General features: G+C 42.9%; 3 protein-coding genes across 4 annotated transcripts in view; 2 read left to right on the plus strand and 1 right to left on the minus strand.

Moving 5' to 3' along the window:
* The window catches only part of TRIM46 (tripartite motif containing 46), a 32,763-nt gene extending 15,184 nt beyond the window's left edge, over positions 1 to 17,579 (plus strand). For both annotated transcript variants that reach the window (XM_060757973.2, XM_067472307.1), the window contains exons 8-10: positions 6,935 to 7,243; positions 8,797 to 9,094; positions 17,151 to 17,579. In XM_060757973.2, coding sequence (XP_060613956.2) covers positions 6,935 to 7,243; positions 8,797 to 9,094; positions 17,151 to 17,511 — 968 coding nt within the window. In that variant the 3' untranslated portion in view covers positions 17,512 to 17,579. The remainder of the gene's footprint in view (positions 1 to 6,934; positions 7,244 to 8,796; positions 9,095 to 17,150) is intronic.
* Positions 7,475 to 8,263, plus strand: LOC137097738 (guanine nucleotide exchange factor subunit RIC1-like; the record flags this gene model as incomplete). Its single annotated transcript, XM_067472648.1, has 1 exon — positions 7,475 to 8,263. A coding segment is annotated over one exon (789 nt), but the record flags the coding sequence as incomplete, so codon positions are not given.
* A 13,905-nt stretch (positions 17,580 to 31,484) lies between the features above and the next one.
* On the minus strand, positions 31,485 to 57,750 carry MUC1 (mucin 1, cell surface associated). Its single transcript, XM_067472655.1, has 15 exons — positions 57,271 to 57,750; positions 56,926 to 56,999; positions 55,658 to 55,797; positions 55,095 to 55,462; positions 53,656 to 53,723; positions 53,277 to 53,422; positions 52,808 to 53,169; positions 51,838 to 51,905; positions 50,002 to 50,147; positions 48,119 to 48,480; positions 44,608 to 44,681; positions 43,272 to 43,417; positions 40,818 to 40,972; positions 38,886 to 39,032; positions 31,485 to 31,947 (listed from the first exon to the last, which is right to left on the minus strand). The coding sequence occupies exons 1-15, from the start codon at positions 57,748 to 57,750 to the stop codon at positions 31,879 to 31,881; spliced, it is 2,805 nt and encodes a 934-aa protein (XP_067328756.1). The 3' UTR covers positions 31,485 to 31,878.
* Between the last annotated feature and the right edge of the window lie 9,560 nt (positions 57,751 to 67,310).

Consider the following 67,310-nt stretch of genomic DNA (forward strand, 5'->3'; position numbering starts at 1 on the left):
TGAAATAGTGTCATTAAAAGCAAACTAAGGCAAATTACATAATAATAATAATAATAATAATAATAATAATAATAATAATACCATATTGACTCGAGTCTAACGCTCACCATCTATAACATGCCACAAACTCTGTATTGACTTGATATTAATACTGAAATAGTGTCATTAAAAGCAAACTAAGGCAAATAACATAATAATAATAATGATAATGATAATAATAATAATAATACCGTTTTGACTCGAATCTAACGCTCACCATCTTGGGGCTCACCACAAACTATAACATGCCATAAACTCTGTATTGACTTGATATTAATACTGAAATAGTGTCATTAAGAGCAAACTAAGGCTAATATAATAATAATAATAATAATAATAATAATAATAATAATAATAAATATAAAATAATACTGTATTGACTTGAATCTAACTCTCACCATCTTGGGGCTCGCCACAAACTATAACATGCCACAAACTCTGTATTGACTTGATATTAATACTGAAATAGTGTCATTAAAAGCAAACTAAGGCAAATTACATAATAATAATAATAATAATAATACCATATTGACTCGAGTCTAACGCTCACCATCTATAACATGCCATAAACTCTGTATTGACTTGATATTAATACTGAAATAGTGTCATTAAAAGCAAACTAAGGCTATTAACATAATAATAATAATGATAATGATAATAATGATAATAATAATAATAATACCATATTGACTCGAGTCTAACGCTTACCATCTTGGGGCTCGCCACAAACTATAACATGCCATAAACTCTGTATTGATTTGATATTAATACTGAAATACCATCATTAAAAGCAAACTAAGGCTAATAACATAATAATAATAATAATAATAATAATAATAATAATAATACCATATTGACTCGAGTCTAACGCTCACCATCTTGGGGCTCGCCACAAACTATAACATGCCATAAACTCTGTATTGATTTGATATTAATACTGAAATACCATCATTAAAAGCAAACTAAGGCTAATAACATAATAATAATAATGATAATGATAATAATAATAATACCATATTGACTCAAGTCTAATGCTCACCATCTACAATATGCCATAAACTCTGTATTGACTTGATATTAATACTGAAATAGTGTCATTAAAAGCAAACTAAGGCAAATAACATAATAATAATGATAATAATAATAATACCGTATTGATTCGAGTCTAACGCTCACCATCTTGGGGCTCGCCACAAACTATAACATATCATAAACTCTGTATTGACTTGATATTAGTACTGAAATAGTGTCATTAAAAGCAAACTAAGGCAAATAACATAACAACAACAACATATTGACTCAAGTCTAATGCGCACCTTCATAAAAATCGCCAATAACGAAATAATAATGAAATTCTCAAAGTTTTGTTTGGGTTCTGAAATTTTCACCGCCAGAACTTTAGAAACACTTTAGAAGCCTAACCCCATTTGGGCCCCTGGTGCGGTGAGTGTTTGTGGCCCTTTTTGGGGCTGGGGAGGCGGGGGGGGGGCTTGTTGTGTGTTGTGTCGCTTGTTCAGGATGCAATAGGCCATGAGTGAGTCGGCAACCCAAGTTCCTTTTTCCTCTGCTCCTTCCCACCCACATCTCTTCCCATTTGCACTCCATCCCAAGGGAGGTGGAAAGCGGGCAAGGCATTATTATTATTATTATTATTATTATTATTTTATTGCGTTATTTTATTAATGTTAATTTTTTATTATTTTATATTCTTTATTTAGCATTATTCGTATTTTATTATTTTATTTTATGTAGCCAATCATTTATTTTAATGTATTCTTTTTTATTTTAATTAGAATTATTAGCATTATTTTATTTAGTATTATATTATTTAATTTAGCATCATTAGTATATTATTATTTATTCTATTCTTTTTAATTTATTGAGTAATATATGATTTATATTTATTTTATTATTTTATATAGCATTATTAGTACATTATTTATTCTATTATTTTTAATTTATTGAGTAATATAAGTAACGATTTATGTTTCTTTTATATTATTTATTTTATTATTTAATTCATTTTATTATTTAATTTATATTAAATAATATTAAATATTATTTATTTTATTATTGTATTTATATTATTTATTTTATTATTGGATTTCGCATCAGTAGTATATTATTATTTATTCTATTCTATTCTTTTTAATTTATTGAGTATTATAATTATTTATGTTTATTATTTTAGCTTTATTACTATATTATTCATTCTATTCTTTTTAATTTGTTGAGTATTATAAGTAATTATTTATATTTATGTTATTATTTTATTTAGCATTATTAGTACATTATTATTCATTATATTCTATTCTTTTAATTTTATTGAGTATTACAAGTAATTATTTATGTTTATTTTTATTTAGCATTATTACTATATTATTATTTATTCTATTCTTTTAATTTTATTATAAGTAATTATGTTTATTATTTTATTAGTATTATTATTTATTCCATTCTATTTATTTTATTGGGTATTATAATTAATCATTTATGTTTATTTTATTATTTTATTTAGCATTATTAGTACATTATTTATTCTATTCTATTCTTTTTATTTTATTGAGTATTATAATTAATTATTTGTGTTTATTTCACTATTTTATTTAGCATTATTAGTACATTATTCTATTTATTGTATTGAGTATTATAAGTATTTATGTTTATTTTATTATTTTATTTAGCAGCATTATTATATTATTATTTAGTCTATTCTATTTATTTTATTGAGTATTATAAGTATTTATTTTATTGTTTTATTTAGCAGTATTAATACATTATTATTTATTCTATTCTATTATTTTATTGAGAATTATAAGTAATTATTATTATTTTATTAATTTTGGTATGATTTAATTAATATTTTCTTTATTAGTGGTAGTATACGATCAGTATTTATTATTATTTTACCAAATTTATTTAGTATATTATTGTCTTATTCTGTATTGTTTTATTATATTTTATATTATTATTATTATTTGTTTATTATTATTATTATTTGTTTATTATTATTATTATTATTATTTGTTTATTATTATTATTATTATTATTATTTGTTTATTATTATTATTATTATTATTATTATTATTATTATTACTATTATTCCCAGGCAGGGTGGGTATGTCCATATTGCCAGCCATTCCTGGGACTCTGGGGTCCCTGCTCTTTTCCCATCGCTACGACTCCGCATCCCATAATCCACGACCATTGCAGGCTGTTGATCCATCTGCTTTACCTCTCTTTATTTATAGGCTGAGGCTGCTGCTTGAGTCATCATTGAAGGTTTAAAACATGAGGCAAGTCACCTTCCCATCAGCCACTTCCTGCTCCTCCCCACCCCTTTCTCTCTCTCTCTCTTTTCCCATGGACCATCCCTGCCCCTCTTTCCTGCAATCTGCACCCCACAAGCTCCCTCCCTGAACCATTTTTGGGTCAAGGACAACCTTACTTTCAGAAGGAAGGAAGGAGGAGAGAAGAGTGGAGCTCCAGAGACCTCCACTTTATTGTTTCTATATTGCCTTACTTTTGGAAGGAAGGAAGAAGGGAGGAGAGAAGAGTGGAGCTCCAGAGACCTCCATTTTATAGCACTAAACTGCCTTACCTTCAGGAGGGAGGGAAGGAGAGAAGAGTGGGGCTCCAGAGACCTCCATTTTATAGTTTCTATATTGTCTTACTTTTGCAAGGGAGGAAGAAGGGAGGAGAGAAGAGTGGGGCTCCAGAAACCTTCATTTTATAGTACTAAACTGTCTTACCTTTGGAGAGAAGGAAGGAGGAGAGAAGAGTGGAGCTCCAGAGACCTCCATGTTATAGTTTCAATATTGTCTTATCTTTGGAAGGAGGGAAGAAGGGTGGAGAGAAGAGTGGAGCTCCAGAGAACTCCATTTCATAGTTTCTATATTGCCTTACCTTTGGAAGGAAGGAAGAAGGGAGGAGAGAAGAGTGGAGCTCCAGGGACCTCCATTCCATAGTTTCTATATTGCCTTACCTTTGGAAGGAAGGAAGAAGGGAGGAGAGAAGAGTGGAGCTCCAGGGACCTATGATTTGTAGTTTCTAAACTGCATTACCTTCAGAAGGAAGGAAGAAGGAGAGAAGGAGAGAAATGTGGAGCTCCAGAGACCTCCATTATATAGTTTCTAAATCGCCTTACTTTCGGAAGGAAGGAAGGAAGGAAAGAAATGTGGAGCTCCAGAGACCTCCATTATATAGTTTCTAAACTGGCTTACTTTCAGAAGGAGGGAGGAGAGAAGAGTGGAGCTCCAGATACCTACGATTTATCATTTTGAAGGACGGATGGATGGATGAAAGGAAGCTACCTACCTCCAGAGACCTATGAGTTATAGTTACTAAACTGCCTTACCTTCAGAAGGAAGGAAGGAAAGAAGAGTGGAGCTCCAGAGACCTCCATTTTATTGTTTCTAAGTTACCTTTCCTTCAGAAGAAAGGACGGAAGGAAGGAAAGAAGGAAGGAAGGAAGGAAGGAAGGAAGGAAGGAGAGAAGAGTGGATCTCCAGAAACCTATGATTTATAGTTTTGAAGGAAAGAAGGAAGGAGGGAGGAGAGAAGAGTGGAGCTCTGGAGTCCTACGATTTATAGTTTCTAAACTGCCTTACCTTCAGAAGAAAGGAAGGAAGGACGGAAGGAAGGAGGGAGGAGAGAAGAGTGGAGCTCTGGAGTCGTACAATTTATAGTTTCTAAACTGCCTTACCTTCAGAAGAAAGGAAGGAAGGACGGAAGGAAGGAGGGAGGAGAGAAGAGTGGAGCTCTGGAGTAGTACAATTTATAGTTTCTAAACTGTCCTACCTTCAGAAGGAAGGAAGGAGGAGAGAAGAATGGAGCTCCGGAGTCATACAATGTATAGTTTCTAAACTGCCTTACCTTCGGAAGAAAGGAAGGAAAGAAGGAGGGAAGGAGGAGGGAGAGAAGTGTGGAGCTCTGGAGTCCTATGATTTATAGTTTCTAAACTGGCTTACCTTCAGAAAAAAGGAAGGAAGGACGGAAGGAAGGAGGGAGGAGAGAAGAGTGGATTTCTGGAGTCGTACAATGTATAGTTTCTAAACTGCCTTACTTTCAGAAGAAAGGAAGGAAAGAAGGAGGGAAGGAGGGAGGAGAGAAGAATGGAGCTCTGGAGTCGTACAATGTATAGTTTCTAAACTGCCTTACCTTCAGAAGAAAGGAAGGAAAGAAGGAGGGAGGAGAGAAGAGTGGAGTTCTGGAGTCCTATGATTTATAGTTTCTAAACTGCCTTACCTTCAGAAGGAAGGAAGGACAGAAGAAAGGAAGGAGGAGAGAAGAGTGGAGCTCTGGAGTCCTATGATTTATAGTTTCTAAACCGTCATACCTTCAGAAGGAAGGAAGGAAGGAAGGAAGGAAGGAAGGAAGGAAGGAGAGAGAAGAGAAGAGTGGAACTCCAGAGACATGTTTTACCTTACCCCCGGAAGGAAGGAAAGAGGGGGGAGAGAAAAGTGGAGCTCCAGAGACTTACGATTTATAGTTTCTAAACTGCCTTACCTTCGAAAGGAAGGAAAGAATGAAGGAGAAGAGAAGAGTGGAGCTCCAGAGATGTACGTTTTATAGTTTCTAAACTGCCTTACCTTCAGAAGGAAGGAAGGAGGAGAGAAGAGTGGAGCTTCAGAGACATATGTATAATAATAATAATGATGATGTAATAATATTATAATAGGATCATAAACTTGGATGGGCTCCCAAGGGCCATCCATCCTAACCCCTTCTGCCATAGAGGAAGGTGGCACCCAATCCTTCCCGACAGATTGAAGTCAATACGGACTTTAGGAGGGTCTCCCCAGTAAGAGAGACCCCTAGGACCACACCAAATAGGGCCCATGACCTTGGCGAGCCGTCAGAGAAGCCTGATTCCAGCAATTTTATTGATATTAATAACTGAAATGAGACTCTTGCCAAGGCGAAGAAGAGGCATCGAGGTTTATTAGCGATTCAGCTGAAGCGGATGCAATTGCAGTGATCATTCACATGCAAGCATAAAGAAATACATTTGATACAGCCATTTATATAGAGTTTTCAAAGTTGCAGAGTTCAAACTTCCCGCCCCAGCCTCCCTGCCGCCCTCCACTGCGATTGGACAATGGGCGGACAGCTGGAAGGTGGCCCTCCCACCCCCGGCGCCTCCGGACCAATAAGGAAGCTCCAGCGGTCCGCAGGGTCCAATGGGGAGGCTTCTGCCATCTAGCGGCATTAGCAAATCATAAAAGAGGGAGGCGGGATGAAAGGACACAAAGGAATCTATGAATGAATGTGAAAAAATAATGCCATGTGGCCGGCGAGACAAAGGGGAAATCTCAAGCCAGCCTGATCTATTGTGCTTTGAGTGGAATGAATCAACATGTGTAGACTGGGGTGACTGTTTCTTGGTGGAGATAGCTGAGTTAATCAGAGCGAAGGCAAAAGGTCTGGTACCTTTGTCCTTTGCAGAACTATACGTCACCATCCCTTGTTAGGGGGGGAGAGCATGCTCGATGTCAAGATGGCCATCCATCCCCTGCTTCAGAACATAGAATACCTTTGGAGAACCAGCCTCCTGAGAGCCTTGTGCGTTTTGTCCCATTGGTCACTCCATCCTGGCGCCATGGCCTCTCTCCATCCCTGCTTCTCTCTCTCTATCTATCTCTATCTCTCTTTCTTTCTCTCCTCCTGTCTTCTTCCTCCTTCCCTCCTTCAGAGCCTCTTTCAGCAGCTTGCCCCAAAAAGCCTGCCTGCCTCTGTCTTCCCTTTCGACCACCACCGCCTCTCTGGTTGTCTTGCGGGTCCGTCCGGACCGTTGTGCGTGCCCTCATTTTTCCCGCCGCCGTTTCACTCTTTTCTTCCCTTCTTCCTCCTCCTCCTCCTCTTCTTCGTTCCCTTCTTCTCTCCCCCCGCGCAGCCCCGGAGGCCCCCGTCATCGACACGCAGCGCACCTACGCCTACGACCAGATCTTCCTCTCCTGGCGCCTCCCGCAGCACTCCCCGCCCGCCTGGCACTACGCCGTGGAGTTCCGCCGCGCCGAGCCCAAGGGGAAGGCCCTCAAGCTCTGGCAGCGCCGAGAAGAAGTGCGCGGGACCAGCGCCGCCGTGGAGGTGGTCGAGGCCGGCGGGCTCGGGGCCGTCTACGTCCTGCGCGTCCGAGGGTGCAACAAGGCCGGCTTCGGGGAGTACAGCGAGGAGGTCTACCTGCACACCCCACCTGCACCAGGTGAGGCTGGGAGGCCGTCTGCCGGGAGGGATCGGGTGGCAAAATGGGGGTTGGACTGGGTGGCCCTCTTTGGGGGTGCCTTCCAATTCCCAATTCCAGGAGTCTATGATACTATCTATCTAACTATCCATCTATCCATCCCTTCGTCCATCCATCCGTCTATCCATCCCTTCGTCCATCCATCCATCCCTTCGTCCATCCATCCCTTCGTCCCATCCATCCATCCATCCCTGCATCCGTCCAATCATCCATCCATCCATCACTTCGTCCATCCATCCATCCATCCCATCCATCCATCCATCCCTTCATCCATCCATCCATCCATTTATCCATCCATCGCTTCATCCATCCATCCATCCCTTCATCCATCCAATCATCCATCCATCCATTGCTTTGTCCATCCATCCATCCCATCCATCCATCCCTTCATCCATCCATCCATCCATCCATCCATCGCTTCGTCCATCCCTTCATCCATCCAATCATCCATCCATCCATTGCTTTGTCCATCCATCCATCCCATCCATCCATCCCTTCATCCATCCATCCATCTATCCATCCATCCCTTCGTCCATCCATCAATCCCTTCATCCATCCATCCATCCATCTATCCATCCATCCCTTCGTCCATCTGTCCATCCATCCATCCATCCATCCATTCCTTCATCCATCCATCTATCCATCCATCCCTTCGTCCATCCAATCGTCCATCCATCCATTGCTTTGTCCATCCATCCATCCATCCCATCCATCCATCCCTTCGTCCATCCATCCATCCATCCATCCATCCATCCATCCTTCCGTCTATCTATCTATCTATCTATCTATCTATCTATCTATCTATCTATCCATCCATCCATCCATCCATCCATCCATCCTTCCGTCTATCTATCTATCTATCTATCTATCTATCCATCCATCCATCCATCCATCCATCCTTCCGTCTATCTATCTATCTATCTATCTATCTATCTATCTATCTATCCATCCATCCATCCATCCATCCTTCCGTCTATCTATCTATCTATCTATCTATCTATCTATCTATCTATCCATCCATCCATCCATCCATCCATCCATCCTTCCGTCTATCTATCTATCTATCTATCTATCTATCTATCCATCCATCCATCCATCCATCCATCCATCCATCCTTCCGTCTATCTATCTATCTATCTATCTATCCATCCATCCATCCATCCATCCATCCATCCATCCATCCTACTGTCTATCTATCCATCCATCTTCTTCTCTGCACGATTTTAACCATAGGCTTTTCATCTATCTTTCTTTCTATTTATCTTTCTGCTTTTCCTCTTATCTCATCTCTTGGGGAAGCTGAATGGCCATCTGCCGGGAGGGATTGGATTGGGCCTTTCTTGCTGGCCGAAGGGGGTTGGACTAGACATCCTTAGGGGATCCCTTCCATGCTACGATTCAGTGCGTTAATGCATATATATATATATATGTGTGTGTGTGTGTAAGGCGTTGTGGGGCCGTGTGGCATGTGCTTGGGCCTGACCCTGTCCCCTCTCTGTTGTGTCCGGCGGCAGTGCTGAACTTCTTCCTGGACAACCGCTGGGGCTTCAACCGGGAGCGGCTGGCCATCAGCAAGGACCAGCGGGCAGTGCGGAGCGTGCCGGGTCTGCCCATGCTGATGGCGGCCGAGCGGCTGATGACGGGCTGCCACCTCTCGGTGGACCTGGTCATCGGGGACGTGGCGGTCACCCAAGGGCGCAGCTACTGGGCGTGCTGCGTGGACCCCAGCTCCTACCTGGTCAAGGTGGGCGTGGGCCTGGAGAGCAAGCTGCAGGAGTGGTTCCAGGTGCCCCAGGACGTGGCCAGCCCCAGGTGAGCAGTCCTTACCATTACTATTATTATTACTATTATTAATAATAATCATATTTATTAACCTATCTACTATTACATATTATATTATTATATATTATTATTATTATTATAAAATTTATTATAAATAATAAATCATATTTATTAACATATCTACTATTACATATCTTATTATATTATTATTATTATTATTATTATTATAAACTTTATTATAAATAATACATCATATTTATTAACCTATCTACTATTACATATTATATTATTATATATTATTATTATTATTATAAAATTTATTATAAATAATAAATCATATTTATTAACATATCTACTATTACATATCTTATAATATTATTATTATTTTTCATATTTATTATTACTGACATATCTTTTATATATATTATATTTATTATTATTTCTCATGTATTATTATTACTATCTATTATTTTTATTGAAATTATTTATATTTATTACTAGTAGCAATATATTTATTATTATTTCTCATGTATTTATTATATTTATTATTATTTCTCATGTATTATTATTACTATCTATTATATATCTTATATTATTATATTTATTTTTTATTGAAATTATTTATATTTATTACTAGTAGCAATATATTTATTATTATTTCTCATGTATTATTATTACTAATATATCTATTATATCTCTTATATTATTATATTTCTGTTTATTGATATTATTTATATTTATTACTAGTAGCAATATATTTATTATTATTTCTCATGTATTTATTATATTTATTATTATTTCTCATGTATTATTATTATTAATATATCTATGATATATCTTATATTATTATATTTATGTTTATTGATATTCTTTATATTTATTACTAGTAGCAATATATTTATTATTATTTCTCATGTATTATTATTATTAATATATCTATGATATGTCTTATATTATTATATTTTATGTTTATTGAAATTATTTATATTTATTACTAGTAGCAATATATTTATTATTATTTCTCATGTATTTATTATATTTATTATTATTTCTCATGTATTATTATTATTAATATATCTATGATATATCTTATATTATTATATTTATGTTTATTGATATTATTTATTTTTATTACTAGTAGCAATATATTTACTATTATTTCTCATGTATTTATTATAATTATTATTATTTCTCATGTATTATTATTACTAATATATCTATTATATCTCTTATATTATTATATTTCTGTTTATTGATATTATTTATATTTATTACTAGTAGCAATATATTTATTATTATTTCTCATGTATTTATTATATTTATTATTATTTCTCATGTATTATTATTATTAATATATCTATGATATATCTTATATTATTATATTTATGTTTATTGATATTCTTTATATTTATTACTAGTAGCAATATATTTATTATTATTTCTCATGTATTATTATTATTAATATATCTATGATATGTCTTATATTATTATATTTTATGTTTATTGAAATTATTTATATTTATTACTAGTAGCAATATATTTATTATTATTTCTCATGTATTTATTATATTTATTATTATTTCTCATGTATTATTATTATTAATATATCTATGATATATCTTATATTATTATATTTTATGTTTATTGAAATTATTTATATTTATTACTAGTAGCAATATATTTATTATTATTTCTCATGTATTTATTATATTTATTATTATTTCTCATGTATTATTATTATTAATATATCTATGATATATCTTATATTATTATATTTTATGTTTATTGAAATTATTTATATTTATTACTAGTAGCAACATATTTATTATTATTTCTCATGTATTTATTATATTTATTATTATTTCTCATGTATTATTATTATTAATATATCTATTATATATCTTATATTATTATATTTATGTTTATTGATATTATTTATATTTATTATAAGTAGCAATATATTTATTATTATTTCTCATATATTATTATTACTAATATAAATAATATAAGATATAATATTATATCTTATATTATTATATATGTTTATTGATATTTATATTTATTATTAGTAGTAATATCTCTATTATTATTTCTCATGTATTATTATTACTAATATATCTATTATATATCTTATATTATTATATTTATGTTTATTGATATTATTTATATTATTAGTAGCAATATATTTATTATTATTTCTCATATTTCTTATTATTACTGACATATCTTTTATATATATTATATTAATTATTGTTTCTCATATTTACTATTATTACTAATATATCTATTATTATATACCTTATATTATTATTTCTCACATGTATTAGTATTATACATATTATATATATTGTTATTGTAATTATATTATTTATATTTATTATAATTAGTCATATTTATTATTAGCAATAATATATCCAAGGTAATAAGATATATCCATATCTTATTATTATATTTATTATTATTTCTCACATTTATTATTATTATTACTAATATATCTATTATTATTTCTCACATTTATTGTTATTATTACTAATGTATCTATTATTATATATCATTATAATATTATTATTATTTCTCACATTTATTATTATTATTACTAATATATCTATTATTATATATCATTATAATATTATTATTATTTCTCACATTTATTATTATTACTACTAATGTATCTATTATTATATATCATTATAATATTATTATTATTTCTCACATTTATTATTATTATTACTAATATATCTATTATTATTTCTCACATTTATTGTTATTATTACTAATGTATCTATTATTATATATCATTATAATATTATTATTATTTCTCACATTTATTATTATTATTACTAATATATCTATTATTATATATCATTATAATATTATTATTATTTCTCACATTTATTATTATTACTACTAATGTATCTATTATTATTCTCACATTTATTATTATTACTAATATAGTGTCTATTATTATATTATTTATATTTTTATATTTATTGTTATTATTTCTCACGTTTATTATTATTCATAATACATCTATTATTCTAGATTGCATCATATTATTGTTATTATTTCTCACATTTATTATTATTATTAGTAATATATCTATTATTATGTGTCTTGTTATTATATTATATTATTATTATTCTCACATTTATTATTGTTAATATATCTATTATTAAATATATCTCACTATTATATTTATTATTATTTCTCATATTTATTATTATTATTATTATTAATATTGGTATTATTATATATCTTTTGATTATTATTATTATTTAATTTGCCTTAGTTTGCATTCAAGGATGGTCACATTTAGTATTGTTAATATTTATTTATTTATTTATTTATTTATTTACTACGCTTATATACCGCAATTCTCAGCCTAATGGCGACTCATTGCGGTGTACAACATGGAAAAACAGGTGCAAAATACAACATACAAAAAATAATCCACAGTACATCATTATCAAAACATCTCATCAAAAACATCAATATAACTACAAGCCATTCCGAGTCGTCTCATCGCCAAGTTCACAATCCGATACCATTTCCGTTGTTCCATTCCTATGGTCGAGTTACCCGTCATTGCACTACTATTCAAATGCCTTCTCAAACAACCAGGTCTTTAACTTCCTGCGGAATATCAACAGGGAGGGGGCTAGTCTGATGTCCACGGGAAGGGCGTTCCACAGCCGAGGAGCCACCACCGAGAAGGCCCTGTCTCTCGTCCCCGCCAGCCGTGATTGAGAAGCAGGCGGGATCGAGAGCAGGGTCTCCCCGGAAGATCTCAAAGTCCTGGTGGGCTCATAGGCCGAGAGGCGGTCAGTTAGGTATCTTGGGCCGGAACCGTTTAGGGCTTTATAGGCCAACGCCAGCACCTTGAATTGAGCCCGGTAGCAGATCGGTAGCCAGTGGAGTTCGCGCAACAGGGGGGTTGTATGCTCCCTGCGCCCCACTCCTGTTATTATCATGGCTGCCGCACGTTGGACCAATTGGAGCTTCCAGGCTGTCTTCAAAGGCAACCCCACGTAGAGAGCGTTGCAGTAGTCTAAACGGGATGTAACCAGAGCATGGACTACCGTGGCCAAATCAGACTTCTCAAGATACGGGCGCAGCTGGCGCACAAGCCTAAGCTGTGCAAATGTTCCCCTGGTCACCGCCGAGACCTGGGGCTCTAGGCTCAGCGATGAATCCAGGATCACACCCAAGCTGCGAACCTGCGTCTTCAGGGGGAGTGCGACCCCGTCCAACAAAGGCTGTAACCCTATGCCCTGTTCGGCCTTACGACTAACCAGGAGTACCTCTGTCTTGTCTGGATTCAATTTCAATTTGTTCGCCCCCATCCAGACCGTCACAGCGGCCAAGCACCGGTTCAGGACCTCGACAGCCTCCTTAGTAGCAGGTGGGAAGGAGTGACAGAGTTGGACATCATCCATGTACAGATGACACCGTACCCCGAAACTCCGGATGATCTCACCTAGCGGCTTCATGTAGATATTAAACAGCATGGGGGACAGTATTGAGCCCTGTGGAACCCCACACGACAAGGGTTGTGGGGTTGAACAGGTGTCCCCCAATAACACCTTCTTGGACCGACCCTCCAGGAATGACCGAAGCCACTGCAAAACAGTACCTCCAAGACCCATCCCCACAAGACGTTCCAGAAGGATACCGTGGTCGACGGTATCGAAGGCCACTGAGAGGTCCAGGAGCACCAACAGGGACACACTCCCCCTGTCCAGCTCCCGGCGCAGATCATCCACTAAGGCGACCAAGGCTGTCTTGGTACCATGTCCCAGCCTAAAGCCAGACTGTGCCGGGTCTAGATAATCCGTGTCTACCAAGAATACCTGGAGTTGTGAGGCCACCACGCGTCCCAGGACTTTGCCCAAAAAGGGAAGATTGGAAACTGGCCGAAAGTTGTCGAATTGAGTGGGGTCCAGTGATGGTTTTTTCAACAGCAGTTTTATTATAGCTTGTTTTAAGCTCGCTGGAATTCTGCCTTCCCGAAGGGAGGCATTAACCACCACCGTTACCCACTCAGCCAATCCCCCTCTGGCCTCCTTCAGAAGCCAGGATGGGCAGGGGTCTAGGATGGACGTGGTAGGCCTCATTCCTCCAAGTATCTTGTCCACATCCTCGGGTTTCACCAATTGAAATGAATCCATCAAAACCGGACAAGCAGATGCTCGTGTTACATCCTCAGAGACTGCCCTTAAAATGGTGTCCAGACCAGAACGGATCAAAGCGACTTTGTCTGCAAAGAACCGAGCAAAAGCTTTGCAGCGAGAAGCCGAATTGTCAGGGCTCCCGCCTAAAGTGGCGGGATTTAAAAGGCCTCTGACAATCCGAAACAACTCAGCCGGACGGTTCTTTGCAGACGCAATAGTGGCCGCAAAGAAAGTTTTCTTAGCGGCTTTTATTGCCGCGGCATATGCCCTTAAAAAGGACACAAACCTTGTCGATTTGGCTCGCTCGGATCCGATCGCCACACACTCTCTAGTTCCCTCTTCCTTCGCTTCATCGCTGCCAGCTCCTCAGTAAACCAAGGAGCTGGTTTAGCTCGGCTACTTGAGAGGGGACGTTCCGGAGCGATCGTGTCAATTGCCCTAGTCATCTCCCCATTCCAGAGAGCGACCATGGCATCAACAGAATCACCTACCGAGGTGGTGGGAAAATCCCCAAGAGCCATCAGGAAACCGTCTGGATCCATAAGCCTCCTGGGGCGGACCAGCTTAATGGGTCCTCCACCTCTGCAGAGGTTAGGGGGCGCAGTGAGCCTAAATCTGACCAGGAAGTGGTCGGTCCATGGCAACGGAGAGATGGTCAACTCCTCCACACCGCCACCTTCTTCCCATCCCTGACAGAAAACCAAGTCCAATGTATGTCCAGCACAGTGGGTGGGGCCAGATACTTGTTGGGACAGCCCCATGGTTGCCATGGCAGACATGAAGTCCTGAGCCGCTCCTGAGAGGGTCGCCTCGGTGTGGACATTGAAGTCTCCCAGCACAAGGAGCCGTTGAGACTCCAATGCCAGGCTCGAGACCACCCCTGCTAGCTCAGGTAAGAAGACTGTAGTGCAGCGAGGTGGACGGTACACTAACAGAATCCCAGAATCTACCCTCAGGTGGACGCATTCAAAATTTGTTGACTGCGGGATGGGGCCCCTGGTCAGAGGGATGGAATCTCTATAGACCACTGCGACCCCGCCTCCCCGCCCTCCGGATCTCGGCTGATGCTGCACGGAGAAACCTGGTGGGCAAAGCTGGGTCAAATTCACGCCTCCAGCTTCGTCCAACCAGGTCTCCGTGATGCACGCCAGATCTGCCCGCTCGTCCAGGATTAGATCCTGGATGGTAGTAGTTTTTCCGTTGACAGATCTGGAGTTCAACAGCACCACCTTCAATCCAGAGGGACCGCTACCCCGGTTACACCAATTTACCATATTAGGAGACCTGTTTGGAATTACTAATGTAGTTGTGCGGTCCCTAGGCCGAATTAATGGTCTCCTTTTCCCGCCTCTCTGCCTCCCCACCACGACTTCTATGGGGGCCCCTCGGCTAGTGGAACACCTCCCCTCCTCAATGCTGCAGTCCATTTCCACGACCTTAATTTCTGTCCCTTTGTTGGTTGTTTGATTTGTTAAGGTGTTACTCTGCCATGTTCTTCCGTTCCCTATATCCCCCCCCCCCCCGGCCTTATAATTTCCCACAAGCTCCAGCCTGTCTCGTCCCGTGTCCCTTCCACAAACAATTAGCACCAAGGATAATAAATATAGGGAAGTAAGGGACCACATGAGTAGTGGTAGTAGTTTACGTGCACTGGAGCCGATCTTAAGGTGCAAGTTCTTAAGTGCAAGGAACCAAATCTGGCACTGAGCGCTACCTAAAGTGAGATTTCAAGTGCAAGTTCTTAAAGTGCAAGAAACCAGAGTCTAGCGCTAGGCGCTACCTAAAGTGCGGCATGGAGGGAATGGAGTAAGTTAAAGTGCTGAGTTGGAAGTAGCAGCAGTAGGACTCGGAAACAATAAAGTGCTATGCAAGGCAATTCATAAACAAATTGTAAACAATTCTGCAGAGTATTAATGACCAGGAATCATTGGTAAAGATTATTGTGGTTCACAATATAGACGATGGACAGTTGGTACCAATCGATGAATGGATCTTAGTCCTTCCGGAGATTGTTATATATATATCTCACTATTATATTTATTAGGCCTGGGTAACAACGGAAAAATTTGTTTCTAAAATCGATTCGTTTTTTGGGGTTTTTTGCGTTTCGTTATTTAAAATAATTACAAAATTTTCCTTTTAAAAAGTTCGATATTTACGAAATTTCGTAAATGTGAAAAAAATTACAAAACATTAACGAATCGATTTCCGAAACAATAACGAATCGATTCGTTAATGGCGGACGCGACCGCGAAATACGCTAAAAAACCTCCAAAACCTTCTGAAGCTTCCCTCTCCCTCTGTTGTTGACTGTTGATGTGATATTATATATTTTTTTCACTAATTAAACAAAAAACAACCATAAAACTTGCCTTAGACATGCGGAAATAATAACGAAACGACCTCAAAACAATAACGAAACGAATACAATAACGAAATACGAAGCATTTACAAAACGTATTTAAAAATTCATTTTTTAAAAAATTGCTCCAGAATGGTTTGTTATCGTTTTGTAATTAAAAAAATTAACGAATTATTAACGAATTACGAATTAACGAAACGAAACCGCCCAGCCCTAATATTTATTATTATTATTTCTCATATTTATTATTATTATTAATATATGTATTATTACATGTTGTATTATATTATTTAATTTGCCTTAGTTTGCATTCAGTGATGGTATTTCAGTGTCAATATCAAGTCAATACAGAGTATAGTTTTTGGGGGCCCGTTCGGGGTGCGCATTAGATTCGAGTCATGACCGTGTACACTACAGTATAGTTTTTGGGGGTCCATTCGGGGTGTGCATTAGATTTGAGTCATGACCGTGTACAGTATAGTTTTTGGGGATGTCCATTCGGGGTGCGCATTAGATTCGAGTCATGACCGTCTCCGTCTCCTCCTCGTTGCAGGTACGACCCGGACAGCGGCCACGACAGCGGAGCGGAGGACACCACGCTGGAGGCGTCTCCTCCCTTTGCCTTCCTGACCATCGGCATGGGCAAGATCCTGCTCTCGGCCTCTCGCGACCCGTCTTCGTGCACGGTGCCGCTTCCCCCGCGGGTGGGCATCTGCCTGGACTACGAGCGCGGGAAGGTCTCCTTCCTGGACGCCGTCTCCTTCCGCAGCCTCTGGGAGTGCGGCGTCGACTGCTCCGGCCCCGTCTGCCCCGCCTTCTGCTTCGTGGGCGGGGGCGCCCTCCACCTCCAGGAGATGGTGGCCGCGCGCCAGGAGCGCAAGGTCACCATCGGGGGGTTCGCCAAGATGGACTGAGACCCCCGCCCCAGCCCCCCACCCTGGCCGGAGGTCTCTGTCCTGGTGGCAACCAGCACGAGGGGGGCCCCCTCCCTCAGAAGAAGAAAGTCAACCCTTGGTCAGGCCGGCCGGCCGGGCGAGCGAGCGGGTGGGTGGGCAGGGGGCCAACCGAGGAGGGGTCTCCCACCCCCCACCCCGCTAGGAAGAAAGGACGACCCCCTTTGGGTCCGGGACTCGATATGTAGAAAGTTGCCGAAATGGGGGAAACGGGTGCGACCGACGCCGGCCCGACCCCAGAGGAGCCCCCTCGGGGGAAAAGATGTTGTTGTGTGCCATAGCCTTCTCCCCTTCTCTCTCTCTCTCCTTCCTTCCTTCCTTCTCTTCTTCCTTCCTCTCTTTCTCCTTACTATCTCTATCTATCTATCTATCCATCCTTCCTTCTTTCTCCCCTTCTTTCTCTCCTTCCTTCCTTCCTTCCTTCCTTTCTTCCTCTCTTTCTCCTATCTATCTCTATCTATCTATCTATCCATCCTCCCTTCTTTCTCTCCTTCCTTCCTTCCTTCCTTCCTTCCTCTCTTTCTCCTATCTATCATCTATCTATCTCTATCTATCTATCTATCTATCTATCTATCTATCTATCTATCCATCCTCCCTTCTTTCTCTTCTTCCTTCCTTCCTTCCTTCCTTCCTTCCTCTCTTTCATCTTACTATCTATCTATCTATCTATCTATCTATCTGTCGATCTATCCATCCTCCCTTCTTTCTCTCCTTCCTTCCTTCCTTCCTCTCTTTCATCTTACTATCAATCTATCTATCTATCTATCTATCTATCTATCTATCTATCTATCTATATCTACCTATCTATCTATCTATCTATCTATCTATCCATCCTCACTTCTTTCCCTTCCTTCCTTCTTTCCTTCCTTCCTTCCTCTCTTTCTCCTATCTCTCTCTCTCTCTCTATCTATCTATCCATCCTCCTTTCTTTCTCTCCTTCCTTCCCTCCTCCCTCCCTCCCTCCCTCTCTTTCACCTTACCATCTATCTATCTATCTATCTATCGATCGATCGATCGATCGATCGATCCATCCTCCCTTCTTTCTCTTCTTCCTTCCTTCCTTCCTTCCTCTCTTCCTCCTTATCTTCTATCTCTATCTATCTATCTATCTATCTATCTATCTGTCTATTCATCCTCCTTTATTTCTCTCCTTCCTTCCTCTTCCCTTACTATCTGTCTATCTGTCTATCTGTCTATCTATCTATCTATCTATCACCCATCCTCCATTCCTTCCCTCCTTCATCCTTTCTTTCTTTCTCTTCTTCCATCCTTCCTCCCGCCCTCCCTCCCTTCCTCTCTTTCTCCTTATCTTCTATCTATATCTATCTATCCATTCTCCTTGATTTCTCTCCTTCCTCTCCCCTTACCATCTATCTACCTATGCATCTATCATCTATCTATCTATCTATCTATCTATCTATCATCTATCTATCCATCCATCCACCCTCCATTCTTTCCCTTCCTCATCCTTTCTTCTCTCTCTCTTCTTCTCCTTCTTTCCTTCTTCTTCCTTCCTCTTTCATTCTTTCTCTCTCTCCTTCCTTCCTTCTCTCTCTCTTCTTCTCCTTTTTTCCTTCTTTAATTCTTTCTCTCCTTCCCTCCTTCCTTCCTCCTTTCCTCCTGTCTCTTCTTCCCTCCTGAATTCTTCCTCTCTCTCTCTTCTCCCCTTCCTTTCTTCTCCTCCTTCTTTCCATGTGGGACGTGCCCCCCAATCGAGGGGTGGCCATGGGGCAGCCAGCCGGGACGGGCGTGTGTGTGTGTTGATGCATGGGGAATTTGGGGATCTTTTCTAATGGCTTGCTCCCATATTGTTTTATTCCAAAATCCAAGGACGGCCCCATTTTCGGATTTTGCAAAACGGGAAAGAAAAGAAAGAAAACCTTGGCTGAGTTTCGGAGGATTTGTTTGATTCTTTTGTTGCAATGCCTATTAAAAAAAACGAATGGCGGATTGCAACCCGGTCTGGTTGGAAATGTGTGTGTGCAATGCCTGGGAATCCATGTGCAGGTGGAATTGCAGGTGGAAAAGCCAAAATCAGGAAACACAAAATTTGCAAAACTTGGTGAATTTGCAAAAAGGTGAGGCTGCAATCCGGGCACCGGCCAGTAGATGGCAGGCTTTCCTCATTCCCTGGGAATTTTTGTAAACACAGAGATGCTGCAAGATGCAAACTTTTTGCATCTCTCTCTCTGCAAAGGATGGAGGAAGTGGACCACTGGCAAAAGCTGAGCAGCAATAATCTATTTTTTTTTCACCCAAAAGGAGGAAGCTTTAAGATGAAGGCTTTATGTGTTTGCTTCCCCGAAATGGGTTTTAACAGCATTTGGGTTTACAGTTGTGCAAATACATAAAGACAAGGAGGAAGCAAGGACACAAATGTCTTTGGACTTCATGCAAATCGACAGCCTTCGCGGTGGCATGCTTGCACTCGACTGAGCGTGGCCTCCCTCGCAGGATTGGTTTGAAGCCATGCGAAACGCCTTTTGTCTCCTTAGTGCAACTCCCACAGCCCCCAGACAGCATTTGCACCTCCTCCCTTATATGGCTGGATGGCCATCTGTCGGGAAGTCTTTGATGGTGCTTTTCCTGCCTGGCAGAATGGGGTTGGGCTAGATGGCCCTCTTTGGGGTCTCTTCCAAGCCTAGGAGCCTAAAATAATATTAATAATATATTGTCGAAGGCTTTATAATATTAATAATGATGATGGTCATATTACTCTGATGTTATATTATTATTTGACTGACACAAAAACACAGTTTGACACAGCAAACGAGAAACATATGCTGGATTTCGTATATTATTATATTATATAATATATTAATTATAATGCTGGCTTTCATATATTATATTATTATATAATATATTAATTATATTTATATTATATTTTATTATTATATAATATATTAATTATATTTATATTATATTTTATTATTATATAATATATTAATTATATTTATATTATATTTTATTATTATATAATATATTAATTATAATGCTGGATTTTGTATATTATACTATACTATAACATCTTAATTATAATGCTGGCTTTCATATATTATATTATTATTTTATTGTTATATATTATATTATTTATATTTATATTATTTTATTATATATTAATTATAATGTTGGCTTTTGTATATTATATTGTTATTTTATTATTATATAATAGATTGTTTATATTAATATTATTATATTTAATTATTTTATTATATAATATATTAATTATAATGCTGGCTTTCATATATTTTATTATTTTATTATTATATAATATATTATTTATATTAATAGTATTATATTTAATAATTTTATTATATAGTATATTAATTATAATGCTGGATTTTGTATATTATATTATTATTTTTATTATATGATATAATAATTATATTATAATATATTATTATACAATATATTAATTATAATGCTGGAGTTCATATATTATTATATAATATATTAATTATAATGCTGGATTTCATATATTATATTATTGTTTTATTATACAATATATTAATTATATTAATATTATTATTTAAAATTATATTATTATTATTATATAATGCATTAATTATAATGCTGGCTTTCGTATATTTTATTATTTTATTATATAATATAGTAATTATATTAATAGTATTATATTATTATATTAATTATAATACTAGTTTTCATATATTATTTTATTATACAATATATTGTTTATATTAATATTATTATATTTTATTATTTTATTATTATATAATATATTAATTATAATGCTGGCTTTTGTATATTTTACTATTATTTTATTATTATATAATATAGTATTTATATTAATAGTATTATATTATTATATTAATTATAATGCTGGCTTTCATATATTATATTATTATTTTATTATTATATAATATATTGTTTATATTAATATTATTTTATTATTTTATTTTATTATATAATATATTAATTATAATGCTGGCTTTTGTATATTTTATTACAATTTATTTTTATATAATATATTATTTACATTAATAGTATTATATTATTATATTAATTATAATGCTGGATTTCGTATATTATATTATTATTATATTATTATATAATATATTATAATGCTGGATTTCATATATTATATGATATATTTAATTATTATATGATATATTAATTATCTTAACATTATTATATTATGTTATATTATTATTATTAATGCTTAATAATAATAATAATTAATGCTTACTTTACTTACTTATTATTAACGACTTTGCTATGTGCCATAGAAAAGAGTAGGAAAGGATTCAGGGAAAGGCAGTGGGCGGTGTCATGCATATTCCATACCAGTGAAGAGAGTAAGGAACACTGGGATGTCTGTGGTGGTGAATTCTCCCCCAACCCCTCTCTCTAGTATGTTTAGTTCCTGTGTGTTGTAGCAAAGAATAGGAAAGAGTTCTGGGAGAGGCAGTGGGCAGGGTCATGCAAATTCCACACCACTGAAGAGAGCAGGAAACACTGGGATGCCTGTGGTGGTGAATTCTCCCCCGATCCCTCTCTCTATTATGTTTAGTTCCTGTGTGTTGTAAAAAAGAATAGGAAAGGGTTCAGGGAGAGGCAGTGGGCGGGGTCGTGCAAATTCCACACCACACCAATGAAGCGAGTAAGGAACACTGGGATGCCTGTGGTGGTGAATTCTCCCCCAACCCCTCTCTCTAGTATGTTTAATTCCTGTGTGTCGTAGAAAAGAATAGGAAAGGGTTCAGGGAGAGGCAGTGGGCAGGGCCATGCAAATTCTGCACCAGTGGAGAGAGTAAGGAACACTAGGATGTCTGTGGTGGTGAATTCTCCCCCAACCCCTCTCTCTAGTTGTAGAAAAGAATAGGAAAGGGTTCTGGGACATGCAGTGGGCGGCGTCATGCAAATTCCACACCAGTGGAGAGAGTAAGGAACACTGGGATGTCTGTGGTGGAGGAAAAATAGAAAACCTAGGATGGAATTGTCCCCGAACGAAAGCCTTCCCTTGAGAGGTGGACAATGTGGAGGCCGGAGCTCATCTGCACATATTTCCAGTTTTATTATGTGTATAGTTTTTGATAGATGTTCTCCAGTGGAACCCACTGCAAAAACAAAAACATGCGCCAAGTGTTTTCGTATACACAGACCTGCGTCTCCGCCCTCCTCGTAAACGGGATCCAGTCGAACGGGAAGAGAAAAAAAATGTTTTAAGAGGGAGGGAGAGGGACTTGGAGGAAGGACGAGGAAGTGGAGAAGAATAACTTCAGAGCATCCCATAAACCGGTTGCAGAGATGGACATCAGAACCAGTTATGGCAGTGAAACGTCATGGCCATCTGTCAGGAAGGCTTTGATGGTGTCCTTCCTCCCTTTGTGGCAGAAGGGGGTTGGACTGGATGGCCTCTGGGAGTCTCTTCTAAATCTAGAATTCTGTTATTTTACTATTAGTAGTAGTATTATGGAGAAGAGAGGCTTGATGGCCATCTGTTGGGAAGGTTTTGATGGTGTCCTCCATTTGTGGCAGAAGGGGGTTGGACTGGATGGCCTCTGGGAGTCTCTTCTACATCTAGAATTCTATTATTTTACTATTAGTAGTAGTATTATGGAGAAGAGAGGCTTGATGGCAGTCTGTTGGGAGGGCTTTGATTGTGTCCTTCCTCCCTTTGTGGCAGAAGGGGGTTGGACTGGATGGCCTCTAAGGGTCCCTTACAACTCTAGGATTCTATTATTATTAGTAGTAGTAGTGGGAGTAGTATTATGTAGAGGAGAGGCTTGATGGCCATCTGTTGGGAAGGCTTTGATGGTGTCCTTTGTTGCAGAAGGAGGTTGGATTGGATGGCCTCTGGGGGTCTCTTCTAACTCTAGGATTCTATAGTTCTATTATTACTATTACTATTGGTATTACTATTTTATTATTATTTTTGAGAGGCTGGATGGCCATCTGTTAGGAGGGCTTTCATGGTGTCCTTCCTTCTTTTGTGGCAGAAGGGTTTCGGACTGGATGCCCTTTGGAGATGTCTTCTAACTCTAGGATCTATAGTTCTATTATTATTATTATTGTTATTACTATTACTATTGGTATTACTATTTTATTATTATTATTGAGAGGCTGGATGGTCATCTGTTAGTAGGGCTTTCATGGTGTCCTTCCTTCTTTGGCAGAAGGGGGTTGGACTGGATGCCCTTTGGGAGTGTCTTCCAACTCTATTATTATTATCATTTGAAACACAACAAGATGAGTCTACAGCAGACAAGATCACTCTGCTCACGATTATTATTATTATTATTATTATTATTATTATTATGGAAAGACTGGATGACCATCTGTTAGGAGGGCTTTCATGGTGTCCTTCCTTCTTTGGCAGAAGGGGGTTGGACTGGGTGCCCTTTGGGAGTGTCTTCCAACTCTATTATTATTATTATTATTATTATTATTATGGAGAGACTGGATGGCCATCTGTCGGGAGAGCTTTGATGGTGTCCTTCCTTCTTTGGCAGAAGGGGGTTGGACTGGATGCTCTTTGGGAGTGTCTATTATTATTATTATTATTATTATTATCATCATCATCATCATTTGAAACACAACAAGATGAGTCTACAACAGACAAGATCACTCTGCTCATGATGATGATGATGATTATTATTATTATTATGGAAAGACTAGATGACCATCTGTTAGGAGGGCTTTCATAGTGTCCTTCCTTCTTTGGCAGAAGGGGGTTGGACTGGATGCCCTTTGGGAGTGTCTTCCAACTCTAGGATTCTATTATTATTATTATTATTATTATTATTATTATTATTATTATGGAGAAACTGGATGGCCATCTGTCGGGAGAGCTTTGATGGTGTCCTTCCTACTTTGGCAGAAGGGGGTTGGACTGGATGCCCTTTGGGAGTGTCTTCCAACTCTAGGATTCTATTATTATTATTATTATTATTATTATTATTATGGAAAGACTGGATGGCCATCTGTTAGGAGGGCTTTCATGGTGTCCTTCCTTCTTTGGCAGAAGGGGGTTGGACTGGATGCCCTTTGGGAGTGTCTTCCAACTCTAGGATTCTATTATTATTATTGTTGTTGTTGTTATTGTTGTTGTTATTATTATTGTTATTATTATTATTATTATGGAGAGACTGGATGGCCATCTGTGGGGAGAGCTTTGATGGTGTCCTTCCTTTCTTTGGCAGAAGGGGGTCGGACTGGATGCCCTTTGGGAGTGTCTTCCAACTCTAGGATTCTATTATTATTATTATTATTATTATTATTATTATTATTATTATGGAGAGACTACCCAGTCTCCATAATAATAATAATAATAATAATAATAATAATAATAATAATAATAATAGAATTATTGATGGCCACCCGGCCATTTGTCGGGAGAGCTTTGATGGTGTCCTTCCTGCCAGGCAGAAGCGGCTTCAGATGGGTGGCCCCTTCCAGCTCTGTACCGCAGTCAAAACGGCATCATCTGCATATCCACGCCGCTGTTTCCTTTTGCCTGCGCCGACTGGGAAGCGCAATATTAATTCCCTTCCTTTTGCTAGAACCTGTTTTTTCTTCCATTGGAGTGTATGGGAAATCGAAGGGCTTCAAAGCTGTTTGGCTTCCCAGTGGGACAACGTGGCAAGTCACCGCGCCACTGCCGACACAAAAAGCCCTTTCAGGCGTCACCTTTGCTCCACCGCCCTCCCTCCCGCCCTTCCCTCTCACCTTTATTTTCCTTTCCCACTCCTCTCGGACAACAGCTGCCAATTCAAATAATATTCGGTTTCATTTCCTCATTTTTTCTTGGCAGAGTGTTTGCCCATCCGAGGCTCAAGGAGTCGGTTCGAGAGGGCCGTGGGCGCCATCACTCACGCAATGCAAACCTTTCACGGGTGGCCTTTTACTACCATACGAAAGCAAAGCAGCATTGGCACCATCGGGGACCGGGGCTTCCTCTTCCTCCAATACTTTAACCTTTCTTTTGCCAAATATGCCAACCAAAGAGTTTGAGTCATACGAAAGCAAAGGGGCATTGGCACCATCATTTCTCTCCCTTCACTTCTTTAACCTTTCTTTGGCCAAATATGCCAACCAAAGCGTTTGAGTCGTACGAAAGCAAAGGGGCATTGGCACCATCGGGTCCCAGGGCTTCCTCTCTCTTTAATTCTTTAACCTTTCTATTACCAAATATGCAAACCAAAAGCGTTTGAGTCATAGGAAAGCAAAGGGGCATTGGCACCATCATTTCTCTCCCTCCACTTCTTTAACCTTTCTTTTGCCAAATATGCCAACCAAAGCGTTTGAGCCATACGAAAGCAAAGGGGCATTGGCACCATCGGGGCCCGGGGCTTCCTCTCCCTTCACTTCTTTAACCTTTCTTTGGCCAAATATGCCAACCAAAGCGTTTGAGTCATACGAAAGCAAAGGGGCATTGGCACCATCGGTGACCAAGGCTTCCTCTCCCTTCACTTCTTTAACCTTTCTTTCACCAAATATGCCAACCAAAGCGTTTGAGTCATAGGAAAGCAAAGGGGAATTGGTACCATCGGGACCCAGGGCTTCCTCTCCCTTCACTTCTTTAACCTTTCTTTCGCCAAATACGCCAACGAAAGCGTTTGAGCCATACGAAAGCAAAGGGGCATTGGCACCATTGGGGACCGGGGCTTCCTCTCCCTTCACTTCTTTAACCTTTCTTTCGCCAAATATGCCAACCAAAGCGTTTGAGTCATACGAAAGCAAAGGGGCATTGGCACCATCGGGTCCCGGGGCTTCCTCTCCCTCCAATTCTTTAACCTTCCTTTTGCCAAATATGCCAACCAAAGAGTTTGAGTCATACGAAAGCAAAGGGGCATTGGCACCATCATTTCTCTCCCTTCACTTCTTTAACCTTTCTTTGGCCAAATATGCCAACCAATGCATTTGAGTCATACGAAAGCAAAGGGGCATTGGTATCATCGGGGACCGGGGCTTCCTCTTCCTCCAATTCTTTAACCTTTCTTTTGCCAAATATGCCAACCAAAGAGTTTGAGTCATACAAAAGCAAAGGGGCATTGGCACCATCTGAGCCCGGGGTGTCCTCTTCCATCACTTCTTTAACCTTTCTTTGGCCAAATATGCCAACCAAAGAGTTTGAGCCATACAAAAGCAAAGGGGCATTGGCACCATCGGGTCCCAGGGCTTCCTCTCCCTTCACTTCTTTAACCTTTCTTTTGCCAAATATAAAGCCTTTGACACATTTTCTGACCGCGAGCTCTAGGAATTCCCTATCAAGTTATGACCTTCCGCAAATATATCCATCAAAAGCCCCTAAAGAACACATATTGGGCCCAAGAACCCTAGGAATTCCCCATAAGACTATGGCCTGAACATGGAAGCATTGAAGAGTTTGCAGAAATATGGGAAACGATTGTACTTGTGTCTCTCTGGAGGTTTGGAAGCACTACAGGGCCCATCCTCGCTTAGACACCCAGCCAGTGGATGATGGGCTATGCGGTGACTGTGCCGAAGCTGCAAAAATGCCCGCCTTTGCAGCGTCAAGGGCCTCTATCAGTGTTTGCTTTCTCAACCGTTGAATCGTCAACTTGGGAAACATATTTGGTGTTGGATCCCGACCAACTTTTTGCAAGATCGAGGAAACGGATCGGCATCGAAGTTGGCGCCGGTCCACTCGTGTGTTGGCATAAACAAAAGTCCTCGTTCTATTATTATATTAGACTCAATTGGGCATAGGTCGTGGCATATTAGGTCCCCCCTTTTGCACCAGCTTATTTTCTGACTCTCGTTATGCTGGTGGACTACAACTCCCATCACCCTGGGTCAAACCCACCCGACTATGTTGTCCAGGACACATCTGTATTCTAGTTTTAGTCCAGATCCATTGCTGGCAGGGTTTCAGAGGGCTCTTTCATTGTGTGTGAACTACAACTCCCATCACCCTGCATATGGGCATACTGCAATTCCACATGGGCATAGGTCATGGCACATGAGCTATGCCCAATTGGTCATGTGCCAAGCTGGTCCCCCCTTTAGCACCAGCTTATTTTGTGGCTCTCGTTATGTGAGCAGACTACAACTCCTATCGTCCTTGGTCAAATCTCCTCAACTATGTTGGCCAGGACGCATCTGCATGCCAATTTTTGGTCCAGGTAATATGTGGGTGGACTACAACACCCATCACCCTGGGTCAAACCCCCTCGACTATGTTGGCCAGGATGCATCTGCATGCCAATTTTGGTCCAGATGAATTGTTGACGGAGTTTCACGGGGCTCTTTGATTGTGGGTGAACTACAACTCCCATCACCCTGCATATGGGTGTACTGCAATGCCAATTGGACATAAGTCACGGCACATTAAGTCCTCCCTTTTGCACCAGATTATTTCATGGCTCTTGTTATGTGGGCAGACTACAACTCCCATCATCCTGAGTCAAACCCTCTCGACTATGTTGGCCAGGACGCATCTGCATGCCAATTTTTGGTCCAGATAATATGTGGGTGGACTACAACACCCATCATCCTGGGTCAAACTCCCTCAACTATGGTGGCCAGGATACATCTGCATGCCAATTTTGGTCCAGATCCATTGTTGACGGAGTTTCACAGGGCTCTTTGATTGTGGGTGAACTACAACTCCCACCACCCTGCATATGAGTGTACTACAATTCCTATTGTGCCAGGTTTAGTCCAGATCCACTGAATGGAGGAAAATCTTAGAAAATACATAGATGCAAAATGACTACAACTCCCATCACTCTACATACAGGTGTACTGCAATTCCAATTGGGCATAGGTCACGGCACATTAGGTCCTCACTTTCGGACCAGCTTATTTCATGGCTCTCGTTATGTGGGCGGACTACAACTCCCATCATCCTGAGTCAAACCCTCTCAACTATGTTGGCCAGGATGCATTTGCATGCCAATTTTGGTCCAGATCAATTGTTGATGGGGTTTCACGGGGCTCTTTGATTGTGGGTGAACTACAACTCCCATCACCCTGCATATGAGTGTACTACAATTCCTATTGTGCCAGGTTTGATCCAAATCCATTACTGGTATTCTCCGAATGGGGGGAATATCTTGGAAAATACATAGATACAAGATTATGATTGTTATTATTATGGAGAGGAGAGTGTTGTTGTTGTTGTTGTTGTTGTTGTTATCAACAACAACAATAACAACAACAATCAAATGTGGAAGCATAGAACTGACCCATTTTAAATACCAGCGGTGTTTGGGGGAGACTCCATGATACTCCATGTGTTTGCATGGATCTAGGTGAACTACAACTCCCATCACCCTGGGTGGTGATGGGAGTTGTAGTTCACCTAGATCCATGCAAACACATACATCACATCCATACGATTTTTTGCCTTATTATTTTACGGATAAGACGGAAAAGCTGGATGTGTCACGGCTGCGTCATAGGTACATGTTCGACATGTGACGGGCATGTTTGGTGGCCTCGGTCAGCGTGACGCCAGCGCCGCATCCGTTCCCATGCGCGGACTCTCGCTTCCTCCTCCTCCTCGCCCCAAAAGCAAAGCCTGACACACCTTAAGACGTCGTCGACGCGGATGCCTTTATTGTGAAAAGTTTCATAAATAAGACATTTTCTTCCCCCTTCCTTCTTTTGTGGCCGCGCCCTGATTGCCGCCCGAGCCTCGTCCATACGCATCGCAAATCTGGAATTGACGGCAAGTGCGGACACAGACGATTCTGGGGTGCGCATTTCAAATTTGCGGAATCCCTTTAATGTTTTCCAATCTGTTCCTTCATGCATCCAAGTCGGGCTCCTCAGGAACTGCCGTAGCGGTGGAAGGGACCCCCAAAGGCCATCCATCCCAATGAAAGACACAATCAAAGCCCTCCCGACAGATGGCCATACAGCTTCTGTTTACAGCTCTCCAGAGAAGGAGATTGATTAGATAGGTAGCATCCTAGCATTGGAAGAGACCCCAAAGAACATCCAGTCCAACCCCATTCTGTTGATATGAAAGACATAATCAAAGCCCTCCTGACAGATGGCCATCCAGCCTCTGCTTACAGCTCTCTAGAGAAGGAGATAATTAGATAGATGGATAGATAGATAGATAGATAGATAGAATCCTAGTGTTGGGAGGGACCCCAAGGACCATCCAGTCCAACCTGTCATTATGGAAGACACAATCAAAGCCCTCCCAACAGATGGCCATCCAATCTCTACTTACAGTTCTTCAGAGAAGGTGATAGATTAGATAGAGAGATAGAGAGATAGATAGATAGAATCCTAGTGTTGGGACCCCAAGGACCATCCAGTTCAACCTTATTCTGCCATTAAGGAAGACACAATCAAAGCCCTCCTGACAGATGGCCATACAGCCTCTATTTACAGCTCTCCAGAGAAGGGGATTGATTCGATAGGTAGCATCCTAGCATTGGAAGGGACCCCAAAGACCATCCAGTCCAACCCCATTCTGTTGATATGAAAGACATAATCAAAGCCCTCCTGACAGATGGCCGTCCAGCCTCTGCTTACAGGTCTCCAGAAAAGATTAATTAGATAGAGAGAGAGAGAGAGAGATGGTGATAAATTAGATAGATAGATAGATAGATAGATAGATAGAATCCTAGTGTTGGGAGGGACCCCAAGGACCATCCAGTCCAACCCCATTCTGTCGTTATGAAAGACACAATCAAAGACCTCTTGACAGATGGCCATCCATCTTCTTCTTACATCTCTCCGGAGAAGGAGATAATTAGATAGATAGAGAGATAGAGAGATAGATCAATAGACAGAGACCCCAAGGACTATCCAATCCAACCCTATTCTGCCATTAAGGAAGACACAATCAAAGCCCTCCTGACAGATGGCCATCCAGCCTCTGTTTACATCTCTCCTGAGGATAATTAGATGGATGGATGGATGGATGGATGGATAGATAGATAGATAGATAGATAGATAGATAGATAGATAGAATCCTAGTGTTGGGAGGGACTCCAAAGACCATCCAGTCCAACCCCATTCTGTCATTAAAGACACAATCAAAGACCTCTAGACAGATGGCCAGCCATCTTCTTACATCTCTCCAGAGAAGGAGATAATTAATTAATTAATTAATTAATTAGATAGATGGATGGATGGATGGATAGATAGATAGATAGATAGATAGATAGATAGATAGATAGATAGAATCCTAGTGTTGGAAGGGACCCCATGGACCATCCAGTTCAATCTTATTAAGGAAGACACAATCAAAGCCCACCTGACAGATGGCCATACAGCCTCATCTTACAGCTCTCTAGAGAAGGAGATAATTAGATTGGTAGATAGATAGATCGATAGATAGTGTTGGAAGGGACGCCAAGGACCATCCAGTTCAAACCTATTCTGCCTTTAAGGAAGACACAATCAAAGCCCTCCTGATAGATGACCATCCAGTCTCTGTTTACAACTCTCCAGAAAAGGAGATAATTAGATATTGATTGATTGATTGATTGATAGACAGACTCCTAGTGTTGGAAGGGACCCCAAGGACCATCCTGTTCAAGTATTATTCAACCCTATTCTGCCATTAAGGAAAGCACAATCAAAGCCCTCTTGACAGATGGCCATCCAATCACAGATATGATAGATAGACGCACTGTTTTATAATTTAAGATTTGGAAGGGACCCCAAGGGCCCTCCCATTCAACCTCATTCTGCCATTAAGGAAGGCACAATCAAAGCCCTCCAGACAGATGGCCATCCATCTGATTTGAAATGGATTATTGAGACTTCTTGGATATTTCTATCTGGGGAATCAGCTTTCAATCTTAGTAGTAAACAGAGCTCTTCGTTTGAGAGATTAGGTCTTGGGGAGGCCCTTCAAAGTTCGGACTAAAACCCGGAGCCCTCAAAAAAGAGAAGGGTGGCCCTAGGAATCCCTGACTTGACACATTCCTCCCCATTTGTAATATAAATAAAATTATTATTATTATTATTATTATTATTATTATTTCCATGCAGAAGCCAGTGAAAGGCGTGTATCATGAGATCGTCTACGTATAGTAGCAACGAGGTAATATCACTATTGGAGAAATCTAATGGCTAGGGTGCGTTGTGGGAACTGGAAAGTCTCGGGCTCTTTGCACCTATTGCTGTCTGGGTCTGTTGGGGTCTAGGTGAGATTCCAGTGGCAGGGAGTTCCACCAGTTCATCGTGTCGCCTTCGAGGATGTGGCCGGCTTTGCAAAGAAGTCTATCACGTCTTCCTTGCCGTGAGAACCCCATTTTGACCCACTGGGACAAGAGGGTTGACGCAAGGGTCACTGGTCAAGTCCCGGCTGTTTTGACCCCACTGACCCTTGGGATGACCCCTTGACCAGCCGCCCCCAAGGGCCGCCCCCTACAGGTTGTTGTTGGCCATCACAGGATTGGTGTAGGAAAAGCCGCTGGTGCCGTTTCTGGGGAGCGTCTGCGGAGGGAACGAAAAGAAGGCAGTCAGTATCAGAGAATCAGGTAACCCAAGATGGGAAAGAAAGGAAGACAGGAGTAAATTGGAATGAAGATGGAAGGAAAGGGAAAAAAGGAAGATGAGAAGGAAGAAAGAGAAAGAGATGGATGGAGGATACAAAGAAGGTAACGAAAGGAAGACAGGGGTAAATTGGAAGGAAGGAAAAGAAAAAAAGAAGAGTATGAGAAGGAAGAAAGGAGATAGATGGAGGATACAAAGAAAGGGTGAAAAGACGGAAGGAAAGGAAGGAGGATGGGAGGAAGGAAAGGATAGGAAGAAAGAAAGGGAAGAAAGGAAAAGAAGAAAGAAAGGAAAGAGGAAAGAAGAAATGGGAGAGGAAAAGAAAAAAGGATGAGAAAGAAGAAAGGAAAAGATGGAAGTAGAAGGTAAGAAAAGAGGAAGGAAGAAAAGGAAGGAAGGGATGAGAAGGAAAATAGATGGGTGGAGGATACAAAGAAGGTAAGGAAAGAGGAAGGAAGAAAATGAAAGGAAAGGGATGGAATAGAAAGAAAAGAGGGTGGGAGAGAGGAAGAGATGGGAAGAAGGAAAGGGAAGGAAGAGGGAAGGAAGGAAAAGAAGAGAGAGGTAAAAGAAAAAAGGATGAAAAAGGAGAAGGAAGACAAAAAGAAGGTTAGAAAAGAAGAAGAAAAGAGGAAGGAAGGAAGGAAAAGATGTGAATAAAGAAAATGAAGAAAGGGAAGGAAAGAAAGAGATAAGAGGAAAAGAAAAAAGGGATGAGAAAGAAGATGGAAGATTAAAAGAAGGTAAGAAAAGAGGAAGAAAAGGAAAGGAGGGTGGGAGGGAGGAAAGAAAAGACGGGAAGAAAGAAAATGAAGGAAGAGAGAATGAATGAAAAGAAGAAAGGGATGAAAGAGGAAAAGAAAAAAAGGACAAGAAGGAAAATAGATGGGTGGAGGATACAAAGAAGGTAAGAAAAGAGGAAGGAAGAAAATGAAAGAGGTGAAATGGAAAGAAAAGAGTGTGGGAGAGAGGAAGAGATGGGAAGAAAGAAAAGGAAGAGGGAAGGAAGGAAAAGAAGAAAGGAAAAAAAGAAAGAAGGTAAAAGAGGTAAAAGAAAAAAAGGATGAAAAAGGAGAAGATGGAAGACAAAATGAAGGTAAGAAAAGAAGAAAGGACATGGAGGATACAAAGAAGGTAAGAAAAGAAGGAAGGAAAGGAGGGAGGGAGGAAAAGGAAAAAAGCATGAGGAGGTAAAAAAGAGAAGATGGAAGATCGAAAGAAGGTAAGAAAAGAGGAAATAAAAGTAAAGGAGGGAGGGAGGAAAAGATCGGAAAAAAGAAAAAGAAAGAAGAGGGAAAGAGGGAAGGAAGGTAAAGAGGAAGAGTTGAGAGAGGAAAAGGAAAAAGAGGATGAGAAGGAAGAAAGGAAATGAGGGATACAAAGAAGGTAAGAAAAGAAGGAAGGAAAGGAGGGAGGGAGGAAAAGGAAAAAAAGCATGAGAAGGTAAAAAAGAGAAGATGGAAGAGTGAAAGAAGGTGAGAAAAGAGGAAAGAAAAAAGTAAAGGGGGGAGGAAAAGATTGGAAAAAAGAAAAAGAAGGAAGAGGGGAAAAGGGAAGTAAGGAAAAGAAAGGAAGGAAAGGATGAGAGAGGAAAAGGAAAAAGAAGATGAGAAGGAAGAAAAGAAATGAGGGATACAAAGAAGGTAAGAAAAGAAAGAAGGGAGGGAGGGAGGAAAAGGGGAAAAAAGCATGAGAGGGTAAAAAAGAGAAGATGGAAGGTGAGAAAAGAGGAAAGAAGAAAAGTAAAGGAGGGAGGGAGGAAAAGATTGGGAAAAAGAAAAATTAGAAAGTCGGAAGGAAGGAAAAGAAAGGAAGGAAAGGATGAGAGAGGAAAAGGAAAAAGAGGATGAGAGGAAAGAAAGAAAAAGAAAGAAAGAAAGAAAGAAAGAAAGAAAGAAAGAAAGAGGAAGCTGGAAGAAGGTAAGAAAAGAGGAAGGAAGGAAGAAAAGGGAGGGAGGAAAAGGAAAAAAGCATGAGAAGGTAAAAAAGAGAAGATGGAAGAGTGAAAGAAGGTGAGAAAAGAGAAAAGAAGAAAAGTAAAGGAGGGACGGAGGAAAAGATTGGAAAAAAGAAGGAAGAGGGAAAGAGGGAAGGAAGGGATGAGAGAGGAAAAGGAAAAAGAGGTTGAGAAGGAAGAAAGGGGAAGCTGGAAGATAGAAAGAAGGTAAGAAAAGAGGGAGGAAGGAAGAAAAGAAAAGGAGGGAGGGAGAAAGGAAAAGAAGAAAGAAAGAAAGAAAGAAAGAAAGAAAGAAAGAAAGAAAGAAAAGACCCCAGAGGCCATCCAGTCCAACCCCCTTCTGCCATGCAGGGAAAACACAATCAAAGCATCTCCAACAGATAGCCACCCAGCCTTGGCAATAGTAGTAGTAGTAGTAGTAGTAGTAGTGGAAATCCCAGGGAACACAATTCGAGAACCCCGGGACTCGAGCGAAGGCTGTGAGTGTTGTAACGGTCGGAGTGTTGTGCCCGCCCGTAACTCAAATACATTAATAGCCCATTATCAGGAGAAAGGTGAGATACAGAAATGAGTATATCAACAACAATTATTGACTTTAAGTAACTGCTACTAACTTCGAGCAACCCGCTTAATAACACCACGGAACAGGATTGTTTTTGTGTGTGTTCCTGGGTTCTAAAGGCATTTCCTATTGGCTGCTATCATACAAATCTTGGGAAAAATTGATTAAATTGCCCAAACTTTGTTTTTATGGGAAAGATATCGTTCAGCGCACTTTGTGCCATCAATGTTTATCATTTACACAATGGATCAGCCACTGCCAAAAGGGATAGAAAGTTTCATCTACACTGACGATCGTGCCATCACTACCCAAGCATGAAGCTTTGAAATGGTGCTCTTACTGCCTCTCTCTCTCTGTCTCTCATACACACACACACACACACACACACACATCAATGTTTAACATTTACACAAATGACCAGCCATTGCCAGAAGGGATAGAAACTTTCATCTACGCTGACGATCGTGCTATCACCACCCAAGCAGGGAGCTTTGAAATGGTGCTCTTACTGCCTCTCTCTCTCATACACACACACACATACACACACACACACATCAAAGCTTAACATTTATACAAATGACCAACCACTGCCAGAAGGGATAGAAAGTTTCATCTACGCTGACGATTGTGCCATCACCACCCAAGCAGGAAGCTTCGAAATGGTGCTCTTACTGCCTCTCTCTCTCTCTCTCTCATATACACACACACACACACACACACATCAAAGCTTAACATTTACACAAATGACCAGCCATTGCCAGAAGGGATAGAAAGTTTCATCCACGCTGACGATCGTGCTATCACCACCCAAGCAGGAAGCTTCGAAATGGTGCTCTTACTGCCTCTCTCTCTCTCTCTCTCATATATACACACACACACACACACACATCAAAGCTTAACATTTACACAAATGACCAGCCATTGCCAGAAGGGATAGAAAGTTTCATCCACGCTGACGATCGTGCCATCACCACCCAAGCAGGAAGCTTTGAAATGGTGCTCTTACTGCCCCGCCCCTCATATACACATCAAAGCTTAACATTTATACAAATGACCAACCACTGCCAGAAGGGATAGAAAGTTTTATCTACGCTGACGATCGTGCCATCACCACCCAAGCAGGGAGCTTTGAAATGGTTGAACAGAAGCGCTCTGAAGCTTGAGGTAGTCTTACCGACTATATATATATATATATATATACATCAATGTTTAACATTTACACAAATGACCAGCCATTGCCAGAAGGGATAGAAAGTTTCATCTATGCTGACGATCATGCCATTGCCACCCAAGCAGGGAGCTTTGAAATGGTGCTCTTACTGCCCCCCTCTCATTCATATATATATATATATATATATATATCCATCAATGCTTAACATTTACACAAATGACCAGCCATTGCCAGAAGGGACAGAGAGTTTCATCTACACTGACGATTGTGCCATCACCACCCAAGCAGGGAGCTTTGAAATGGTGCTCTTACTGCCTCTCCCTCTTGCTCTCTCATAATATTTATACAAATAACCAACCACTGCCAGAAGGGACAAAGAGTCTCAACTATGCTGATGATTGGGCCATCACCACCCAAGCAAGGAGCTTTAAAATGGTGCTCTTACTGCCTCTCTCTCTCTCATATATATATATATATATATATATATATATATATATATCCATCAGTGCTTAACATTTACACAAATTGCCAGAAGGGACAGAGAGTTTCATCTACACTGACGATCATGCCATCACCACCCAAGCAGGGAGCTTTGAAAGGGTTGAACAGAAGATCTCTGAAGCTTGAGGTGCTCTTATTGCCTATTCCAGGTGATAGAAACAATATCATACAAAAGCTGAGCACATTTTGTGACAGTTTTTCAACTATTGTTTCCTTGTGACTCGATGATGGTGTAATACAGCGCAATATAAGTCACAGGATGGTTTCGAGATGTGGGGGAAAGGGCAGTGGGAAAGTGTACAGAGCGATTCCTCCGCGGGGCGTGCCGTTCCGCAAAAAGTGACTTTCGGCACGCTATCGGGAGCGACTTTGGTCAGGTGTCGAAGAAAAGAAATGCAAAAAAAGCCAACCGCCACCAACACCGATATCCCCGTTTACATGCTGCAAAGGTTGGACGTGGGAAGCCATGCAAATGCCGGCGACTAGATAGAGACCTGTTTATTGATTAGTCCAGTGAATGACTATACCCACAATAGAAGATCAAAAAATACACAAATAGACACTCAACCCTATCCTAAAATCAATGAAAACACAATAAGACTTGATCAAATAGTAAGTTGGGTAAAAGGGAGAGTAGGGTTGCTGGTCTCTCTCTCTCTCAAGGACAAGAAGGCACCCAATGGGGCCAAGCCTGGCTCCCTCCTCCCTCCGTCCTCTCGCCAGCTTCCCAACCCAACGGACCCAAAGCCAAATATTTGCTCAATCATCTGGTGTTTGTTCAGTCGAGAGCCAGGCAGCGGTGCAAGGCAGAGCAGAGCTGGAGGGATAGCGTAGAGTGGCAGAGTCAGCCAGACACCCTGCTCTCCATCTATCCATCCGTCCTTCTAGCCATCTATCCAGTCACCCTTCTATCTATCCATACTTCTATCCAGCCACTCTTCTATCCATCCATCCGTCGATCCTTCTATTCATCCATCCATCCTTCTAGTAATCCATCCATCTATCCATCCATCCTTCTATCCATCCATCCTTCCATGCTTCCTTCCTTCTATCCATCCATCCATCCTTCTAGTCATCCATCCATCCATCCATCCATCCATCCATCCTTCTATTCATCAATCCATCCATCCTTCTATCCATCCATCCATCCATCCATCCATCCATCCATCCATCCATCCTTCTATTCATCAATCCATCCATCCTTCTATCCATCCATTCATCCATCCATCCATCCATCCATCCAACCTTCTATCCATCCATCCATCCATCCATCCATCCATCCATCCATCCATCCTTCTATTCATCAATCCATCCATCCTTCTATCCATCCATTGATCCATCCATCCATCCATCCATCCATCCATCCATCCATCAATCCTTCTATCCATCCATCCTTCTTTCCATCCATCCATCCATACATACATACATCTATCCATCCATCCATCTATCCATCCTTCTATTCATCAATCCATCCATACTTCTATCCATCCATTGATCCATCCATCCATCCATCCATCCATCCATCAATCCTTCTATCCATCCATCCTTCTTTCCATCCATCCATCCATCCATCCATACATACATACATACATCTATCCATCCATCCATCTATCCATCCTTCTATTCATCAATCCATCCATACTTCTATCCATCCATTGATCCATCCACCCATCCATCCTTCTATTCATCAATCCATCCATACTTCTATCCATCCATCCATCCATCCATCCTTCTATTCATCCATCCATCCAACCTTCTATCCTTCCTTCCTTCCTTCTATCCGTTGTTCTATCCATCCTTCTATCCTGTCACCCTTCTATCCAACCATCCTTCTATCAATTCATCCATCCATCCATCTATCCTTCCATCCGTCTGTCCGTCCTATCTGTCCTTCTATCCATCCATCTATACATCCATCCTTCTATCCATCCTATCCATCCTTCTATCCATCCTATCCATCCTTCTATCCATCCTTCTATCCATCCTTGTATCCATCCATCCATCCATCCTTCTATCCTTCCTTCCTTCTATCCATCCTTCTATCCATCCTTCTATTAATCCTTCTATCCGTCCTTCTATCCATCCTTCCATCCATCCATCCTTTCCATCCATCCTTCTATCCATCCAGCCATCTTGCAATCCAGCCATCTGTCAATTCAGCCATCTATCCATCTATCCAGCCATGCTTCTGTCCTTAATTCTATCCATCCATCCACCCACCCATCCACCCACCCATCCATCCATCCATCCATCCCTGCATTCATCCATCTTTCTATTCAGCCATCCATCCAGCCACCCTTCTTTCATTCCGTTCATTCATCCTTCTATCTAGTCACCTTTCTACCCATCCATCCTTCTATTTATCTATCCATCCATCCTTCTATCCATTCTTCTATCCATCCATCCTTCTATCCTTCTATAGAAGGGTGGCTGCCCTTCTATCTTTCTATCCATCCATTTTTCTACCCACTCCATCTCGTATCCACTGCTCCCTTCCCATGTGAGGGTACGTCTGCCCAAGGTGCCCCTGCCACAACAGCTGTCCTTCCTCACCGTATTAACCTGGGGGCAAAAGACGGGCAGGTGTGGGACCGGACCCCGTGGTCAGAGGAATGACAGTGGTGCAATTCCTTGTGCCATTTAAGATGGCTTGACCTGTGTCCCAAAGAGGACAGGTTCCCGCTCACCGCATTGTACGGGTTCTCCTTGCTTCCGGGCGCCGCGTACCTCCCGTGGGTCTCATACGTGGGGTACTCATTCATGGGGTGGTAAGAGTCCCGGGTGCTGATGAGGTCCATGCTGCCCCGGTGTTGTCGTCGGCACCAGCGGACGATCTGGGGTCAAGGGCAGAGAGAGGATCAGTGGAGATGCCTATCTAGGCTTCAAAGGTGGTGAGGTGACTGAGTAACACATCCACACATAGAAGCGTAGGTGGAAGAGACTCTCAAAGATCATCCACTCTCATTGTTTTGATACACGTAAGGCATTGAATTTTGCCATTGATGATGTTGGGAACCGCTTTGAGTCCCCCCAGGGGCGAAAAAAGTGGTATACAAGCATAAAAAATAAATAATAAAAACAATAAATAAATAAATAAATAAATAAAAATAAAAAATACATACACAAATAAATGAATCTAGCCATCCAGGAAATGCACAATCAAAGCACCACCAACAGATGGCCATCCAGCCCCTGTATTATTATTATTATTATTATTATTATTATTATTATTAATAAGATCTGTATAGGAAGGATAATAATATCGAGGATAGTTGTGACGGTGTGGTGAGTGAATTAGAACCAGACATCCTGAGGAGTGAGGTTTAATTTGCCCTTAAGAAGCATTGCTAACAACAAGGCAGCAGGAGACGACAGGATCCCAGCTGAAAGATGATAATAAATGAATCTAGCCATCCAGGAAAAGCACAATCAAAGCACTACCAACAGATGGCCATCCACCCCCTGTATTATTATTATTATTATTATTATTATTAATAATAATAATAATAATATCTGTATAGGAAGGATAATAATATCGAGGATAGTTGTGACGGTGTGGTGAGTGAATTAGAACCAGACATCCTGAGGAGTGAGGTTTAATTTGCCCTTAAGAAGCATTGCTAACAACAAGGCAGCAGGAGACGACGGGATCCCAGCTGAAAGATGATAATAAATGAATCTAGCCATCCAGGAAAAGCACAATCAAAGCACCACCAACAGATGGCCATCCAGCCCCTGTATTATTATTATTATTATTATTATTATTATTATATTATATTATTATTATTATTATTATTATTATTATTATTTAATAAGATCTGTATAGGAAGGATAATAATATCGAGGATAGTTGTGACGGTGTGGTGAGTGAATTAGAACCAGACATCCTGAGGAGTGAGGTTTAATTTGCCCTTAAGAAGCATTGCTAACAACAAGGCAGCAGGAGACGACGGGATCCCAGCTGAAAGATGATAATAAATGAATCTAGCCATGCAGGAAAAGCACAATTAAAGCACTACCAACAGATGGCCATCCAGCCCCTGTATTATTATTATTAATAATAATAATAATAATAATAATAATATCTGTATAGGAAGGATAATAATATCGAGGATGGTTGTGACGGTGTGGTGAGTGAATTAGAACCAGACATCCTGAGGAGTGAGGTTTAATTTGCCCTTAAGAAGCATTGCTAACAACAAGGCAGCAGGAGACGACAGGATCCCAGCTGAAAGATGATAATAAAGGAATCTAGCCATCCAGGAAAAGCACAATCAAAGCACCACCAACAGATGGCCATCCACACCCTGTATTATTATTATTATTATTATTATTATTATTATTATTATTAAAAATCATAATGGAGTCCACCAAAGATGGAGCTTCCATCGAACTCCAAGGCAGCGAGTTCCACTGTTGAACAGCTCTTCTTATAGTCAGGAAGTTCTTCCTAGTGTTCAGGTGGAATTTCCTTATGGCTTCATTGAGCTCTTTGGCACTGCTTTGCTACATCCCCAGCAAAGGGAGCCGCGGTGTGTGGAGTCTGGGGCCTCACAACAATCGGCGACCCAGAAGGGACACGTGGGAAGAGCTGTTAGGGGTTGAAGGCTGCTACTCACCAGGTACAAGCAGTACAGCAAGAGCAGGAAGAGGATGATGGAGACCAGGACCAGGAGGGCGATGCCCCAGCCAGGGACGCCGCCTGAGTCCGATCCTGAGCCTGAGCCGTCTGTTTTGGTGGTATCCGGGGCACTTGTTGGAGTAATGGCTTTGGCTGAAGGAGAAACAGAGCATTTGCATCAATGGAGGACGTTCTTTCTCTCGTCATAATTCAAACACATCTACAGACACACATCCAGCCCAGCCCTATTTAGCCGGCCAGGAAATGCACAATCAAAACCCTCCCGACAGATGGCCATCCAGCCTCATCATGAGCAGGTTTGTGGAGGAATACAGCTATAGACCTCTAGAGTTGGATGAGACCCCCAAAAAATATCCAGTCCAAGCTCTTTATGCCCCAGCACTATCTGATCCTTCCCAACAGGCTTTGTTTAGAAACCTCCAGGGAAGGGGATGCCATCTTCATCATTATCGTGCATCATATTTTGCTCCATCAATGTTTAACATTTACACAAATGACCAGCCACTGCCAGAAGGGAGAGAGAGTTTCATCTATGCTGACGATCGTGCCATCACCACCCAAGCAGAGAGCTTTGAAATGGTTGAACAGAAGCTCTCCAAAGTTTGAGGTCTTTTACTGCCTCTATCTATCTATCTATCTATCTATCTATATGCATATATATCCATCAATGTTTAACATTTACACAAATGACCAACCACTGCCAGAAGGAACAGAGAGTCTCATCTACGCTGACGATCATGCCATCACCACCCAAGCAGGGAGCTTTGAAATGGTTGAACGGAAGCTCTCCGAAGCTTGAGATGCTCTTACTGCCTATATATATATCCATCAATGTTTAACATTTACACAAATGACCAGCCCCTGCCAGAAGGGACAGAGAGTCTCATCTACGCTGATGATCGTGCCATCACCACCCAAGCAGAGAGCTTTGAAATGGTTGAACGGAAGGTCTCAGAAGCTTGAGGTGCTCTTACTGCCTACATATATATATATATACACACACACACATCAATGTTTAACATTTACACAACTGATCAGCCACTGCCAGAAGGGAGAGAGAGTTTCATCTATGCTGACGATCGTGCCATCACCACCCAAGCAGAGAGCTTTGAAATGGTTGAACAGAAGCTCTCCAAAGTTTGAGGTCTTTTACTGCCTCTATCTATCTATCTATCTATCTATCTATCTATATGCATATATATCCATCAATGTTTAACATTTACACAAATGACCAAACTCTGCCAGAAGGGACAGAGAGTTTCATCTACGCTGACGATCGTGCCATCACCACCCAAGCAGGGAGCTTTGAACGGGTTGAACGGAAGCTCTCCGAAGCTTTAGGTGCTCTTACTGCCTATATATATATATATCCATTAATGTTTAACATTTACACAAATGACCAGCCACTGCCAGAAGGGACAGAGAGTCTCATCTACGCTGATGATTGTGCGATCACCACCCAAGCAGAGAGTTTTGAAATGGCTGAACGGACGCTCTCTGAAGCTTGAGGTGCTCTTACTGCCTGTTACAGGGAAAACCAGCTGATTCCTAATTTTTAACATTTACACAACCGATCAACCACTGCCAGAAGGGAGAGAGAGTCTAATCTACGCTGACGATCGTGCCATCATCACCCAAGCAGAGAGCTTTGAAATGGTTGAACTGAAGTTCTCTGAAGCTTTAGGTGCTCTTACTGCATATATATATATATATATATATATATATATATATCCATCAATGTTTAACATTTACACAAATGTCCGGCCACTGCCTAAAGGGACAGAGAGTCTCATCTACACTGACGATCGTGCCATCACCACCCAAGCAGAGAGCTTTGAAGGGTTGAACAGAAGCTCTCTAAAGCTTGAGGTGCTCTTACTGCCCATATATATATATAATTATATATATACACATCAATGTTTAACATTTACACAAATGACCAACCACTACCAGAAGGGAGAGAGTCCCATCTATGCTGACGATCGAGCCATCACCACCCAAGCAGAGAGCTTTGAAATGGTTGAACTGAAGTTCTCTGAAGCTTTAGGTGCTCTTACTGGCTATATATATATATATATATATATATATATATCCATCAATGTTTAACATTTACACAAATGACCAGCCACTGCCAGAAGGGAGAGAGAGTCCCATCTATGCTGATGACCGTGCCATCACCACCCAAGCAGAGAGCTTTGAAATGGTTGAACGGAAGCTCTCCGAAGCTTGAGGTGCTCTTACTGCTTATTCCAGGTGATAAAAATAATATCATATGAAAGCTGAGTGAATTTTGTGATAGTTTTTCAACAAATATCTCATCAAATCTGAACCGATTCAAGAAAAACATAGTTTCCCAGGTGTGTTTTACTGGAATTCTTCACCCCCTCTTTCCTTTTTTAAACCCCGTAAACAACATTGCATCGCCCTTCACCTTGGATGTCTGTCAATTCCATGCCCTGGTAACTATCCTTAGGCGCATTCTTCAGGCTCGTTTCCACTCGATTTGCAAATTCAGGGCTGGAGGTGCTGTCGGTCTTCCGGAAACGCACTTCCGAGTTTACCATCACGGAGCCAGAACTACGAGATGGAAAGAGGAGAGATGTGGCTCCAGACATCCCACATTTGGACCCCAAACTCCCCGAATAAACTCTTAGGAGGCATTGCATTTGCAATATTAGAAGGTTTTCCCCTGACATTAAGTCCAGTCGTGTCCGACTCGGGGGGTTGTTGCTCATTTCTAAGCCGAAGAGCCAGCCTTGTCCGTAGACACCTCCAAGGTCTCTACGGACTGCATAGAGTGCCGTTACCTTCCCGCCAGAGCGGTACCTATTGATTTACTCACATTTGCATGTTTTTGAACTGTTAGGTTGGGAGAAGCTGGGGCTAACAGCGGGAGCTCACCCCGCTCCCCGGATTCATAGACACCTCCAAGGCCATGTGGCCACTGGCATGACTGCATGGTGAGCTGCTACTTTCCCGCCGGAGCTGTACCTATTGATCTACTCACATTTGCGTGTTTTCGAACTACTAGGTTGACAGAAGCTGGAGCTAACAGTGGGAGCTCACCCCGCTCCCTGGATTCGTAGACACCTCCAAGGCCATGTGGCCACTTGCATGACTGCATGGAGCACCGTTACCTTCCCGCTGGAGCTGTACCTATTGATCTACTCACATTTGCATATTTTTGAACTACTAGGTTGACAGAAGCTGGGGCTAACAGCGGGAGCTCACACCACTCCCTGGATTTGTAGATACCTCCAAGGCCATGTGGCCACTGGCATGACTGCATGATGTGCCGCTACCTTCCCGCCGGAGCTGTACCTATTGATCTACTCACATTTGCATGTTTTCGAACTGATAGGTTGGGAGAATCTGGGGCTAACAGCAGGAGCTCACCCCATTCACCGGATTCGTAGACACCTCCAAGGCCATGTGGCCACTGGCATGACTGCATGATGTGCCGCTACCTTCCCGCCGGAGCTGTACCTATTGGTCTACTCACATTTGCATGTTTTCGAACTACTAGGTTGGGAGAAGCTGGGGCTAACAGCGGGAGCTCACCCCTGCTCCTCGAATTCGAACCGCCAACCTTTCGATCAGCAAGTTCAGCAGCTCAGCGGTTTAACCCACTGCGGGATCCATTAGGCACAATACGTTGCATCTATTGCATATGCTCCTCCTTTCGAAGTGAGCAACCAGCCTTACTCGGGGTTTTAGGGCCCCCGTACCATGGGACCCATTGCAATTATTCTGCCCCACTTTCATACCTGAAGGAAATTATAGAGAATCCAAGGTATTCTTTGCTATCTGCGAAGGCGGAAGAGACATAGACTGCTTTGTACTGCGGAAAGAAAGGAAAGGCAAGTTGGGTTTGCGAGTATTATTATTATTATTATTATTATTATTATCAAAAAATATTATTGAGTTGGAAGCGTCCCCAAAGAACTATCCATCCCAACCTCTTCTGCCAGGCAGGGAAAGGAGACGATATCAAGGTGGATTATTTGTCTTAGGAATAGAAGTTTGAGTAGACAAAGTGAGTCGATAGTACATTAAGAGTGGGGTATACCACAGGCAAAAAAGAGATAAACGTAAACCTCTTTGCAGATGATATCATGTTAGGAATAGAAGTCTTAGTGGATAGAATAAGGAATAGTATAGAATAAGGCAAGAGGTTTGCTGGTAAATTATTATTGCTGTTAGTATTATACAAGGGCCCCCAAAAGGCTATCCAGTCCAACCCCTTCTTCCAGGCAGGATCCAAACCCTCCCAACAGATGGCCATCCAGCCTCATAGACATTAACAGGTTCAGGGTCAAATAGGGCTATATAATCAAAGACTTCTAGACTTGAAAGAGATCCCCAAAGGATATCCAGCTCAACACCCTTCTGCTATAAAGAAAGGCACCACCCAAGCCCTCCCAACAGATGGCCATCCAGCCTCATAGACATTAGCGGGTTCAGTGACAAATAGGGTTATATAACCAAAGACTTCTAGACTTGAAGGAGATCCCCAAAGGACATCCAGCCCAACGCCCTTCTGTTATAAAGAAAGGCACCATCCAAACCCTCCCGACAGATGGCCATCCAGCCTCATAGACATTAACAGGTTCAGGGACAAATAGGGCTATAGAATCAAAGATTTCTAGACTTGAAAGAGATCCCCAAAGGATATCCAGTCCAACACCCTTCTGCTATAAAGAAAGGCACCATCCAAACCCTCCCGACAGATGGCCATCCAGCCTCATAGACATTAACAGGTTCGGGGACAAATAGGCTTATAGGATCAAAGACTTCTAGACTTGAAAGAGATCCCCAAATGACATCCAGCCAAACACCCTTCTGCTATAAAGAAAGGCACCACCCAAGCCCTCCCGACAGATGGCCATCCAGCCTCACAGACATTAACTGGTTCAGGGACAAATAGGGCTATAGAATCAAAGACTTGTAGACTTGAAAGAGATCCCCAAAGGACATCCAGCCCAACGCCCTTCTGCTATAAAGAAAGGCACCATCCAAACCCTCCGACAGATGGCCATCCAACCTCATAGATATTAACAGGTTCAGGGATAATTAGGGCTATATAATCTAAATACTTTATTTTCTCTACAACCTGAAATTCCGTTAAATTTGCAAGTTCTTCTTTTTTCTTTTTTGGCAGGTTTTTTGTCAATACCATTGTTTTTTTCTTGTTAATTTTTAGTCCGGCTACTCTCCCATATTGCTCAAATTTATCCAGCCACTTTGATATATTTTCTGTTGGGTTATTGATAATGCAGATTATATCGTCTGCGTACGCTCTTACTTTGTAATTTTCCTTATTAATTCTGATGCCTCTTAATTCCGGGTCGTTTCTTATATTGTTTAATAGAGTTTCTATTGCCATTATGAATAAGAGGGGTGGTAATGGACATCCCTGTCTTGTACCCTTGCCTATTTTTATGCTTCTGGATTCTTGTAGATTTATTAGCATTTTGACCTCTTGAAAATCGTGTATTGCATTTATGGCATTAGTGAATTGATATCCGAGGTCCAATTCTTTCATTAGCAATTTTAGGTAGTCCCAGTTCAGGTTGTCAAATGCTTTTTCGGCGTCTAAACTAAGTAGAGCGAATTCTTCTTGATTATGTCTTTCGTAATATTCAATTAACAGGTTCAGGGATAAATAGGGCTATAGAATCAAAGACTTCTAGACTTGGATGAGATCCCCAAAGGGCATCCAGTCCATCTTCATTCTGCCAGGCAGGAAGGCACCATATAATCCTTCCCAACAGATGGCCATCCAGCCTTTGCTTAGGAACCCCAAGGGTAGGAGATGCTGTCATCACCACCATCATCATTATCAACACGGAGTTGGAAGAACCCCACTTCTACAATACAGGAAAAGCACAACCAACAGATGACCATCCAGCCACTGTTTGAAGGCCTCCAATTATTACCATCCAAGCCCTCCCGACAGATGGCCATCTAGCTTCATAGACATTAACTGGTTTAGGGACAAATAGGGCTATAGAATCAAAGACTTGAAAGAGATCCCCAAAGGACATCCAGTCCACCCTCATTCTGCCAGGCACGAAAGCACCATATAATCCCTCTCAAAAGAAGGCCATCCAGCCTCTGCTTAGGAACCTCCATGGGAGGAGATGCCATCGTCGTCATCATTATCAATTATTATTATTATGATTATGATTATTATTATTATTATTATTGAAGAATCATGAAGTGGGGAGAGACACTCAAAGCACCCCCAACAGATGACCACCCAGCCTCTGTTTAAAAGCCTCCAATTATGATTTGTATCCTGAAAAAGAGACTTGTCGCCATATAATCCCTCCCAAAAGATGGCCATCCGGCCTCTGCTTAGGAACCTCCAGGGGAGGAGATGCCATCGTCGTCATCATTATCAATTATTATTATTATTATTATTATTATTATTGAAGAATCATGGAGTGGGGAGAGACACTCAAAGCACCCCCAACAGATGACCACCCAGCCTCTGTTTAAAAGCCTCCAATTATTATTATTTGTATCCCGAAAAAGAGACTCGAATAAGCTCATCGCCATAAAACCAATGCAATGCAATACAAACCCATACAAATATACACAATGATGAAAATAGAATTAAATTGTTAAAAAATTAAATAGATTTGCCTGAAGCAAAAAGTTACAATGTGTTGGGGAGTGCCTGATGTCCTTGGGGAGGGAGTTCCAGAGTCGTGGGGCCACCACCGAGAAGGCCCTGTCCCCAATGATGAAAATAGAATTAAATTGTTAAAAAATTAAATAGATTTGCCTGAAGCAAAAAGTTACATTGTGTTGGGGAGTGCCTGATGTCCTTGGGGAGGGAGTTCCAGAGTCGTGGGGCCACCACCGAGAAGGCCCTGTCCCCAATGATGAAAATAGAATTAAATTGTTAAAAAATTAAATAGATTTGCCTGAAGCAAAAAGTTACATTGTGTTGGGGAGTGCCTGATGTCCTTGGGGAGGGAGTTCCAGAGTCGTGGGGCCACCACCGAGAAGGCCCTGTCCCCAATGATGAAAATAGAATTAAATTGTTAAAAAAATAAATAGATTTGCCTGAAGCAAAAAGTTACATTGTGTTGGGGAGTGCCTGATGTCCTTGGGGAGGGAGTTCCAGAGTCGTGGGGCCACCACCGAGAAGGCCCTGTCCCCCAACGGCATCGCGCTTGCGATGCCGGTGGGATCGCGAGCAGGCTGTGCATTCATGTGTGTGTCCCTTACCAAACGCCGGCTCTTTCTGGCGGGGTTAGCACTTACCATTTTGTCAATCTTCTCCTTTAGGTCCGTGTAGTCCTTGCTGTTTGGATTCGACAATTCCTCACTGAACGGCATGTTAGTGATGTGGAAAGTTACAGAGACCCGCACTGTTGCCGGGGCGGCCGTCAAGGGTTTGCTGGTCTCCTCAGGGCTGGACGGCTTGGTTGGCGCGGTTGACGAGGTGTCCTCGGAGGGGCCGGGGCTTTCCGTTGTAGTGTGGTCCTCTGGGGAGACGGGCGGCTGTACTGGGGTCGCCGTGTCCTCAGACGGCTTGGGAGGGGTGGTTGGGGAGGTCTCCTTGGTGCCGGGGGCCTGCTCCGTTTTGGACACTGTAGTTGTGGGCAGTTCCGTTGGGATGACCGCTGTAGTTGGGAAAAAGCTTGGATGTCACTTCGGCTTTCTCCCACTCTTTCCTTTTTCCAAACCCCATAAACAACATTGTCTGCCCCTTGATCTGATCCATCTGTCAGGATTAATTTAGATATATGTGTGTTTTCTAGGGCTGGGCAATTCGTTTCGTTAATTCGTAATTCGTTAAAAAATTCGTTAATTTTTGAATTACGAAACGATTACAAAAACTTTTTTTTAACCTGGAAGTGTTTTTAAATATCGAAACGGCAGGCGCCAAAAAATTTTGTATTTCCGTCCATTTCGGAAATACGTAAGATGGCCGCCTGCCGATGCTTGCTGGGAGCTCTCCTCTCTCGGCGCTGGCTGAGCAAGCGAGCGAGAGGCGAGCGAGAGGGGCGAGCGAGCGGCGAGCGAGAGGGGCGAGCGAGCGGCGAGCGAGAGGGGCGAGCGAGAGGGCGAGCGAGAGGGGCGAGCGAGAGGGCGAGCGAGAGGGGCGAGCGAGAGGGCGAGCGAGAGGGGCGAGCGAGAGGGCGAGCGAGAGGGGCGAGCGAGAGGGCGAGCGAGAGGGGCGAGCGAGAGGGCGAGCGAGAGGGTGAGCGAGAGGGCGAGCGAGAGGGGCGAGCGAGAGGGCGAGCGAGAGGGCGAGCGAGAGGGCGAACGAGAGGGCGAGCGAGAGGGGCGAGCGAGAGGGCGAGCGAGAGGGGCGAGCGAGAGGGCGAGCGAGAGGGGCGAGCGAGAGGGCGAGCGAGAGGGGCGAGCGAGAGGGCGAGCGAGAGGGGCGAGCGAGAGGGCGAGCGAGAGGGGCGAGCGAGAGGGCGAGCGAGAGGGGCGAGCGAGAGGGCGAGCGAGAGGGGCGAGCGAGCGGCGAGCGAGCGGCGAGCGAGAGGGCCCGCCAGAGTGAGTGCCTGCCTTCCCTCCTTAATAATAATTTTAATTTCTCCTCCCTATTCTACTAAATTAATAATTAAATTTAAAAAATATTTTAAAATATTGAAAAAAAAAGGGCGCCATCTTTACAAAATGTTTTGTAAATATTTACGAAATTTCGTAAATACCGAACTTTTTTTTGTGGAAAATTTTGTAATTATTTTAAATATCGAAACAAAAAAAAAACCCCAATTACAAATCGATTTTAGAAACAAATTTTTGCGTTGTTACCCAGGCCTAGTGTTTTCAAATGTGTTTCTATGTAATTCCAAGATGGATTCTACTGTGTATTAGAAATGCTCATGAGGCTGTGACTATGTAACCTTGAGAGAAGTGAGATCATGTACGCTCTTGCTGGGAACAGAAGGGAGTAGTCCGTCTCAGCCAGAGAGATGAGAGATAAGCAGATGTGAAGAGACTTTCGTTTTGACTAGTTCCTGATTGTAGCTCACTGTAGCAAGACGTGTGCTTCGAATGTGCTGAGCAAACTTAGTTTCTTTTGTAACTCAAATCCTGCAGAGTCCTTATTTTTTGCAACACAGTGCCTGCTGATCTAGCAAACCTTCTGCTGCGCACCCCCAAACTCTGACACCATCCCCCTTCACCTTGGATGTCTGCCAAATCCATGCCCTGGTGACTATCCTTAGGCGCATCCTTCAGGCTCGTTTCCACTTGGTTTGCAAATTCAGGGCTGGAGGTGTTATCGGTCTTCCGGAAACGCACTTCCGAGTCCACCTTCACGGAGCCAGAACTATGAGATGGAAAGAGGAGAGATGTGGCTCCGGACATCCCACGTTTGGACCCCAAACTCCCCGAATAAACTATTATCTTAGGAGGCATTGCATTTGCAATATTAGAAGGTTTTCCCCTGACATTAAGTCCAGTCGTGTCCGACTCGGGGGGTTGTTGCTCATTTCTAAGCCGAAGAGCCGGTGTTGTCCGTAGACACCTCCAAGGTCTCTATGGACTGCATGGAGCACCGTTACCTTCCCGCCGGAGCAGTACCTACTCACATTGGCATGTTTTCGAACTGATAGGTTGGGAGAAGCTGGGGCTAACAGCGGGAGCTCACCCTGCTCCCCGGATTCATAGACACCTCCAAGGCCATGTGGCCACTGGCATGACTGCATGGTAAGCCGCTACCTTCCCGCCGGAGCTGTACCTATTGATCTACCTACATTTGCATGTTTTCGAACTGATAGGTTGGGAGAAGCTGGGGCTAACAGCAGGAGCTCACCCCATTCCTCGGATTCGTAGACACCTCCAAGGCCATGTGGCCACTTGCATGACTGCATGGAGCACCGTTACCTTCCCGCTGGAGCTGTACCTATTGATCTACTCACATTTGCATATTTTTGAACTACTAGGTTGACAGAAGCTGGGGCTAACAGCGGGAGCTCACACCACTCCCTGGATTTGTAGATACCTCCAAGGCCATGTGGCCCCCAGCATGACTGCATGGTGCACCATTACCTTCCCGCCAGAGCTGTACCTATTGATCTACTCACATTTGCATGTTTTTTAACTGATAAGTTGGGAGAAGCTAGGGCTAACAGCAGGAGCTCACCCCATTCCCTGGATTCGTAGACACCTCCAAGGCCATGTGGCCACTTGCATGACTGCATGGAGCGCCGTTACCTTCCCGCTGGAGCTGTACCTATTGATCTACTCACATTTGCATATTTTTGAACTACTAGGTTGACAGAAGCTGGGGCTAACAGCGGGAGCTCACACCACTCCCTGGATTTGTAGATACCTCCAAGGCCATGTGGCCCCCAGCATGACTGCATGGTGCACCATTACCTTCCCGCCAGAGCTGTACCTATTGATCTACTCACATTTGCATGTTTTTTAACTGATAAGTTGGGAGAAGCTAGGGCTAACAGCAGGAGCTCACCCCATTCCCTGGATTCGTAGACACCTCCAAGGCCATGTGGCCACTTGCATGACTGCATGGAGCGCCGTTACCTTCCCGCTGGAGCTGTACCTATTGATCTACTCACATTTGCATATTTTTGAACTACTAGGTTGACAGAAGCTGGTGCTAACAGCGGGAGCTCACCCCGCTCCCCAGATTCGTAGACACCTCCAAGGCCATGTGGCCACTGGCATGACTACACGGTGAGCCGTTACCTTCCCGCCGGAGCTGTACCTATTGATCTGCCTACATTTGCATGTTTTCGAACTGCTAGGTTGGGAGAAGCTGGGGCTAACAGCGGGAGCTCACCTCCGCTCCACGGATTCAAACCGCCAATGTTTCTATCAGCAAGTTCAGCAGCTCAGCGGTTTAACCCACTGCACCACTGGGGGCTCCATGAGACACAATACATTGCATCTATTGCACATGCTCTTCCTTTCAAAGTGAGCAACCAGCCTTGCTCAGGGCTTTAGGGCCCCCGTACCATGGGACCCCTTGCAATTATTCTGCCCCTCTTTCATACCTGAAGGACTTTATAGAGAATCCACGGTAGTCATCTGCGAAGGAGGAAGAGTTATACACTGCTTGGTACTGCGGAAAGAAAAGAAAGGCAAGTTGGGTTTGCGATTATTATTATTATTATTATTATTATTATTATTATCAAAAAATATTATTGAGTTGAAAGTGTCCCCCAAGAACTATCCATCCCAACCTCTTCTGCCAGGCAGGGAAAGGAGATGATATCAAGGTGGATTATTTGTCTTAGGAATAGAAGTTTGAGTAGACAAAGTGAGTCGATAGTACATGAATAGTGGGGTATACAATAGGCAAAAAAGAGATAAGTGTAAACCTCTTTGCAGACGATATCATGTTAGGAATAGAAGTCATAGTGGATAGAATAAGGAGTAGTATAAAATAAGGCAAGAGGTTTGCTGGTAAATTATTATAGTTGTTGTTAGATACAGTGAGTAGATAGTACATGAGTAGAGGGATATACAATAGGCAAAGAGGAGATAAATGTAAACCTCTTTGCAGACGATATCATGTTAGGAATAGAAGTCTTAGTGGATAGAATAGGAACCCTCCGATAGAATAAGAAATAGTACATGAATAGAGGGGTATAAACTAAGCCAAGAGGTTTGCTGGTAAATTATTATTGTTCTTGTACAAGGGTCCCCAAAAGGCTATCCAGTCCAACCCCTTCTTCCAGGGAGGAAAAGCACAATCAAAGCACCCCCAATAGATGTCCATCCAGCCACTGTTTAAAGGCCTCCAATTATTATGATTTATACCCTGCTTTCTCTGTTCTGAAAAAGAGACTCAAAGCCACTAATCGTCTTCAAACCAATGTCAGCCCCAAATATACACAATGGCTAAAATAGAATTAAATTATTTAAAAAATAAATAGATTGCATGGAGCAAAAGGCAGAGCATGGATTGGTGTGTTTGTCCCTTGAGGAACGCCGGCTCTTTCCTGCGGGGTTGGCACTTACCATTTTGCCAATACTAGAGGATAGGTTCTTGAACTCCTGGCTGTTTCGATCTTTCAATTGCTCACTGAAATTCATGTTCCGGATGTGGAAAGTGAGTGAGACTTGCACGGCGGTTGCCGGATTAGTCACCGGGGCTTTGGTGGTTTCCTCGGGGCCGGAGGTGGGCGAGGTGTCCCCGGAAGGGCTTTTCGTCCGAGTGTGGTCCTCTGGTGAGACGGACGGCTGCGCTGTGGTCATTGTGTCCGTTGGCTTGAGAGACATGGTCAAGCTGGACTGCGAGGTGGTCGGGGAGGTGTCCTCAGTTCTGCTGGTTGGCTCTGTTGTGGGCACTGTAGTTGTGGGCAGTTCCGTAGGGATGACCGCTGCAGTTGGGAATAAGCTCGGATGTGACTTTGGCTCCCCCCCCTTTCCTTTTTTCAAATCCCATAAACAACCTTGGCCGCCCCTTGTCCTGCTCCGCCCCCTTCACCTTGGATGTTTTCCAATTTCATGTCCTGGAGACTCTCCCTAGGCGCGTCCTTCAGACCTGTTTCCACTTGGCTTGCAAAGTCATTGCTGGAGGTGTTATCGGTCCTCCGGAAATGCACTTCGGAGTCCACCTTCACAGAGCCAGGACTATGGGGCAGAAAGGGGAGACATGTGGCTCCGGGTGTCCCACGCTCAGGCCCCAAACTCCCCAAATAAAGGATTATCTTAGGAGGCATTGCAGTGCGACATTAGACACAATACATTGCATCTAGTGCATCTGCAATAGATGTTGGTTACTGCTCTTCCACTCGAAGTGAGCAACAAAGCTTTAGGGTCCGCACTATGGGACCCATTGCAATTATTCTGCCCCTCTTTCATACCTGAAGGATTTTATAGAGTATCCAAGGTAGTTATCTTCGAAGGAGGAAGAGTTATACACTGCTTGGTACTGCGGGAAAAAAGGAAAGGCATGTTGGGTTTGTGGGTATTATTATTATTATTATTATTATTATTATTATTATTGAATATTGTTGAGTTGGAGGGGTCCCCAAAGAATATTATTGAGTTGGAAGGGTCCCCAAAGGGCTATCCAGTCCAACCCCTTCTGCCAGGCAGGAAAAGCAGATGATATCATGGTGGGCTATTTGTCTCAGGAATAGAAGTTGTAGTAGAGAGAGTGAGTAAATAGGACATGACTAGAGGGATATACAATAGGAAAAGAGGAAATAAATGTAAACCTCTTTGCAGATGATATTGTGTTAGGAATAGAAGTTTTAGTAGAGAGAATGAGGAATAGTGCAAGAGTAGAGAGATATACAATAGGAAAAGAGGAAATAAATGTAAACCTCTTTGCAGACGATATTGTGTTAGGAATAGAAGTTTTAGTAGAGAGAATGAGGAATAGTGCAAGAGTAGAGAGATATACAATAGGAAAAGAGGAAATAAATGTAAACCTCTTTGCAGATGATATTGTGTTAGGAATAGAAGTTTTAGTAGAGAGAATGAGGAATAGTGCAAGAGTAGAGAGATATACAATAGGAAAAGAGGAAATAAATGTAAACCTCTTTGCAGACGATATTGTGTTAGGAATAGAAGTTTTAGTAGAGAGAATGAGGAATAGTGCAAGAGTAGAGAGATATACAATAGGAAAAGAGGAAATAAATGTAAACCTCTTTGCAGATGATATTGTGTTAGGAATAGAAGTTTTAGTAGAGAGAATGAGGAATAGTGCAAGAGTAGAGAGATATACAATAGGAAAAGAGGAAATAAATGTAAACCTCTTTGCAGACGATATTGTGTTAGGAATAGAAGTTTTAGTAGATAGTGAGTAAATAGGACATGAGTAGAGAGATATACAATAGAAAAAGAGGAAATAAATGTAAACCTCTTTGCAGACGATATTGTGTTAGGATTAGAAGTTTTAGTAGATAGTGAGTAAATAGGACATGAGTAGAGAGATATACAATAGAAAAAGAGGAAATAAATGTAAACCTCTTTGCAGACGATATTGTGTTAGGAATAGAAGTTTTAGTAGAGAGAATGAGGAATAGTGCAAGAGTAGAGAGGTGTACAATAGGTGAAGAGGAGATAAAAGTCAACCTCTTTGCTGATGATATCATGGTGGAGTATTAAATTAGAATGAAATGATTTTAAAAATAAATAGATTGCATGGAGCAGAAAGCTAAACAGTGAGAGTGTCGGGGCAGAGCATGGATGGGGAGGAAAGAGCAAACTCTTGCATGCCACACACGAAGGGTCTCAGAGAAGGTCTGCCCTGCCCTCCAAATCCCTCTGGCTCTTTCCCGAACGCAGCACTCACCACCTCCCCGACGGTCGTGCTCAGGTTTTTGAACTCCTCACTGGACTCGTTCCGCAATTCCTCAGTGAAATTCCAGTTGGTGATGTGGAAACTGAGATAGACCCCCACTGGGGCCTTTGTGGGAGTCGGCGGGGTGCCTTTGGAGGGCTCCTCCGTAGTTTTGGTGTTGTCTGGGCCAGTCGGAGAGCCGGTCAGGGAGGTGTCAATCGTTGTGGACAACCCCGTTGTGGGCAGTGAGGAAGTTGTGGTCGGCGACCTCTCGGATGGAGTGGGAGTGGGGGTCAGGCTAGATGGTGAGTGGGTCGGAGAGGTGTCCTTGGTCGTGGTGGGTGACTCCGTTGTGGGCACCACCACAGGGGTGCTGGTCACTGTAGTTGGGAGGAAGTTCAGATGTCACCTCAGCTCCACATCCCTCATCAAACCTTCCTTGCAGTGAATTCCGATTCCTTTCACCACGGTCTTGAGGTCCAACCAAGGCTGCTGTGGTTCCAATATTTACCCGCCCCTGATGGCCATCCTCAACCTAAGCAAATCCACCTAATGCTCATCGAGAGACTCCTCACCGTTGGAGACCTCTAGGTTCTTCCGAATCTCATCGCTTGCATTCGTCAGGCTGGTCCCCACTTTGGTCGCAAACTCAGGGTTGGTGGTGTTCTTGGTGGCCCGGAAGTGCAGCTCTGAGTCCACCGCCACGGAGCCATTGCTAGGGATGGAAAGAGAGACGGGAAGCAGGAGAACGTGGCACCACTCCCACTGGGTCCCAGTGCCCCAGCTTTGCCTCCTGTGGGTCTCAGGATCCGGCCCCTTATCTCTACAAGAACCGAATCTGATTATGGGACACTCAAAACTTCATCACTTTGGCAAGCTCCAAGTCGAGCTTGCATAAGATGCAGCCCGCGGGCCGGATACAGCCCGGACAAGGCGTTGGTGTGGCCCATCTTGCACCCATCCCCAGGAAGGAAGGAAGGAAGGAAGGAAGGAAGGAAGGAAGGAAGGAGAGGGGAATAAAGGGAGAAAGAAAGAAAGAAATAAAGGGAGGGAGGGACCTAGAAAGGAAGAGGAAGGGATAGGTAGGAAAAATATGGGGAAGGAGGGAGGAAGAAAAAGAAGAAGAAAGAGTAAGAAAGAAAGGTAGGTAGGTAGGTAGGCAGGAAAAAGAGGAAAGGGAGAAAAGGAAGACAAACATTGGAGATAGGAAAAAGGGAGAAAAGGAAGGAAGAAACAAGAGGAAAGAAGACAGGAAGGGTGAAAGGAACGAAGGAAGGAAGTAAAAAGAGGAGGAACGAGGGAGAAAAGGAAGAAAGAAACAGACGAAGGAAGGAACGAAAGGGTGGGCGAAAGAGAGGAAGGAAGGAAGGAAGGAAGGAAAAAGAGGAGGAATGAGGGAGAAAAGGAAGAAAGAAATAGATGATGGAAGGAGGACAGGAAGGGTGGAAGGACAGAAGGAAGGAAGGAAGGAAGGAAGGAAGGAAGGAAGGAAGGAAGGAAGGAAGGGAGGGAGGGAGGGAGGAAGGAAGGAAGGAAGGAAGGAAAGAAGGAAGGCAAAAGTGGGGGAAGGAGGGAGAAAGGGAGGAAAGAAAGGTAAGTAGGAAACAGAGAGGGAAGGAATTCGGAAAGCATGGTAGAGTGGTTTGAACCTTGGACTGTGGCTCTAAACTCATTGGGTGCCTTTAGGCAAGTCCCACTCTCTCAGCCTCAGAAGAAGACAACGACGACGACAACACTCCTAATCAATCATTAGTTATACCTTCCTTGGAAAGTTAGGTGCATCCCCAAGTGGTTGAAACCACTCCCAGGTTGTTTGGCTCTATTCCCACCCCCCACCTCTTACCTGAAGGAGATCACCTTGTATCCAAGGAAGACCTCACGGTCAGGGCAATCTGAACAGTTGTAGATGGCTTGATACTGTGGAAGGAAGGAGAGGAGAAGGAAGTGGGACTGAGTGCAGGGTATTCGTCTGAGCACTGCCTAGGACCCAAGGGCAGGTTGAGTTGGGGGTCACTTCCGAGTGACCCACAACTCAAGTGACCTTTTGGGTGGTAAAGATGGGGAGGAAAGAGGAAACATTCTCCAGTGGGCCCTGTGTGGCCCGATGCATGCCACGCAGGAAGGATCTCAGGAAAGGTCTTGCCTGCCCTCCAAATCCCTCTGGCCATTTCCCGAACCCAACACTCACCACCTCCCCGATGGTCATGCTCAGGTTCTTGAACTCCTCACTGGACGAATTCTGCAATTCCTCAGTGAAATCCAAGTTGGTGATGTGGAAACTGAGGGAGACCCCCATGCGGGGTTCTTTTGGGGGAATCAGCGGGGGGTTTGTAGAGGTCTCCTCCGTGATGGTGGTGCTGTCCAGGACGGATGGAGAGGCGGTCAGGGAGGTGTCCCCAGTCTTGGTGGACGTCCACCTTGTGGTCACTGTGGTCTCAGGGATGATTGAGGTGGCGGATGGCCCTGACCCTGATGAAGTCATCGACGTGTCCTCATTGGACCCGTTACTTGTGGTCACTTGGGGCTTCTCCGTGATGGTGGTGCTGTCCAGGACGGATGGAGAGGCGGTCAGGGAGGTGTCCCCAGTCTTAGTGGACGTCCATCTTGTGGTCAATGTGGTCTCAGGGATGATTGAGGTGGCAGATGGCCCTGACCCTGATGAAGTCATCGACGTGTCCCCATTACTTGTGGTCACTTCATCCCCTGATGTGTTTGGAGTGGTGCTATGGCTGGACGGAGAGGTGTTTGTGGAGGTATACTCAGTTGTGGTGGGCATCTGACTTGTGGTTGTTGTGGGAGCATCAGATGTCTTCAATGTGGCCACCGTCTCAGTGGATGGTTTTTTTATGGTTGTGATGACCTTAGAGGACCATGTAGTCAGGGTGTTTGATGAGTTGACCTCAAGGCTACTGGTTGTGGTGGATGTCTGCGTTGTTGAAGAAGGGAGTGTCGGGTTGGGTGTTGAGTGCGTCGTCGAGGTGTCTTCGGATGTTGAGGAGGAACCGTCCACTCTTGTAGGAGTTGAATCAGTGGATTCCGAAATTGTGGGTGACATCTCGTCCGCGTGAGAGCCGAGCTCTGCTGTAGTTGGGAGGAATCTCACATGTAACCTTAACTGCTCTCCTCAACAATACGTCAGCTCAATAGACAAAGCAAACAGCAGACTCTCAAACTAATTTTCTTAAACTTTCTCCACTTGCGACCCCTTTCTGCCCGAGACATTTTTACATGACCCCGATAAATGACCAATAGGAAGCCGATATTTGCAAGGCTTGCAAGTATCGGATGTTTCATAGAGTTCAGTATACCCTCGCTTATCTTGGGTATTCCGTTCCAGGACTCTCCCCCACTCCCAAGCCAGCTAAGAGGATTAAGGGGACTGAGGAGGAGACTTTAAAAACACCTGTCTCCTGGCTGTTGCTTACTACACCTGCCTGCCACCTCAGGAGGAGAAGGAGGAAATCCTGCTGCTTCTCCCCCCACCCCCCCAAGCCAGCTAAGAGGAGGAAGGGGACTGAGGAAGAGACTTTAAAAACACCTGTCTCTCATCTGCCTGCCACCTCAGGAGGAGAAGGAGGAAAGCCTGCTGCTACTCTCCCCCTCCCAAGCCAGCTAAGAGGAGGAAGGGAACTGAGGAAGGGACTTTAAAAACACCTGTCTCCTGGCTGTTGCTTACTACATCTGCCTGCCACCTCAGGAGGAGAAGGAGGAAATCCTGCTGCTACTCTCCCCCACTCCCAAGCCAGCTAAGAGGATTAAGCGGACTGAGGAAGAGACTTTAAAAACTTCTGTCTCCTGGCTGTTGCTTACTACATCTGCCTGCCACCTCAGAAGGAGGAAATCCTGCTGCTTCTCCCCCCCCCCCCCTCAAGGCAGCTAAGAGGAGGAAGGGGACTGAGGAAGAGACTTTAAAAACACCTGTCTCCTGGCTGTTGCTTACTACATCTGCCTGCCACCTCAGAAGGAGGAAATCCTGCTGCTTCTCTCCCCCCCCCCCCTCCTCAAGGCAGCTAAGAGGAGGAAGGGGACTGAGGAAGAGACTTTAAAAACACCTGTCTCTCATCTGCCTGCCACCTCAGGAGGAGAAGGAGGAAATCCTGCTGCTTCTCTCCCCTCCTCCCAAGCCAGCTAAGAGCAGGAAGGGGACTGAGGAAGAGTCTTTAAAAACACCTGTCTACTGGCTGTTGCTTACTACATTTGCCTGCCACCTCAGGAGGAGAAAGAGGAAAGCCTGCTGCTACTTTCCCCCTCCCAAGCCAGCTAAGAGGAGGAAGGGGACTGAGGAAGAGACTTTAAAAACACCCATCTCCTGGCTGTTGCTTACTACATTTGCCTGCCACCTCAGGAGGAGAAGGAGGAAATCCTGATGCTACTCTCCCCCACTCCCAAGCCAGCTAAAAGGATTAAGGGGACTGAGGTAGAGACTTTAAAAACACCCGTCTCCTGGCTGTTGCTTACTACATCTGCCTGCCACTTCAGGAGGAGTAGGAAGAAATCCTGCTGCTTCCCCCCCCCCCCAAGCCAGCTAAGAGGAGGAAGGGGACTGAGGAAGAGACTTTAAAAACACCCGTCTCCTGGCTGTTGCTTACTACATCTGCCTGCCACCTCATGAGGAGAAGGAGGAAATCCTGATGCTACTCTCCCCCTCCCAAGGCAGCTAAGAGAAGGAAGGGGACTGAGGAAGGGTCTTTAAAAACACCCGTCTCCTGGCTGTTGCTTACCACATCTGCCTGCCAACTCAGGAGGAGAAGGAGGAAATCCTGATGCTACTCTCCCCCTTCCAAGGCAGCTAAGAGGAGGAAGATGACTGAGGAAGAGACTTTAAAAACACCCATCTCCTGGCTGTTGCTTACTACATTTGCCTGCCACCTCAGGAGGAGAAGGAGGAAATCCTGCTGCTAATCTCCTCCACTCCCAAGCCAGCTAAGAGGAGAAAGGGGACTGAGGAAGAGACTTTAAAAACACCTGTCTCCTGGCTGTTGCTTACTAGATTTGCCTGCCACCTCAGGAGGAGAAGGAGGAAATCCTGCTGCTACTCCCCCCCACCTCCCAAGGCAGCTAAGAGGAGGAAGGGGACTGAGGAAGAGACTTTAAAAACACCTGTCTCCTGGCTGTTGCTTACTACATTTGCCTGCCACCTCAGGAGGAGAAGGAGGAAATCCTGATGCTACTCTCCCCCTCCCAAGCCAGCTAAGAGGAGGAAGGGGACTGAGGAAGAGACTTTAAAAACACCTGTCTCCTGGCTGTTGCTTACTACATTTGCCTGCCACCTCAGGAGGAGAAGGAGGAAATCCTGATGCTACTCTCCCCCTCCCAAGCCAGCTAAGAGGAGGAAGGGGACTGAGGAAGAGACTTTAAAAACACGTGTCTCCTGGCTGTTGCTTACTACATCTGCCTGCCACCTCAGGAGGAGAAGGAGGAAATCCTGCTGCTACTCCCCCCCACCTCCCAAGGCAGCTAAGAGGAGGAAGGGGACTGAGGAAGAGACTTTAAAAACACCTGTCTCTCATCTGCCTGCCACCTCAGGAGGAGAAGGAGGAAAACCTGCTGCTTCCCTCCCCCCCCCCCCCACTCCCAAGCCAGCTAAGAGGATTAAGGGGACTGAGGAAGAGACTTTAAAAACACGTGTCTCCTGGCTGTTGCTTACTACATCTGCCTGCCACCTCAGGAGGAGAAGGAGGAAAGCCTGCTGCTACTCTCCCCCTCCCAAGGCAGCTAAGAGGAGGAAGGGGACTGAGGAAGAGACTTTAAAAACACCCGTCTCCTGGCTGTTGCTTACTACATCTGCCTGCCACCTCAGGAGGAGAAGGAGGAAAGCCTGCTGCTACTCTCTCCCTCCCAAGCCAGCTAAGAGCAGGAAGGGGACTGAGGAAGAGACTTTAAAAACACCTGTCTTCTGGATGTTGCTTACTACATCTGCCTGCCACCTCAGGAGGAGAAGGAGGAAAGCCTGCTGCTACTCTCCCCCACTCCCAAGCCAGCTAAGCAGATTAAGGGGACTGAGGAAGAGACTTTAAAACACCCGTCTCCTGGCTGTTGCTTACTACATTTGCCTGCCACCTCAGGAGGAGAAGGAGGAAATCCTGATGCTTCTCTCCCCTCCTCCCAAGCCAGCTAAGAGCAGGAAGGGGACTGAGGAAGAGTCTTTAAAAACACCTGTCTACTGGCTGTTGCTTACTACATCTGCCTGCCACCTCAGGAGGAGAAGGAGGAAATCCTGATGCTTCTCCCCTCACCCCCCTCCAAGGCAGCTAAGAGGAGGAAGGGGGCTGAGGACGAGACTTTATAAACACCCGTCTCCTGGCTGTTGCTTACTACATCTGCCTACCACCTCAGGAGGAGAAGGAGGAAATCCTGATTATCTATTATAGATTTGGTGTCATCCGCAAACTTGATAATAGGACTGTCCCCAAATAATTGATTAGATATTATTGATTTGGTATCATCCGCAAACTTGATAATAGGGCAGTCCCCAAATAATTGATTATATATTATTGATTTGGTAGTGTATCCACAAGCTTGATAATAAGGCGGTCCCCAAATAATTGATTATATACTATTGATTTGGTGTCATCCGCAAACTTGATAATTGGGCGGTCCCCCAAATAATTGATTATATATTATTGATTTGGTGTCATCCACAAACTTGATAATAGGGCAGTCCCCAAATAATTGATTATCTATTATTAATTTGGTGTCATCCGCAAACTTGATAATCAGGCAGTTCCCAAATAAAGTTTGATTATCTATTATTGATTTGGTGTCATCCGCAAACTTGATAATTGGGCGGTCCCCAAATAAAGATTGATTATATATTATTAATTAGTTGTCATCTGCAAACCTGATAATAGGGCGGTCCCAAATAAAGTTTGATTATCTATTATTGATTTGGTGTCATCCACAAACTTGATAATAGGGCGGTCCCCCAAATAATTGATTATATATTATTGATTTGGGGTCATCCGCAAACTTGATAATAAGGTGGTCCCCAAATAATTGATTATATATTATTGATTTGGTGTCATCTGCAAAGTTCATAATAAGGCAGTCCCCAAATAATGGTTGATAATATATTATTGATTTGATTGACTTGATTTGATTGACTTGATTATCTATTATTGATTTGGTGTCATCCGCAAACTTGATAATAGGGCAGTTCCCAAATAAAGTTTGATTATCTATTATTGATTTGGTGTCATCCGCAAACTTGATAATAGGGCGGTCCCCAAATAATGTTTGATTATCTATTATTGATTTGATTGACTTGATATTATTGATTTGATTGACTTGATTATATATTATTGATTTGATTGACTTAACTAAACCTTCATTTAAGCCAGGCATGGGCCAGCTTGGGCCCTCCCTCCGGGTGTTTTGGACTCCAACTCCCACAATTCCTAACAGCCTACCGGCTGTTAGGAATTGTGGGAGTTGGAGTCCAAAACACCCAGAGGGAGGGCCCAAGCTTGCCCATGCCCGATCTAAGTCATTAATGAAATAGTTGACCAGATCGCAGTCTGATTTGGTGCGACCCGACCGCTCTTTTGTGTTTCCTGAAAGCGGAGTGCCTTCTGTTTCCAAAACATAGGCTCCGAAAGGCCGAGGAAGGGAGGAATGAAGGAAGGAAGGAAAGAAGGAGAGAAAGAAAATAAAGAAAGAGGGAGGCAGGAGGCACCTCTGTTTTCCGCTCGCTTGTTATCCAGGTTTCCCCTAAGGACCCAAGCAACGATGGAGAGAAATGAAACCTATTTGGCGTTTGCGGGAAATGGGTGGAGAGGGCTTGAAGCCACCGCCTCGTCCCCAAAGAGGCCCTCCAGCAAGCAAAATACTCCAAAGCTGGGGGTGGACTAGATGCCCCACGCCAAATTTGCACATCTCTCCATCCGTTTCGTGGAAAGGTCTCTTTCCGTGATGCTGAACTATTGGGTAGATATAATAATGTGGCTCCCTATGTGGAAGGGACCCCCAGAGGTCATGGAGTCCATCCCCTTTCTGCCAGGCAGGGAAACCACAATCAAAGCCAACGACAACGACGGCAACAACAACAGAATAATGTATATATAGTAATATATGGAAGGGATCCCCAAAGGTCATGTAGTCCATCCCCTTTCTGCCAGGCAGGGAAACCACAATCAAAGCTAACAACAACAACAACAACATAATAATAATAATAATAGTAACAACAACAACAACAACAACAACAACAACAACAACAATAATAATAATAATGTATATATAATAATGTGGCTTCCTACATGGAAGGGACCCCCAGAGGTCATGCAGTCCAACCCTCTTCTGCTAGGCAGGGAACCCACAATCAAAGTCAATGACAACAACAACAACAACAACAACAACAACAGGATAATGTATATATAGTAATATATGGAAGGGACCCCCAAAGGTTATGTAGTCCATCCCCTTTCTGCCAGGCAGGGAAACCACAATCAAAGCCAATGACAACCACAACCACAACATAATAATAATAATAATAATAATAATAATAATAATAATAATAATAATGTGGTTTCCTACATGGAAGGCACCCCCAAAGGTCATGTAGTCCATCCCCATTCAGCCAGGCAGAAAAACCACAATCAAAGCCAACAACAACAACAATTCAGCATCCTCCAGGTAGGAAAGGCAGTACCCAATCCCTCCCGACAGATGACCTTCCAGCCTCATAGACATTAGGGCAGCAGTTCTCAACCTGGGGGTCGCGACCCCCAGGGGGGTCGCCTGGCCATTTTGGAGGGGTCGCAAGGCCACCTCCATTGGCCCTACGCAAAGCCTGCCTCTCCTGCCTCACTCTCCCGCCATTAGGGCATTCTATCGGGCTATAGAGTCAAAGCCTCCTAGAGTTGGAAGGGACCTCTAAAGGACATCCAGTCCAACTTCCTTCTGTCAGGCAGGAAAGGCAATATCCGATCTGTCCCGACAGATGACCATCCAGCCTCATAGTCATTAGCACATCCATGGAGAAACAGGACTATAGAATCAAATCGCCCTAGAGTTGGAAGGGACCCTAAAGGACATCCAGTCCAACTTCTTCCTTCTGCCAGGCAGGAAAGGCAATATCCGATCCCTCGCGACAGATGGCCGTCCAGTCTCATAGACGTTAGCACATTCTATAGGATTATAGAGTCAAAGCCTCCTAGAGTTGGAAGGGACCCTAAAGGACATCCAGTCCAACTTCCTTCTGTCAGGCAGGAAAGGCAATATCCGATCTGTCCCGACAGATGGCCGTCCAGTCTCATAGACGTTAGCACATTCTATAGGATTATAGAGTCAAAGCCTCCTGGAGTTGGAAGGGACCCTTAAGGACATCCAGTCCAACTTCTTCCTTCTGTCAGGCAGGAAAGGCAATATCTGATCTCTCCTGACAGATGGCCTTCCAGCCTAATAGACATTAGGGCGTTCTATAGGGTTATAGAGTCAAAGCCTCCTAGAGTTGGAAGGGAACCTGAAAGGACATCTAGTCCAACTTCCTTCTGCCAGGCAGGAAAGGCAATATCCGATCCCTCCCGACAGATGACCTTCCAACCTCATAGACATTAGGGCATTCTATAGGGTTATAGAGTCAAAGCCTCCTAAGAGTTGGGACCCTAAAGGACATCCAATCCATTTCTCTTCCGCAAGGCATGAAAGGCAATATCCGATCCCTCCCGACAGATGGCCTTCCAGAGTCAAAGCCTCCTAGAGGTGGAAGGGACCCTAAAGGACATCCAGTCTATCCCCTTCTGCAACTTCTTCCTTTTGCCAGGCAGGAAAGGCAATATCCGATCCCTCGCAACAGATGACCTTCCAGCCTAATAGGCATTTGGGCATTCTATAGGATTATAGAGTCAAAGCCTCCTAGAGTTGGAAGGGACCCCCAAAGGACATCCAATCCACTTCCCTTCTGCTAGGCAGGAAAGGCAATATCCAATCCCTCCTGACAGATGGCCTTCCAACCTCATAGACATTAGGCCATTCTATAGGGTTATAGAGTCAAAGCCTCCTAGAGTTGGGAGGGACCCTAAGAGGACATCTAGTCAACTTTCTTCTACCACACAGAAAAGGCAATGTCCAATCCCTCCTGACAGATGGCCATCCAGCAGGAAAGACAATATCTGATCCGTCCCAACAGATGACCTTCCAGCCTCATAGTCATTAGGGCATTCTATAGGGCTATAAAGTCAAAGCCTCCTAGAGATGGGACCCCCAAAGGATATCCAGTCCAACATCTTTCTTCCAGGCAGAAAAGGCAATACCCAATCGCTCCCGACAGATGACCTTCCAGCCTCATAGACATTAGGGCATTCTATAGAGTGAAACCTCCTAGAGTTGGAAGTGACCCTAAAGGACACCCAATCCACCCCCTTCTGCCAAGCAGGAAAGGCCATATCCGATCCCTCCCGACAGATGCCCATCCCTGCTCCCTCTCCCTTCCAGGTGTGGGAAGGGTCTCCTGGCCGGCCCCTCACCTGTGAGCAGCAGGAGCAAGGCCAGGGCGGTGGCCGCGGGCAGAGAGTGACCCATGGCGCAGGTGATGGGACCTCGAGGGCTGTGTGGACACAGCTGTGCCGCCGGACGCAGGGCTCAAGGGCGATGGCAGCTGTTGCCGGGAGGGGAGGCTTTATAGGTGAAGCACACCTGAGCCCAGGTAGAGAGGGAGGGAGGGAGGGGAAGGAGGGAGGGAGGCAAGGCCCGGCCCAGCCTAGGCTCACCTCTCCTGGCCAGAGGGGCGGCCCAGAGCTCCTGGCTTGCTTCCTTCTTCTGCCCCTAAGGGCAAAAGGACCAGAGAAGCAAAGGGTCCGGAGGGCCACCCTCTTGTTGTTGTTGTTGTTGTTGTTGTGGTTGTTGTTGTTGTTGTAAGGAGACTCAAAGGGCTTGCTCCCTGATATTGTAAACATAGACCTCAATTGGGAAGCGCAGCCGAGGATTGTTTTTATTGCATTGCAATGAATTGCGGGATGCAAATAATACTAATATTACTACTACTACTACTACTAATAATAATAATAATAATATGACCATTGTCGTCATCATCAATTATTATTATTTTGTGTCATTTCAGTGGGAATTCAATCCCTCCTGATAGATGGCCATGCAGAGAAGGAGATAGATAGATAGATAGATAGATAGATAGATAATAGATACATACATACATAGGCACAATTTGATCCCTCCCAATAGATGGCCATCGTGAGAAGTAGATACATAGATAGGAAGACACAATTCGATCCCTCCCAATAGATGGCCATCCAGAGAAGAAGATAGATAGATAGATAGATAGATAGATAGATACAATGCAATCCCTCCCGATAGATAGCCATCCTGAGAAAGAGATAGATGGATAGATAGATAGATAGATAGATAGATAGATAGATAGATGCAATTCGATCTCTCCTGATAGATGGCTATCCAGAGAAGGAAATATAGATAGATAGATAGATAGATAGATAGATAGATAGATAGACACAATTTGATCCCTCCCAATAGATGGCCATCCTGAGAAGGAAATAGATGGATAGATAGATAGATAGATAGATAGATAGATAGATAGATAGATAGATGATAGATAGACACAGTTTGATCCCTCCCAATAGATGGCCATCCTGAGAAGGAAATAGATGGATAGATAGATAGATAGATAGATAGATAGATGATAGATAGACACAATTTGATCCCTCCCAATAGATGGCCATCCTGAGAAGGAAATAGATGGATAGATAGATAGATAGATAGATAGATAGATACAATTTGATCCCTCCCAATAGATGGCCATCCTGAGAAGGAAATAGATGGATAGATAGATAGATAGATAGATAGATAGACACAATTCGATCTCTCCCAATAGATGGCCATCCTGAGAAGGAGATAGATAGATAGATAGATAGATAGATAGATAGATAGATACTAGTAGACACAATTCGATCCCTCCTGATAGATGGCCATCCAGAAGAGATAGACAGACAGACACAATTTGATCACTCCCAATAGATGGCCATCCAAAGGAGACAGAGAGATAGATAGACACAATTCAATCCCTCCCAATAGATGGCCAGCCAGAGAAGCAGACAGAGAGATATATAGAGAGAGAGTTCACGCAGCAAAGGCGTAACCTGTTGGGTGCCAGGTTAAACAATATTGTTTTGAGTGAGACCTTTGTGTACCTAGCCTTCCACCTCAGGGAGACAGATACACACAAAGTCCTCCTTCGAAACAATATTGTTGAAAGAAGTGATG

This window comes from Anolis sagrei, chromosome 12 (genome assembly GCF_037176765.1).
Source record: "Anolis sagrei isolate rAnoSag1 chromosome 12, rAnoSag1.mat, whole genome shotgun sequence".
In the NCBI taxonomy this organism is placed as follows: domain Eukaryota; kingdom Metazoa; phylum Chordata; class Lepidosauria; order Squamata; family Dactyloidae; genus Anolis; species Anolis sagrei.

Excerpts from the sequence above, each read along its gene's own strand:
- MUC1 (XM_067472655.1), bottom strand. The coding sequence starts at position 57,750 with ATGACTTCATCAGGGTCAGGGCCATCTGCCACCTCAATCATCCCTGAG. Across the intron at positions 53,724-55,094 it reads GCACGACCGTCGGGGAGGTG|TACCAAGCAGTGTATAACTC; the intron begins GTGAGTGCTGCG and ends TTTTTCCCGCAG. Across the intron at positions 39,033-40,817 it reads TGCTGTACTGCTTGTACCTG|ATCGTCCGCTGGTGCCGACG; the intron begins GTGAGTAGCAGC and ends CCTTGACCCCAG.